Here is a 70,797-nt window from a genome sequence, read left to right as displayed (position 1 = left end):
TGATGGAAATCCTAAGGAGGATGACAAGTAAACCCGGCAAGAGACAGAGGACTGCAAAGTCTTTTGGTGATGATTTCCTTGTATACCTTGTGGATGATACTCCCACTTCTATTTCAGAAGCTTATGCGTCTCCGGATGCTGACTACTAGAAAGAAGCGGTCCATAGCGAGATGGACTCCATCATGGCTAACAGGACATGGGAAATCACTGAACGCCCCTATGGCTGTAAACCATTGGGTTGTAAATGGGTGTTCAAAAAGAAGCTTAAGCCCGATGGTACGATTGAAAAGTACAAGGCTAGGCTTGTGGCCAAGGGCTATGACCAGAAAGAAGAGGAAGATTTCTTTGATACTTATTCACCTGTGGCCAGACTGACCACCATTCGAGTATTACTCTCGTTGGCGGCCTCCCATGGTCTTCTCGTCCACTAGATGGATGTTAAGACGGCTTTCCTGAATGGAGAGCTAAACGAGGAAATCTACATGCAATAGCCAGATGGCTTTGTGATAGATGGTCAGGAAGGAAAAGTGTGTAGGTTGCTGAAATCTTTGTATGGCCTGAAACAAGCACCTAAGAAATGGCATGATAAGTTTAATACAACTCTGACATCTGTTGGTTTCGTTGTTAATGAAGCTGACAAATGTGTATACTATCGCCATGGTGGGGGCGAAGGAGTTATACTGTGCTTGTATGTTGATGACATACTGATATTCGAAACCAACCTCAAAGTCATTGAGGAGGTCAAGTCGTTTCTATCTCAGAACTTTGAGATGAAAGACCTTGGTGTGGTTGATGTTATCTTGAACATCAAGCTACTGAGAGATAATGAGGGTGGGATTGCACTTCTGCAATCCCATTATGTTGAGAAGGTGTTGAGTCGTTTTGGATATGCGGACTACACGCCATCTCAAACACCATATGATCATAGTGTGTTGATTCGAAAGACCAAAGGCACGGCTATAGATCAATTATGATACTCTCAAATCATTGGTTCACTTATGTACCTAGCGAGTGCTACGAGGCCTGGCATCGCTTTTCCTGTGAGCAAACTAAGTTGGTTTGTTTCAAAACCGGGTGATGTACATTGGCGTGCTATTGAAAGAGTTATGCGCTATCCAAAGGGTACTATGAACTATGGACTTCACTATACCGGATACCCGTCGGTACTTGAAGGGTGTAGTGACGCGAATTGGATCTCTGATGCTGATGAGATGAAGGCCACAACTGGGTATATGTTTACTCTTGGAGGTGGCGATGTTTCCTGGAAGTCTTGCCAGCAAACGATCTTAACGAGATCGACAATGGAAGCAGAATTAACAGCATTAGACACATCTGATGTCGAAGCAGGATGGCTTCGAGATCTTTTGATGGACTTGCCAGTGGTTGATAAACCGGTTCCGGCTATCCATATGAACTGTGACAATCAGACTGTCATCACTAAGGTGAAGAGTTCAAAGGACAACATGAAGTCCAACAAACACATAAGAATGAGACTAAAAGCTATCAGAAAACTAAGAAACTCCGGAGTGATAGCGTTGGAATATGTCCAAACGGCTAAGAATCTGGCAGATCCCTTTACAAAGGGCTATCGCATGTTGTGATAGATAATGCATCGAGGGAGATGGGTATGAGACCCACATGAGTTGCCATGGTAGTAACCCAACCTATGTGATCGGAGATCCCGTGAAGTAGGACATGGGAAAACAAGCTAGTGGTTAACTGAGGAGAGTATTTTAACTAACCCACTCCGTTGGAGATGCACAACTCTCGGTAACTGTATGGCAGGTTGAATTTTGTCTTATTGTGTTCCAAGGCTTGTAAAAGTAAGATGCTATCCTACAGAGCGATCTTTGGAGGAACACACCTATATGAGCCTGACTACTGGTCATAGTCTATGAGATTAGGGTAATCTCTAGTAAGTTCATGAACAGGCCAGGAGTGACCAATATGCTCCACCCGAGGGGTCAGCCTTCGGCAGCCTTGTACTGGTAAGACACTTGGTGAAACTCCTTCACGCCAAATTGACAATTCAAGGCCTAGTCCATTGTTCACTTGTGGAGGAGTGTAGCTATTTGTTCTAGGTGGATGTTCAACCTTAACGGGTCTCCACTGAAAATACCGGTATATTAAAACAGAGTTTGCAACATAGGACAACACCATGGGCCTTCGGGATCTGGTGGGGGATTGCTGAATATTAGTTGGGCTATAGGCCCATTTAACAATTTCAGAAAATCCCTAAGGACCCAGCTGTCAAGGGAGTGGTGGGAAGTTTAGTCCCACATGGCTAGTTGAGAGAGATTACACCAACTTATAAGGTGAGCTCTTCTCCCACTAGTATGAGTTGGTGTGAAGGAAGGAGAGGTGTTCCACACGCGCGCTCCTCCTCCTCCACCGCCCGCCTCGTCACGACGCGCGCGCGCCGCGGGTTGCGGGAATGAGCCGAGCCGATGCAATGTTTTGCCGGTCAAAATTGGAGAGTCCATTACGTTTTATTATGAAGATGGAAACGTCTGTAATTAAACGTGTTTTTATGGAGATGAAACGTCTGTAATTAAACGGTTTTATTGCTGGACCGTTCTCCTACCCGACTGGTTATATATATATGAGGCATCGCAGCTCAACCAAAGATACAACACTTCACACCTCCACTGCTCCCTGGTCGTTTCTTTCACTGCTGCTGCCTTCGGTGATCCCATGCCGTCTACCGCGTACACGACTGACAGGAGAGAAGGCCTCCAAAACCCCGCTTCTCCAGATCCTGTACGGGAGAGAGGCAATTAGGTTTTTGGGGAGCCTCTCCTACGCGACTGCCGATCACGCGGCTGCCGAGAAGGCCGCTGCTGACAAGAGGATCACCGATGAGGCCAACGCCTCCGCTGCTGCTACGGCCGACTGGCCTACTGGAGGGTATAATACATTTATCCCGCTCCTGTTTTATTTTCATGTGTGCAGTACTAGTGGTTTGCATAGATGTTTCTACTATCTGCCTAGTACGTGCGTACACGGTACATCATCAAAATTCAGTATGTCATTAGCACTGCCTATGTCATGTTAATAATTTATTATTGAATTAAATTAATCGAACAATTACTTAATTTCTCAACAGTATCATGGACCATGAAATGGCGAACATGAGACGGACGTTCATTTAATCACCCAACCAGATAAAAGACAACACATTTCACGTTCGTTTGGGTCGGTCAGTTGGAGATGATCTACTGGATTCGGTATGGGGATGGATGCTATTTCTGATTGCTCGTACTTATTGCAAAGCTTTTTCAAGTGTCTCACCGGCCATGTCCCCTCTCCTCGAAGTCTCCATCGCTTACATGGCGCGACGACAGAAGGCCCAGTTGACAACAGCGGGTGTATAGGATCCCACATAAATGCACAGTGTGTGCTCCCCTGATGGATGTTGACCAGTTCAACCTTGCGGGCTCGTGGATCCAACGGCCCAGATGAAAGCGAACGACGTGCCCGTGCGGCTTTGACGCCAACGCCACCAGGGGGGCCACTACGACTTTCTACGAGCGAGCGTCGTCCTCGTCCCATCCCTTCCTCTTGTCGTCGCCGCGCGCCGCAGCCGCAGCCGCAGCCGCATCTGCATCTGCATCTCGTCCTCCTTCCCGGAACCTTCCCCGACCTTCCGCCGCGCGCCGGAGCTCTCCTCATCCTCGCCGTGCTTGATTTGCTTGGACGCCAAGCTCAAACCACTCCCCCATCTCATTATTATAGCCCAGCTCATCTCCCATCCAGTCCCCCTCCACAGAACATCACTAGTACTGTTGCTATTGCTGGCTAACCGTCATCGCGCCTCCGTCCATATACGCCAGACACCTGGGCCTGGGCCATGGCCGCCACGCCGGACGAGTTCCTGCGGGCGGGGGACGCGGAGCCCTTCTCCCCGTCGCTCTTCCTCGACCTGCCGCCAACGCCGTCGCCCCCGCGCGCCCCCGCCTCAGACGACCTCGACTTCATCTCGCGCATGCTCATGGAAGAGGACATCGACGACAAGTTCTTCTACCAATACCCCGACCACCCCGCCATCCTCTCCGCGCAGCACCACTTCGCCCAGATAATCTCCGACTCCAACACCGACGACTCCGCCAACACCGCCGTCGCCAGCTCCACCTTCTCCTCCGACTCTGCCACCGCCAGATCGGCCTCCTCCTGCTCCGACTCTGCCACAAACACCGGCAAATCGACCTCCTCCTCCCACTCCGCCACCAACACCGCCCACTCCACCTCCTGTTCCTCCTCACCCGGCGCCTTGGGCCCCGCCAATCCCACCTGGCCTTACGAGCGAATCGATCTCTCCCAGCCCCTCCACTCCCCCCCATACATCGGCCTGGGCTTCCCCGTCGACGGTGCCAACAACCTCCTCTTTTCCGGCGTCGGCACGCCCACCTCGGGATATTTCGGGCACACTCCGGCGCTCTCCAGGGGCAACAACGACCATTTCGTCGCCCCCGCTGGCCAGAACGGCCGCAGCACGGGCATTCAGAGCTTTGCGACCTTCGCGAATAGTAGCGCCGCCAAGGACGCCAAGACCTTGTCGAACAATGGCACGGAGAAGGCGGCCAAGCCGGCTACTCAGCCGGCTTGCCGAGGTGGCCCAGGCACCCCGGCTTCGGCCTTCTTCAATGGCCAGACTGACGGTGACGTGGACATGCTCAACATGGCGTTTCGCAAGGGCATGGAGGAGGCCAACAAGTTCTTGCCCACCAACAACACCCTCGACGCCATTTCCAACAGGCCGGTACCGCGCGACTTCACCGGTGACCAATTGAAGAAGGAGGAGGTGGATAGACTCAGAATGTTGATGTTCAGTAATGGCCGGGGGCGCAAGAACAGGCATGGCGTGGAAGACTTGGAGGCGGAGGCTGGCAGGAGATGCAAGCTGATGATGCCGGAACAGGAGGAAACTGGGGTAGGCGAGATGGTCGAGGAAATAATGCTTCACGGCCACGACATCATCATGAAGGGGATAGAGGATCTGCACATAGCAATGGGCACCGAGGCCGAGAAGAACCACAGGAAGGGCACCGGCAAGGCAGCGCGGGGGAGGCGGGGTGCAAGCGAGGTCGACCTCCGCACCATGCTCATCCACTGTGCGCAGGCGGTGGCCACGGGCGATCACCGGGGATCGAACGAGCTACTCAGGCAGATTAAGCAACACTCATCGCCTAAGGGGGATGCCACACAGAGGCTGGCGTATTGTTTCGCCGAGGGACTGGAAGCGCGCCTTGCAGGCACGGGCAGCCATGTGTATCGGTCGCTTGTGGCGAAGAGCACCTCGGTCGGAGAGTTCCTCAGGGCCTACAAGCTCTACATGGCAGCCAGCAGTTTCAAGAAGGTGAATTTTATTTTTGTTGGCAAGATCATCATGGATGCCATGGTCGGGAAGAGCCGCTTGCACATCGTGGATTACAATGTGGAATATGGATTCCAGTGGCCAGGTTTGCTACAGATGCTAGCGGAAAGGGAAGGCGGGCCACCGGAGGTGAGGATCACTGGCATTGACGTCCCTCAGCCTGGGTTCCGCCCAGCCTTCCAGATTGAGGAGACAGGCCGTCGGCTCAGCAAATGTGCCCAAGAGTTTGGCGTGCCATTCAAGTACCATGGTATACCCGCAAAGTTGGAGACAGTCCATGCGGAGGACCTAAAAATCGACCCATATGAGGTGCTCATCGTCACCAGCCAGTATGGTTTCAGCAACTTGATGGATGAAAGTGTTATCATGGACAGGCAGGACATCCCGAGCCCTAGAGACATGGTCCTTACCAACATTCGCAAGATGCGGCCTGATGTGTTCATTGACTGCGTTGTGAATGGAACCTATAGCGCGCCTTTCTTCGTGACACGATTCCGGGAGGCGCTCTTCACCTATTCGGCGCAATTCGACATGCTGGATGCGACCATCCCCCGTGACAATGATGACCGGCTGCTCATCGAGCGGGATATCTTCGGCCCGTGTGCCCTGAATGTCATTGCCTGCGAGGGTGCAGATCGGGTGGATCGGCCCGAGACTTATAAGCAATGGCAGGTGCGGGGCCACCGGGCTGGGCTGAGGCAGGTGCCATTGAGTCCGGCTGTTGTTAAGCTTGTGAAGGATAAGGTTAAGAGCCTCTACCACAAGGACTTTCTCATCGACGTGGATAACCGTTGGTTGCTGCAGGGGTGGAAAGGGCGGGTACTCTATGCCATGTCGACATGGGTAGCTGGTGACCATGATAACTCCAAATTTTAGCTGCTTTTCTTCACTTCATTTCAGAGTGCAGATAAAGAAGGTAATGGTGTTTAACACATGCCCATGCTATTATGAAACCAACAGAAATCTTGCCCCGGCAGTTTTGTTTCATTACAGGATGGCTTGGACAGGGGGCGAAACTTTTATGGTAGAAATAAGTAGGGACGCAGAGTAGTGTCTTGTAATGTTTAGATGCTTAGAGATGCACAGGATTTTGGTGTAGTTGCAGACATGCTGCGTAGCTGCGATAATGCACAACGAAATGAGAACCCTGATCTTCCTTTCCTAGTGTATGGATGTATGCTCTTTCTCTTGTAGGTGACTAGCAATTTAACAGATCACAGCAGTTTGATTTTATGCTTTGTGTCTTATGAACTTCAGTTTCTGTTGTATCATCAAATTTCTTTGTGGAAGGTAAAACAGATGCTTGATTTAGCAACAAAGTTGCATTGGTTGCTCACATTGTTTGACCCGTGCATCTTTTCCGTATGTGATTTGTGTGTATGCATGATTGAAGATGTTCCCCACAGGTTTCTGTTTGTGGTAGATAATTTTCTTCAGCGTCACCATTTGTATGTTTAAAGCTAAAATGTGTTAAAGAAGACGGGAGGCAGCAGTGGAGAACCCTGGTTGCCCAAATTTTTGATTTGTTAAAGATGTGTGCCTTATGTCTTCACTTACACTATCATCAAATTGTTGGAGAAGCTTTCCTTGTGCCTGGGAAGAGTAAACATATGCTGGTTGAGCAATAAAGTTGCACTGGTTACTCAGTGTTGTGTGTGTGTGTGTCTGATTTGTGTGCATGCATGATTAAAGATGTTCCTCTCAGGTTTCAGTTTTTTAAGGAAGACAGCAGGTTTTCCTATCGCATATTTTTATTAATTTTATTTAATAAAAAGAGTGAGCTGTACATTGAGGAAGCAGAAGAAAGCTTAGTTTTCCTCTTAGCTCTGTGATGAATAAGCAAGGCACTCCATTTCCAGTTTGAATGTCCTTGTACAAGGGTAGGGATTTGGTTGGAGGCCTTCGAAGATGAAGTTATTCTTCCTTGTGTTCCAAACAGCCCATGTAGCTAGAATTAGTATGATTTCCATGAAGAAGGGCCACTTCAGCTTCTACTTTAAAACTGACAGCAGGTTCCTCTCACGTTTCACTTTTTCTCTAGCTAGAATTACGGTTTTCAACCATTTATGTATGTTTTTCTATTACAGTTAAAAGGGATCAGAAGATGCTCCTACTAATACGTCATATGAAGTTGACACCGATGATGTCTTGTGAAGAAATCCGTGATCATACAACTTCATCCAAGTTGGCAATGATAGACAAATACAGTTATCGACGATGACAGCTGACAAGAAGTCCATGGGTTAAACGAAAAGCTAAGAAGAAGTCCATGGGTTAAAATCCGTTAACTATATTGTTAGTTAATCGTTGGTCAATTTCTAGTTCCGAAAGCAAGCTCTCAGTCTGCGGGGTAATTAGACTTTAACTTATGATGATATGGTCAGAGGTTAGATAGATGCTCGTTGCTTTGTGTGGGTTATCTATGTGCTTTGCAGGTTTGAGTTGCCACTTATTTTACCCCGCAAAAAAAAAAAGAAAAAGAGTTGCCACTTATTTTAAGTCGATGCGCGTAGCGGTGGAAACACACCGGACTAAGCATGGATAGCTTTGTTACGAGGCTAACCTACGATGGTTGGAGTAGGTAGAGCAGTTTGGTCCATCTCTTGCCATGACTTTTGAAGCATCATCACGTTAACATGTACTCCTTCTGTAAAGAAATATGAAATATTGTGAATTTCCTTACAGAGGGAGTACTCCGCAGAGTTCCCTCATTCAGAATCAGAGCTATGCAACCAAGTCAAAATCGTAGTAGTACGAAGAGACCAGGGTTCGGTTATGTGTTTCAGATAAGAATATAAGATAAACTAGGAGTTTCCCTCGAAAAGGAAAAGGAAAAAAGAGTTACTCAGTGTTTGACGTGTGCATTTTTTTGCCTCTGATTTGTGTGCATGCATGATTTAGGGCGTTGCTCTCAGGTTTCTGTTTTTATTGTCTTTTTGAAGAAGACAGTAGGTTTGTCTATTGCATATTTTGATTAGTTGTAATAAAAAGAAAGTTGTATTTACCCGTAAAAAAAAGTTGTATTTACAGAGAGAGAGAAAGCAGAAGAAAGCTAATACTGCATGGCTGCCAGCCTCCTAGGCTGGTTTGCAGTACAAGAGATCAAATGAATGGCTCCACTTATCTCTGTGAATAAGCAAACCACTCCATTTCCACTTTGAATCTCCTTGTACATGGGTAGAGATTTGGTTGGAGAAGATGAAGTCATTCGTTGTGTTCCAAATGGACATGTAGCTAGAATTATGATTTTTTTCCCTCAAAAAAGCTAAAATTATGATTCCCATGGCTTCTGCTTTAAAATTGACAGCAGGCTCCTCTCATGTTTCAGTTTCTGTGAAATAACTTTCTTCTAGCTATAGGTTAGTTTACAGCTAGAATTGTGATTTCAACCATTTGTTATATATTTACAGCGAAAAGAGGTGAGAGGATGCTCCTACATCATATGAAGCTGACACAGATGATGTCTCGTGAAGAAATCCGTGATCATATAATCTTTTATCCAAGTTCGCAGTGATAAGCAAACAGTTGCTGACGATGCCAGCTGAGAAGAAGTGGACGTGTTAAAAAAGAAACTGAGAAGAGATCCAAAGATTAGAATCTGGTATATGTTAGTTATTCGTTGGTCAATTTGTGAACGCATCAGAGGTTAGATAGCAGTGTAGGGAGTAATTAAACTTGTGGTCAGAGGTTAGATATATGTTCATTGCTCGTGTTGGTCAATTTGTGCTTTGCAGGCTTGAGTTGCCACTTATTTTAAGTCCATGCGCGTAGAGGGGGGAACACGCCGCACTAAGCATCGGTAACTAACTTTGTTACAAAGCTAACTATCCGATGTTGTCTACTCCGATGTTATCTGAGTAGGTAGAGCAGTTTAGTCCATCTCCATCTCTGGCTATGACTTTTGAAGCCATCATGTTTACATGTACAGCAGCCGGCCCACCCCAAGTCATCATGTTGGAAGCATATCCAACCGAGTCAAAATTGTAGTGCTACCTCCCAACAGAATTGTGTTTCTTCAGAGTATGCATTCGAGCCTGGATGCAAAGGTAGACAGATATGAATATGATCCCGGGGAAGGCGGGGACGCTCAATGCCCATCAGAGCAATAACGGGCCGATTCAAACGGACGGTGATTTCATCCGCTTTTTGTCCGTTTGGGTCGGCCGCCCGCACGCCCGCCCGGCGGCCGCCCAATTTTACATTGCATTCAACATATTGTGAAATGAAAATTAACAAACAAAATAGTCCGCTCAAATAAATAGTATAGTTTACAGGCCAAATAAAAATAAAAAATTTCACATAGTTTTGCAAACGAATAAAAGAAGATACATCTATTGGTTGCCAACATGAGTCCACATATGCTCAACCAAATCATTTTACAGTTACACGTGAGTTTCCCAATCACGCATGTCTTCATGAAACTGAGTGAACTGCTCAAATGTTGCCGCTACTCCATGCTCAGGCACAACATTCTCATCCTGAAACTGAAAGCCTTGATCGTATAGACGTTCCGGGCGCTCGTCTTGTACGATCATGTTGTGCATGATCACACAAGCAGTCATCACCTCCCATAGTTTCCGCGTGCTCCAAGTATTAGCAGGATACCGAACGATGCCCCATCGAGATTGCAAAACACCAAAGGCACGCCCGACATCCTTTCTAGCACTCTCTTGCTTTTGGGCAAATCTTTTCCTTTTCTCTCCAACAGGGTTGGGTATTGTCTTTACAATAGTGGTCCACTGAGGATAGATACCGTCATCCAAATAGTACCCTTTGTCGTAGGTGTGGCCGTTGACAGTAAAGTTCACCAGTGGGCTGTTGCCTTCGGCAAGCCTAGCAAACACCGACGAGCGCTGAAGCACGTTGATATCATTGTGTGATCCAGCCATGCCAAAGAAAGAGTGCCAGATCCAGAGATCTTGAGACGCCACGGCCTCTAGTATGCCAGTGCAAGCCCTGACATGTCTCTTATACTGCCCTTGCCAAGCAGAAGGGCAGTTCTTCCACTCCCAGTGCATGCAGTCTATGCTGCCAAGCATCCCCGGAAAGCCCCTGCTAGCATTTATCGCCAACAAATTGTTGGGGAACATAGTAATTTCAAAAAAATTCCTACGCACACGCAAGATCATGGTGATGCATATCAACGAGAGGGGAGAGTGTTGTCTACGTACCCTCGTAGACCGAAAGCGGAAGCGTTAACACAACGCGGTTGATGTAGTCGTACGTCTTCACGATCCGACCGATCAAGTACCGAACGCACGGCACCTCCGAGTTCAGCACACGTTCAGCTCGATGACGTCCCTCGAACTCCGATCCAGCCGAGTGTTGGGGGAGAGTTTCGTCAGCACGACGGTGTGGTGACGATGATGATGTTCTACCGACGCAGGGCTTCGCCTAAGCACCGCCACGATATTATCGAGGTGTAATATGGTGGAGGGGGGCACCGCACACGGCTAAGAGATCAATAGATCAATTGTTGTGTCCATGGGGTGCCCCCCTGCCCCCGTATATAAAGGAGCAAGGGGAAGGCCGCCGGCCAAGGAGGAGGGCGCGCCAAGGGGGAAGTCCTACTCCCACCGGGAGTAGGACTCCTCCTTTCCTTGTTGGAAAGGAGAAGGGAAGGGAGAAGGAGAAAGAAGGAAGGGGGCGCCCCCCCTCCTAGTCCAATTCGGACTAGCCCATGGGGAGGGGTGCGGCCACCCTTTGGGGCCTTTCTCTCCTTTCCCGTATGGCCCATTAAGGCCCAATACGAATTCCCGTAACTCTCCGGTACTCCGAAAAATACCCGAATCACTCGGAACCTTTCCGAAGTCCGAATATAGTCGTCCAATATATCGATCTTTACGTCTCGGCCATTTCGAGACTCCTCGTCATGTCCCCGATCTCATCCGGGACTCCGAACTCCTTTGGTACATCAAAACACATAAACTCATAATATAACCGTCATCGTAACGTTAAGCGTGCGGACCCTACGGGTTCGAGAACTATGTAGACATGACCGAGACACCTCTCCGGTCAATAACCAATAGCGGAACCTGGATGCTCATATTGGCTCCCACATATTCTACGAAGATCTTTATCGGTCAGACCGCATAACAACATACGTTGTTCCCTTTGTCATCGGTATGTTACTTGCCCGAGATTCGATCGTCGGTATCTCGATACCTAGTTCAATCTCGTTACCGCAAGTCTTTTTACTCGTTCCGTAATACATCATCCCGCAACTAACTCATTAGTCACAATGCTTGCAAGGCTTATAGTGATGTGTATTACTGAGTGGGCCCAGAGATACCTCTCCGATAATCGGAGTGACAAATCCTAATCTCGAAATATGCCAACCCAACAAGTACCTTTGGAGACACCTGTAGAGCACCTTTATAATCACCCAGTTACGTTGGGACGTTTGGTAACACACAAAGTGTTCCTCTGGTAAACGGGAGTTGCATAATCTCATAGTCATAGGAACATGTATAAGTCATGAAGAAAGCAATAGCAACATACTAAACGATCGAGTGCTAAGCTAACGGAATGGGTCAAGTCAATCACATCATTCTCCTAATGATGTGATCTCGTTAATCAAATGACAACCCATGTCAATGGCTAGGAAACTTAACCATCTTTGATCAACGAGCTAGTCAAGTAGAGGCATACTAGTGACACTCTGTTTGTCTATGTATTCACACATGTATTATGTTTCCGGTTAATACAATTCTAGCATGAATAATAAACATTTATCATGATATAAGGAAATAAATAATAACTTTATTATTGCCTCTAGGGCATATTTCCTTCAGTCTCCCACTTGCACTAGAGTCAATAATCTAGTTCACATCGCCATGTGATTTAACATCAATAATTCACATCACCATGTGATTAACACCCATAGTTCACATTGTCATGTGACCAACACCCAAAGGGTTTACTAGAGTCAATAATCTAGTTCACATCGCTATGTGATTAACACCCAAAGAGTACTAAGGTGTGATCATGTTTTGATTGTGAGATAATTTTAGTCAACGGGTCTGTCACATTCAGATCCATAAGTTTTTTTGCAAATTTCTATGTCTACAATGCTCTGCACGGAGCTACTCTAGCTAATTGCTCCCACTTTCAATATGTATCTAGACTGAGACTTAGAGTCATCTAGATTAGTGTCAAAACTTGCATCGACGTAACCCTTTACGACGAACCTTTTGTCACTTCCATAATCGAGAAACATATCCTTATTCCACTAAGGATAATTTTGACTGCTGTCCAGTGATCTACTTCTAGATCACTATTGTACTCCCTTGCCAAAATCAGTGTAGGGTATACAATAGATCTGGTACACAGCATGGCATACTTTATAGAACCTATGGCCGAGGCATAGGGAATGACTTTCATTCTTTTTCTATCTTCTGTCGTGGTCGGGTTTTGAGTCTTACTCAATTTCACACCTTGTAACACAGGCAAGAAACTCTTTCTTTGACTGTTTCATTTTGAACTACTTCAAAATCTTGTTAAGGTATGTACTCATTGAAAAAACTTATCAAGCGTCTTGATCTATCTCTATAGATCTTGATGCTCAATATGTAAGCAGCTTCACCGAGGTCTTTCTTTGAAAAACTCCTTTCAAACACTCATTTATGCTTTGCAGAATAATTCTACATTATTTTCGATCAACAATATGTCATTCACATATACTTATCAGAAATGCTGTAGTGCTCCCACTCACTTTCTTGTAAATACAGGCTTCACCGCAAGTCTGTATAAAACTATATCCTTTGATCAACTTATCAAAGCGTATATTCCAACTCCGAGATGCTTGCACCAGTCCATAGATGGATCGCTGGAGCTTGCATATTTTGTTAGCACTTTTAGGATTGACAAAACCTCCTGGTTGCATCATATACAACTCTTCTTTAATAAATCCATTAAGGAATGCAGTTTTGTTTATCCATTTGCCATATTTCATAAAATGCGGCAACTGCTAACGTGATTCAGACAGACTTAAGCATAGATACGAGTGAGAAACTCTCATCGTAGTCAACACCTTGAACTTGTCGAAAACCTTTTTGCGACAATTCTAGCTTTGTAGACAGCAACACTACTATCACTGTCTGTCTTCCTCTTGAAGATCCATTTAATCTCAATGGCTCGCCGATCATTGGGCAAGTCAATCAAAGTCCATACTTTGTTCTCATATATGGATCTCATCTCAGATTTCATGGCCTCAAGCCATTTCACGGAATCTGGGCTCATCATCGCTTCCTCATAGTTTGTAGGTTTGTCATGGTCTAGTAACATAACCTCCAGAACAGGATTACCGTACCACTCTGGTGCGGATCTTACTCTGGTTGACCTACGAGGTTCAGTAACAACTTGATCTGAAGTTTCATGATCATCATCATTAACTTCCTCACTAATTGGTGTAGGTGTCACAGGAATCGGTTTCTGTGATGAACTACTTTCCAATAAGCGATGAGGTACAGTTACCTCATCAAGTTCTACTTTCCTCCCACTCACTTCTTTCGAGAGAAACTCCTTCTCCAGAAAGGATCCATTCTTAGCAACGAATGTCTTGCCTTCGGATCTGTGATAGAAGGTGTACCCAACTGTTTCCTTTGGGTATCCTATGAAGACACATTTCTCCGATTTGGGTTTGAGCTTATCAGGATGAAACCTTTTCACATAAGCATCGCAACCCCAAACTTTAAGAAACGACAACTTTGGTTTCTTGCCAAACCAAAGTTCATAAGATGTCGTCTCAACGGTTTTAGATGGTACCCTATTTAACGTGAATGCAGCTGTCTCTAATGCATAACACCAAAATGATAGTGGTAGATCGGTAGGAGACATCATATATCGCACCATATCTAATAAAGTACGGTTACGATGTTCGGACACACCATTACACTGTGGTGTTCCAGGTGGCGTGAGTAGTGAAACTATTTCACATTGTTTTAACTGAAGGCCAAACTCGTAACTCAAATACTCTTCTCCACGATCAGATCGTAGAAACTTTATTTTCTTGTTACGATGATTTTCCACTTCACTCTGAAATTATATGAACTTTTCAAATGTTTCAGACTTCTGTTTCATTAAGTAGATATACCCATATCTGCTCAAATCATCTGTGAAGGTCAGAAAATAACGATACCCGCCGCGAGCCTCATCACTCATCGGATCGCATACATCAGTATGTATTATTTCCAATAAGTCAGTTGCTCGCTCCGGTTGTTCCGGAGAACGGAGTCTTAGTCATCTTGCCCATGAGGCATGGTTCGCAAGCATCAAGTGATTCCAAAAGTCCATCAGTATGGAGTTTCTTCATGCGCTTTACACCAATATGACCTAAACGGCAGTGCCACAAATAAGTTGCACTATCATTATTAACTTTGCATCTTTTGGCTTCATTATTATGAATATGTGTATCACTACGATCGAGATCCAACAAACCATTTTATTGGGTGTATGACCATAGAAGGTTTTATTCATGTAAACAGAACAACAATTATTCCCTAATTTAAATGAATAACCGTATTGCAACAAATATGATCAAATCATATTCATGCTCAACGCAAACACCAAATAACACTTATTTAGTTTCAACACTAATCCCGAAAGTATAGGGAGTGTGCGATGATGATCATATCAATCTTGGAACTACTTCCAACACACATCGTCACCTCGCCTTTTACTAGTTTCTTGTTTATTCTGCAACTCCTGTTTCGAGTTACTACTCTTAGTAACTGAACCAGTATCAAATACCGAGGGGTTGCTATAAACACTAGTAAAGTACACATCAATAACATGTATATCCAATATACCTTTGTTCACTTTGCCATCCTTCTTATCCACCAAATAATTGGGGTAGTTCCGCTTCCAGTGACCAGTCCCTTTGCAGTAGAAGCACTTAGTCTCGGGCTTAGGACCAGACTTAGGCTTCTTCACTTGAGCAGCAACTTGCTTGTCGTTCTTCTTGAAGTTCCAATTCTTCTTTTTGCCCTTTTCTTGAAACTAGTGGTCTCGTCAACCATCAACACTTGATGTTTTTCTTGATTTCTACCTTCGTCGATTTTAGCATCACGAAGAGCTCGGGAATTACTTTCGTCATCCCTTGCATACTATAGTTCATCACGAAGTTCTACTAACTTGGTGATGGTGACTAGAGAATTCTGTCAATCACTATTTTATCTGGAAGATTAACTCCCACTTGATTCAAGCGATTGTAGTACCCAGACAATCTGAGCACATGCTCACTGCTTGAGCTATTCTCCTCCATCTTTTAGCTATAGAACTTGTTGGAGACTTCATATCTGTCAACTCGGGTATTTTCTTGAAATATTAACTTCAACTCCTGGAACATCTCATATGGTCCATGACGTTCAAAATGTCTTTGAAGTCCCGATTCTAAGTCGTTAAGCATGGTGCACTAAACTATCAAGTAGTCATCATATTGAGCCAGCCAAACGTTCATAACGTCTGCATCTGCTCCTGCAATAGGTCTGTCACCTAGCGGTGCATCAAGGACATAATTTTTCTGTGCAGCAATGAGGATAATCCTCAGATCATGGATCCAATCCGCATCTTTGCTACTAACATCTTTCAACATAATTTTTCTCTAGGAACATATAAAAATAAACACAGGGAAGCAACAACGCGAGCTATAGATCTACAACATAATTTGCAAAAATACTATCAGGACTAAGTTCATGATAAATTTAAGTTCAATTAATCATATTACTTAAGAACTCCCACTTAGATAGACATCCCTCTAATCCTCTAAGTGATCACGTGATCCATATCAACTAAATCATGTCCGATCATCACGTGAGATTTAGTAGTTTCAATGGTGAACATCACTATGTTGATCATATCTACTATATGATTCACGCTCGACCTTTCGGTCTCCGTGTTCCGAGGCCATATCTGCATATGCTAGGCTCGTCAAGTTTAACCTGAGTATTCCGCGTGTGCAACTGTTTTGCACCCGTTGTATTTGAACATAGAGCCCATCACACCCGATCATCACGTGGTGTCTCAGCACGAAGAACTTTCGCAACGGTGCATACTCAGGGAGAACACTTTTATCTTGAAATTTTAGTGAGAGATCATCTTATAATGCTACCGTCAATCAAAGCAAGATAAGATGCATAAAAGATTAACATCACATGCAATCAATATAAGTGATATGATATGGCCATCATCATCTTGTGCTTGTGATCTCCATCTCCGAAGCACCGTCATGATCACCATCGTCACCGGCGCGACACCTTGATCTCCATCGTAGCATCGTTGTCGTCTCGCCAACTATTGCTTTTACGACTATCGCTACCGCTTAGTGATAAAGTAAAACAATTACATGGCGATTGCATTGCATACAATAAAGCGACAACCATATGGCTCCTGCTAGTTGCCGATAACTCGGTTACAAAACATGATCATCTCATACAATAAAATATAGCATCATGTCTTGACCATATCACATCACAACATGCCCTGCAAAAACAAGTTAGATGTCCTCTACTTTGTTGTTGCAAGTTTTACGTGGCTGCTACGGGCTTAGCAAGAACCGTTCTTACCTACGCATCAAAACCACAACAATAATTTGTCAAGTTGGTGCTGTTTTAACCTTCGCAAGGACCGGGCGTAGCCACACTCGGTTCAACTAACTTGAGAGAGACAGACACCCGCCAGTCACCTTTAAGCAACAAGTACTCGCAACGGTGAAACCAGTCTCGCGTAAGTGTACGCGTAATGTCGGTCCGGGCCGCTTCATCTCACAATACCGCTGAACCAAAATATGACATGCTGGTAAGCAGTATGACTTATATCGCCCACAACTCACTTGTGTTCTACTCGTGCATATAACATCAACGCATAAAACCTGGCTCGGATGCCACTGTTGGGGAACGTAGTAATTTCAAAAAAATTCCTACGCACACGCAAGATCATGGTGATGCATAGCAACAAGAGGTGAGAGTGTTGTCTACGTACCCTCGTAGACCGAAATCGGAAGCGTTAACACAACGCGGTTGATGTAGTCGTACGTCTTCACGATCCGACCGATCAAGTACCGAACGCACGGCACCTCCGAGTTCAGCACACGTTCAGCTCGATGACGTCCCTCGAACTCCGATCCAGCTGAGTGTTGAGGGAGAGTTTCGTCAGCACGACGGTGTGGTGACGATGATGATGTTCTACCGACGCAGGGCTTCGCCTAAGCACCGCCACGATATTATCGAGGTGTAATATGGTGGAGGGGGGCACCGCACACGGATAAGAGATCAATAGATCAATTGTTGTGTCCATGGGGTGCCCCCCTGCCCCCGTATATAAAGGAGCAAGGGGAAGGCCGCCGGCCAAGGAGGAGGGCGCGCCAAGGGGGAAGTCCTACTCCCACCGGGAGTAGGACTCCTCCTTTCCTTGTTGGAATAGGAGAAGGGAAGGGAGAAGGAGAAAGAAGGAAGGGGGCGCCCCCCCTCCTAGTCCAATTCGGACTAGCCCATGGGGAGGGGTGCGGCCACCCTTTGGGTCCTTTCTCTCCTTTCCCGTATGGCCCATTAAGGCCCAATACGAATTCCCGTAACTCTCCGGTACTCCGAAAAATACCCGAATCACTCGGAACCTTTCCGAAGTCCGAATATAGTCGTCCAATATATCGATCTTTACGTCTCGGCCATTTCGAGACTCCTCGTCATGTCCCCGATCTCATCCGGGACTCCGAACTCCTTGGTACATCAAAACACATAAACTCAGAATATAACCGTCATCGTAACGTTAAGCGTGCGGACCCTACGGGTTCGAGAACTATGTAGACATGACCGAGACACCTCTCCGATCAATAACCAATAGCGGAACCTGGATGCTCATATTGGCTCCCACATATTCTACGAAGATCTTTATCGGTCAGACCGCATAACAACATACGTTGTTCCCTTTGTCATCGGTATGTTACTTGCCCGAGATTCGATCGTCGGTATCTCGATACCTAGTTCAATCTCGTTACCGGCAAGTCTCTTTACTCGTTCCGTAATACATCATTCCGCAACTAACTCATTAGTCACAATGCTTGCAAGGCTTATAGTGATGTGTATTACTGGGTGGGCCCAGAGATACCTCTCCGACAATCGGAGTGACAAATCCTAATCTCGAAATATGCCAACCCAACAAGTACCTTTGGAGACACCTGTAGAGCACCTTTATAATCACCCAGTTACGTTGTGACGTTTGGTAGCACACAAAGTGTTCCTCCGGTAAACGGGAGTTGCATAATCTCATAGTCATAGGAACATGTATAAGTCATGAAGAAAGCAATAGCAACATACTAAACGATCGAGTGCTAAGCTAACGGAATGGGTCAAGTCAATCACATCATTCTCCTAATGATGTGATCTCGTTAATCAAATGACAACCCATGTCAATGGCTAGGAAACTTAACCATCTTTGATCAACGAGCTAGTCAAGTAGAGGCATACTAGTGACACTCTGTTTGTCTATGTATTCACACATGTATTATGTTTCCGGTTAATACAATTCTAGCATGAATAATAAACATTTATCATGATATAAGGAAATAAATAATAACTTTATTATTGCCTCTAGGGCATATTTTCTTCACAAACGGGTTGTATCTGCAGCTGTCGGCTCTCTCAAGTACTCAGGGCCAAACACAGCAATCATAGCCTTGCAGAAGTTATACAGGGACTCTAGGCATGTAGACTCGCTCATACGGACGTACTCGTCAATGAGATCACCGGGCACTCCGTATGCAAGCATTCGGATGGCGCGCAGTGCATTTCTGATAAGAGGAGAAACCAATCTTGCCGACGGCATCATCTTTGCACTCGAAGTAGTCATCATAGCCGACCACTCCCTCTCTAATACGGTTGAAAACATGCCTACTCATACGGAACCGGCGGCGGAATTTGTGATGTTTGAACAACGGGTTTGTTGTATCAAAGTAGTCCTTCCAGAGAAGGAAATGCCCACTCTCTCGGTTACGATTCAACGCCGGAAGGTGGCCCGGAATGGAGCCGCGGCACAACGGCCGCTGGTTGTTGATGTGGTGATGGACCAACACGGCAGCCAATATCTCCTCCTCGTCATCAGACGACGAATCGTCGGAGTCGCAAATGAAATTGTGAAAAAAGAACTCGTCGGCGGAGTCCATTTTCGTACCTTGGCAAACTGTCGAACAACTTGCGGGTGACGAAGAAGGAGACGGCCGGCGAGGGGAGACGCGGCGCGCACAGACCAGCTAGCTGCCCTGCCGGCGTCCGACGAGTGTGACGGCGTCCGACGAGCGTGCCGGTTGTATGTGGCGGGGGCGGCGAGGCGTCTTCTTGGTCGCGGGCGGCGGTGCGGAGGAAGCGGCGGCGGGAACCAGTTTGCTCCCCGGCGGCAAAACGGCGGCGGCGGGCGACCGGGGACAGAGGCAGCGTTGCTGGGCGGATGTGGAGGCGGCGGCAGCTGGAAGAGTCGCCGCAAAAATGGGCGGCGGCGTCGGCGACGGAGGAGGCGGGGGCGAGGGTTGCTCGTTGGCCTGAGGGAGGGAGGCCAATGTGCCACAGACCAGCGGGCCCGGGGACAGGAGTAGGCGACCGCGCGCGCGTCCGCGCCGACGCAAATCAGGTTTAAAAATGGGCCGGGAATGGGTCGCCCGCGGACGAAAAACGGACGCGCGTCCGTTTGGGTCGGCGCGTTGGGCCGCCTTTTCTGTCCGCGCCGACCCAAACAGACGGCCGCGGACGAAATGAGTCGCCCCATTAAAGCTGCTCTCACATACGTATTCTGCTTTGCTTGCTTGCTTGCTAGGGTTGGGTTGGTGTACCTGCACTGCATTGCACGGGCCAGCTTCATTCATTTTGTTCTCCTCCTCCATTTCTCATCTCACTGCACTGCAAGGCTCCTTCCTGGAACCTTCCCTCCTCCGTGCCCATGCTTCCATCCCATCCTATCCTTTTAAAGAAGAAGAAATGCAGCGGAGTAATGTCCAACGCAGCCTTGATAGCTACTCTACTCCAGTGGCAAGTACCAACCAGAAGCGCAATGGCCGCCACGCCGGAGGAGTTCCTGGGGCAGCAGGGTTTCCTTGCGCGCCTCGAGCCGCCCTCCCCGTCCCTCTTCCTCGACCTGCCGCCGACGCCCCGCGACGACGACGGCCACTCCTCCTTCGACGACATGGTGCTCCCCTACATCTCGCGCCTGCTCATGGAGGAGGGCACGGAAGACCACCTCTTCTACCTCTACCCCAACCACCCCGCCGTCCTTCGCGCGCAGCAGCCCTTCGCGCAGATCCTCGTCGACGTCGCCGACAGCGCCAGCGCCAGCGGCTCCACCTCCTCGCCCTCGCCCTCCTCCTCTTCCGACGCCACTGCCTCCACCACCCCCAGCACCGCAACTGCATCGGCATCGGCATCGCCCGACGACGCACCAGTCCAGATCTCACGGCCGCCCTACACCGACGTCAACGGCCATGCCTCCGCCTCCCCGGACAATCACAGCTCGGGGCTCCTCAACGGCGACGAGATGGCCAAAAGGCCGAGCTCTGACTTCTTCAGTCACTTGTTGCCCGGCGACCAGGACATGCTCAACCTGGCCTTCCGCAAAGGCATGGAGGAGGCTAGCAAGTTCTTGCCGCCCGACATCAGCCTGCCGCCAATCAACGAGGGGACAGTGGTGGGAGGCGGGAATGCTGTCAGCCTCAAGAAAAAGAGGGCCGCACTGCCACTGGAGCCGGATGTGGGCAGGCCCAGCAAATTGATGATGCCGGAGCAGGAGGAACGCAAGATGTTTGACGAAATGATGTTCCAGGAACACGAGATATGCATGAAGGGGACTCACAACCTGATCGCCGCAGCGGACGGCGAGCCCGGGAAGAACAGCCGGAAGAAGGACCGGTCGAGAAAGGCCGTCGATGATAGGGAGATGGTGGACCTGCACACGCTGCTGCTCAACTGCGCTCAGGCGCTGTCCACGGACAACCGCCAGAGCGCCATTGAGCTGCTGAAGCGAATCAGGCAGCATTCGTCCCCGAAGGGGGACGCAGGGCAAAGGCTGGCGCATTATTTCGCCAATGGGCTGGAGGCACGGCTGGCGGGTAGGGGGAGCGAGCTGTACCAGTCACTCCTCCTAAGTCGCATCTCGGTCGCCGACTTCCTCAAGGCCAACCAGCTTTACATGGCGGCTTGCTGCTGCAAGAAGGTGGCCTACATCTTCGCCGACAAGACCATCTGCAATGCTGTGGCCGGTAAGAGACGGTTGCACATTGTGGACTATGGTCTGAATCAAGGACTCCAGTGGCCGGGTTTGCTACGCATGCTCGCGGCTAGAGAAGGTGGGCCGCCGGAGGTGAGGATCACCGGCATTGACCTCCCTCAACCTGGGTTCCACGGAGCCTACCACATCGAGGAGACGGGGCGCAGACTCAGCAACTTCGCCCGCGTGTTCGGCGTGCCGTTTAAGTTCCGTGGTATCCCAGCAAAGCGGGAGACTGTCCGGCCGGAGGACCTGAACATCGACCGGGACGAGGTGCTTGTGGTGATCAGTCTTTGCCAATTCAGGCACCTGATGGACGAAAGCCTCGGCTTTGATGGTCCAAGCCCAAGGGATCAGGTCCTCAACAACATCAGGAAGATGCGTCCAGATGTGTTCATCCATGGCATTATGAATGGCTCATACGGCGCTACATCCTTCCTGACACGGTTCCGGGAGGCGCTGTTCCATTACTCGGCCCAGTTCGACCTGCTGGACACAACCGTCCCCCGGGACAACGAAGGGCGTCTGCTGCTCGAGCGCGACATCTTCGGGCGGTCTTGCCTGAATGTGCTCGCATGTGAAGGCGCCGACCGGGTGGAGCGCCCTGAGACGTACAAGCAGTGGCAGCTCCGGAACCACCGGGCTGGGCTGAGGCAGCTGCCGTTGAACCCAGAGGTTGTTAAGCTTGTGCTGGACAAGGTCAAGGACAACTACCACAGGAACTTTGTTGTTGATGCGGATCAGCGGTGGTTGCTACACAGGTGGAAGGGGCGTGTGCTCTACGCTTGGTCATCATGGATTGCAGCTGATGCCACATAGCTTGTTTTCTCAATCTAATGTTGATTATAGACATAGATAGATATATCTACGCTTATCTAGTAGTAGTAGCACTTATCTCTTGTACCTCACAAGCAATTCCACATATTACATGCGTTAAATTGTTTATTTGTTGAAGATGTGCGTGTCTTCTAAGCTTGAGTTGCTGCTGAACCATCAAATTGTTAGATAAGCTTTCCTTGTGCGTGGGAAGAGTAATATAGATGCTAGTTGAGCAATAAAGTTGCACTGGTGACTTGCATCATTTGATCCTGCATCTTTTGCTGTCTGTGATTTGTGTGTGTGTGTGTGTGTGGACTCTTCAAGATGTTTCCCACAAGTTTCAGTTTCTTGCTAGATATAATTTTCTTCAGTGTCAACATTTATATGTTTATAACTAGAAGAGGTCAGAAGATGCTACTACGTCATATGAAGCTGACACTGATGATGTCTATTGAAGAAATCCATGATCATATAATATCATGCAAGTTCAAACACATAAATAAATAAATAGTTACCGACAATAAGTGGAAAGAAGTCCATGAGTTCAAAAAAGAGAGGAAGTCCAAAAAATTCAGATCTGTTATATGTTAGTTAACTGTTAGTCAAGTGCTGAATGTATAGCATGAAGTTCAGTTTCGCAAGCCAGCGTTGTACAGAGAATTAAAGTTGTGGTCAGAGGTCAGATAGATGCTTATTGCCTTGCTGAGTTATTCATGTGCTTGCAAGTTTGATTCGCCACTTATTTAAGCCCATGTATTTTTATATTTCGAACAGGAAAAAGCGCCCCGAATGCATTGCTGAAAGAGGGCAAAGCCCAAGTGTACACAGAGGAGCGAGAGCGCGAGGTAGTGCCCATGTCAAAGCATTACTCATACGAGCTGAATTGACACATCCAAAGATATGAAATACTCCCTCCGGAAGCATATTGGAATAATAAATCTTATATTATGGGACTGAGGGAGTACTCGGGCACGTAGACCTTAAGAGGCTTGGATGCAATCAGCAAGAGGCCTCCTGACCTCCCGGCTAATCTTGTCCGAGGCTATGTTTTTTGAAAGAATTCCTTATTTAATACTGTATTAAATTTCGTTTCCCTATTTGACACCGACAAACATTTTCTTCCCTATATAACACTAAGTTTAAATTTTATGCCTTTTATAACACTTTCATCCATTTGTCCATCTAATGCTGTTAAATTGCATGTAAAAGGACACTTTTGCTCTTCATATAATATGAACCTGCCATCTGGCTCAAGTCGCCTTCTTCACCTGCACGTACCGCTATAGCCGGCCAGAAATCCATTAAGTTGCCTGTGTACTTTTTTTTACGAGAAAAATTCCGATCTATTCATCTTCAAACATGGCAGTACAACGAATACCAGAAATAATAGAAATTACAACCAGATCAGTAGACCACCTAGCGACGACTACAAGCACTGAAGCGAGCCGAAGACGCGCCGCCATCATCGCCCCTCCATTGCATGGCCGCATGCATCATTATGATGCAGAGGCCGGGGGTACGCCTTCATTTCCAAAAAAAATCGCCCCTCCATCGTCGGAGTCGGGCACAACTTGTTGTAGTAGGCAGTCGGAAAGTCGTCGTGCTAAGGCCTCGTAGGACCAGCGCACCAGAACAGCAACCGCCGCAGATGAAGAATGACGTAGAACGGAAGGATCCAATCCGAAGACACACGAACGAAAGAATGACGTAGAACGACGGGATCCGAGCAAATCCACCAAAGATAGATCCGCCGAAGACACACCTCCACACGTCCACCAACGGTGCTAGACGCACCGCCGGAACGGAGGCTAGGCGAAGAGATCATTATTCCATCTTCAGGGAGCCGCCGCCGTCTCATCAGTGGCGGAGCCAACATAGAGCTATTGGGTTCAAAGTGAACCCAATGGATTTTGTCTGGTACGTGCGTATGTGTACGTCTTTGAATGACTGTGAACCCAATAAAATATCTTGGCTGACCCCAACCAACAAATCACCTCACGTGGGACAAAGGGCCCAAAAACAACAACCCACTAATCCATTCACATGCCTAAACCGTGAGTCCGTAAATCACGCAAACATGCAGATTGTCTAAAAAAACGCAAATATGCATCCACACTCGGCACGCCTCATCTACCGTCTGCTTTTTTTTCATCGTTTCGTCTATTCGTTTCTCTGACTCCAATCTCGCATGTTCGTGTTGTTCGGCAACTCGGCCGCCGCCGTATGCCCGCAGCAATCCCAAAACTTAAGGTAATTAGATTACACTGCCCCATCTTGTCTCTCTCTTGTCTATGTTCTATCTAGACTAATAGCCCAGTACAATAGTTTGTTTTGCCCTACTCTTCTAAAAAAATGTACATGCACTTTTGATTGATCTAGTCTATGGAGCAGTATTTTTCAAAGGGAACTCGGTCACTAGATCGAGATATGATCCGGATGATCGGAAGAGAATTTCAGAGTACACAAAAACTCGAATGAAGCAAGGTGAGATAAGGCGCAAATATTTAACGAGGGGACCTTATAGGCCATCGTCTGATTTTGGTTACCCATATAGGGAGATTGGAGATACTCAATGGAGACTTGATCCAGATTGTTGATGAGTATGGTCCTTGGCTTGAGTATAATGATAAAGTGAATTATGCCTTCTTCTGCTACCTTTTCAAACATTACAACGAGGGACAAGCTTGCAATTAACAGCTGGAACGGTTGGAACAAGAAAAGCAAACTATATACTCATGAGGGTAGCTTTCATAATGTAATAGTAAAAAAGATGTGATGCTTTGATAAATCAAGTTTAGTCAATTCAGGTTGCTCTTGATAAGCAAAATGATCTTATAAAAAAGCAAAATCGAATCCGGCTTAATGCTTTGATTGATTCGATGAGATACTTGTTGCATCAAGGCTTAACTTTCTGAGGCCATGGCGAGTCAGATGAGTCAAAATATTCAAAAAAATAAGGAAATTCTTTGAGACTTGGTACATACTTTGGTAAACCAAAATAAAGCTATACGGAATGTAGTCCTCGAGTGAACCCAATGGCCAAATTTTCTGGCTCCGCCTTTTTCTGAGTAGGACACAAACCCTACCAAAACTGAAAGAAACGACTAAAAACAAAACTCTTCCGCCGGCCCTTGCCGAGATCCACCGCGCCCCCATGGCCCTAGGGCCACCGGAAAGGAGCTGCCTGTGTACTTGCTTGTATAGCTAGCTTTACACATTAAAAAAAACTAGCTTTATACACCTGTACATGTTGCTCTTTAAGGTTTGGAAGTAGTGTTTAAAAAGCCAACCGGCCCGGCCTCGCCCCGCTGTCGGTGGGTGCACATCGTGTGCCTTGACGCCCGCATACACGCCATGCTCGGCTCACCCCACTCGTCGTTGTATGTCCTCATAAGCCCAACGAGTCAAGGAATACAAATAGTGTGCGAGACTGAATTCGGCTGCTCAACTTGGTATCAGCAAACAAGGCGCATACAGCAAACCAAGCGGGCTGGACGTGTCTTTTTTTTATTATATAATCACATGAGGGGCAAAATGGTCTTGTGATGCCCGGATAATTATGCTACAGTAAACCTACGCTGATGATGCCACGTCACCTCTGTTAGTGTTGATAATCACGCGTTAGTTCAAAAACCAATTCAAATTCAAAATTTAATAAAAGGCAAACAACAAAAGTTTTCAAACTTTAAAACTAAAATGTTCGGGTTGTGCCAAATAATGCGTAGGTAATTATGGTGGAGAACCACACTTTTATAAAATATTCAAATATTCAAATGGTAATAAAACAGTAGCAAAACTATTATTTAAATACTTTAAATACTAAAAAACTTACAAGGTATTTTATTTTAGGTGCCAAGTTAATTGTGGCAGTGGACTAATTAGTAATACTAATTTAGGCGCTCATTTGGCATTTTATAAAACTAAAATAATAGGAGGAACAAAATATAACAGAAAAGAAATAAATAAAAAAAACAAAACAAAAACAAAAACAAAACAAAAATAGAAAGAACTCCCGCTCGGCCCAACTGGGCCATGGCCCAGCCAGGCCGACCCAACTCCCTCGGCCGGCCCAACCTAGGGCCTACCTAACCCCCCCCACTCCCACCGAACCCTAACCCGTAACCCCCACTCCCCCCCCCACGATTCCCCTTTCCCCCTCGTTCCCTCCCTGCGCCGTCACCCACGACACACAGAGGAGGGGCGCCCCCCTGTTCGATCCCCTCCACCCGGCACCCCCGTCCCCGAAGACTGCCATCGCTCCGCTGGGGCTGTAGCCAACCCGCGTCGAGCGCCGCCTCTCCCGACGCCCGTCCGCGCGCCGCCGTCGATCTGGAACTGGGACTCGGCCCCGAGGCCACCGCCGCGCGGAGCTCGCCGTCGTCCGCCCCGTCCTCTCCCTCGCCTGACCGCGTCGACGCCGCCTCTCCTTCGTCGGTCCTCCCCGCGCCTCGCCGCCCTCTTCTCTTCAATGGGGGTGAGCTCCCCATCGGGCCCCGTCCGTCTTCCCCCCTCCGTCCCAACGCCGTGGCCGCGCTCGGTCCTCGCAGACCCGCGCACCATCCCTGTGCGTGCTCACCGCCGCCGCTCCCGTCGGGCCCCCGCCTCCGCCCGTGCCGCCCGGCCGTGTTGCCTGCCGCTGGCCCCGCTCGCGACGGCTCCAGCCGCCGCTGCTCTCGTAGCTTCCCAGAGCCCCTCCGCCGTGGTTCACCGGAGCCGTTCCACCGTGGCCGTAGGCCACGTTCGCCAACCGCCGGCGCCCCGCCTCTGGGTGTGCTCGTGCGTGAGCAGCACGTGCCACCGACACGCGGGCCCCAGCAAATTAGGTTAGGAACTAATCTAATTAGCCAAACTAGCTAACCTCTAATAGACACTAACAGCAGGGCCCCACCTACTAATTAGGATAAATTAAAATAAAACAAGACCCTGTTAAAAGGTAGGAGCCAATGACAAACGAGGCCCACGCCCTTGAGAACGAAAAAAAATGATTTAAAAAAAATTAAAAATATAATATAATAATAATAAAAATAATAAATAAATTAATAAATATTAATAAATATATAAATAAAAAAATGATAAAAATAATTAATTAATTAATTAAGATAATTAATTAACTTAATTAATCATGTTAATATTAATTAATTAAAGTTAAATAATCCTAATAAATTAATCTAATTAACCTGTTAGTTTAATTAAACAGAGTTAGTTTAATTAAACCCTAATTAACCTAACGGAGAATGACAGGTGGGTCCCACTGGACCCACATGTCAGTTTGACTTAGTCAACCCCAGTTGACTGCTGATGTCAACATGACATCATGCTGATGTCATAAATCCTTTTTCGAATTAATTTAAATAATTAATTAAATTCCAGAAATTAATAAAATCTTTAGAAAATCATATCTTTTAATCCGTAACTCGGATTAAAATATTTTCAACATGAAAGTTGCTCAGAACGACGAGACAAATCCAGATACGTAGTCCGTTCGTCCACCACACGTCCCTAGCATAGTGAACCTGCAACATTTCACCTCCGGTTCATCTGTCCGAAAACGTGAAACACCGGGGATATTTTCCCGGATGTTTCCCCCCTTCACCGGTATCGCTTACTACCGCGTTAGGGCATACCTAGCACCGCGTTTTGCCTCCTTATGTTTTGTGATGCTTTGTTTGCTCCGTATTTACTGTTTCTTCCCCCTCTTCTCTCCGGTAGACTACGAGATCGACACTGGTGCTGCCCAGTTTGACTACGGAGTTGACGACCCCTCCTACTTGCCAGAGCAACCAGGCAAGCCCCCCCCTTGATCACCAGATATCGCCTATTCTTTCTCTATACTGCTTGCATTAGAGTAGTGTAGCATGTTACTGCTTTCCGTTAATCCCATCCTGATGCATAGCCTGTCATTGTTGCTACAGTTGTTACCCTTACCTGCTATCCTACTGCTTAGTATAGGATGCTAGTGTTCCATCAGTGGCCCTACACTCTTGTCCGTCTGCCATGCTATACTACCGGGCCGTGATCACTTCGGGAGGTGATCACGGGTATATATTATATACTATATACATGACACATGTGGTGACTAAAGTCGGGTCGGCTCGTTGAGTACCCGCAAGTGATTCTGAAGAGGGGGCTGAAAGGATAGGTGGCTCCATCCCGGTAGAGGTGGGCCTGGGTTCCTGACGGCCCCCGACTGTTACTTTATGGCGGAGCGACAGGGCAGGTTGAGACCACCCGGGAGAGAGGTGGCCCTGGCCCTGGTCGGCGTTCGCGGATAGATAACACGCTTAACGAGTTCTGGGTATTTGATCTGAGTCTGGCCATTTGGTCTATACGCACTAACCATCTACGCGGGAGTAGTTATGGGTATCCCGACGTCGTGGTATCAGCCGAAGCCTTCGTGACGTCAGCGACTGAGTGGCGCGCGCCGGATTGGACTGGAACGCCACTAGGCTAGGTCTGCTTCCGGCCGCGTACGCAACGTGCAGGTGTGCATAGGGCGATGGGCCCAGACCCCTGCGCGCATAGGGTTAGACCGGCGTGTTGACCTCTCTGTTGTGCTTAGGTGGGGCTGCGACGTGTTGATCTTACAAGGCCGGGCATGACCCAGAAAAGTGTGTCCGGCCAAATGGGATCGAGCGTGTTGGGTTATGTGGTGCACCCCTGCAGGGAAGTTTATCTATTCGAATAGCCGTGTCCCTCGGTAAAAGGACGACCCGGAGTTGTACCTTGACCTTATGACAACTAGAACTGGATACTGAATAAAATACACCCTTCCAAGTGCCAGATACAACCCGGTGATCGCTCTCTAACAGGGCGACGAGGAGGGGATCGCCGGGTAGGATTATGCTATGCGATGCTACTTGGAGGACTTCAATCTTCTCTTCTACATGTTGCAAGATGGAGGCTGCCAGAAGCGTAGTCTTCGACAGGATTAGCTATCCCCCTCTTATTCTGGCTTTCTGCAGTTCAGTCCACTGATATGGCCCTTTACACATATACACATGCATATGTAGTGTAGCTCCTTGCTTGCGAGTACTTTGGATGAGTACTCACGGTTGCTTTTCTCCCTCTTTTCCCCTTTCTATACCTGATTGTCGCAACCAGATGCTGGAGTCCAGGAGCTAGAGATCCCGAGGATGATTCTACATGGAGTTCGGCTTCGAGGAGTAGTTAGGAAGTCCCAGGCAGGAGGCCTTGCCTTTTCGATCGTTGCTACTTTGTGCTAGCCTTCTTAAGGCAAACTTGTTTAACTTATGTCTGTACTTAGATATTGTTGCTTCCGCTGACTCGTCTGTGATCGAGCACTTGTATTCGAGCCCTCGAGGCCCCTGGCTTGTATTATAATGCTTGTATGACTTATTTTTGTTTTAGAGTTGTGTTGTGATATCTTCCCGTGAGTCCCTGATCTTGATCGTACACATTTGCGTGCATGATTAGTGTACGGTCAAATCGGGGGCGTCACAGGTCTTTTCAAATGTCATTTAACACCGTTAAGTCCCAAAATGGACGGAAGTGTCATATATGACATAAATTTTAGACTCGGTGTTATATAAGGAAGAAAAGATTTTTCAGTGTTAAATAGAGAAAGAAATTTTAAGACGATGTTAAATAAGGAATTCTCTCATGTTTCTTTGCGCTGCTGCTTTAATCAAAGTCAAGTTGTCTGAGGAATGTGACCTGCTGGATATTGAGCCGTTGGGCAAGATTTGCAGCCAGCAGAAGCGCTGTTGCTTCTGCTTGCAAGGGTTCTATGGCTGCAACCTTCGTCAGGGAACTACAGAAATACACGAAACCCTGTATCAGTTCCCCATACTGCTGCGGTCACTCAGCCCGCGGTCGTCGCTCCCGGGGTGACCGCGCTCCGGCCCTGCCGCTCGACGCGCGTCAATCACGGGCACGGGGCCGGATCGCTCTGAACCGGTGAATGATGGTTCTCTATGTACGGGCTTCACCTTCACTGCCTCCTCTTGAGCTGCCATCGCCGACCTTGTCGCCCTTACTCTTAACTCCGGCGATGTGGATGAACACGAGAGGGAGATAGAGATTTTGCGCAGCGTAAATGTGTTAGCTACTTTTCTGTTTCTTCCTCTATTTATTCTAAAGGAAACGCGCCGTGATGCTTGCTCCATCTACTGGATCGTGCCATCCCACGACAGAGAGCACGCTGCACGGCGAGCCTACAATTGCGCCATGGATCGAACGGACCGCGTCCTATGCCGAGCTCCAATAAGAAAACTAAAGAAAAACTCTAATAGGTAGACATGGCATCGAATTTGGGCGTAAAACTGCTGCCATGGCATGGAAACGGGAACTGCGCCTAATGTGCTTTTTAACTGCTTGTCACGGCTAGATTATTCCAACAAACTCACCCTAAGCTTCTTGTGACCATTCATTTGACTTCAGCCATACCGATGCGTGATGCCCTTGCGGCTTTCGGTGCGAAGGTGGTCGTCGAACCCCAAGCCGTATGGCCGGGGGAGTTCTTACCTTCGTTCGAGACTTGGTTGCCTGCGATCTTGTTTAACGCGTGAGTTAAATGAAAAGTATGTTCCGTATAAAAAACCATAGAACCTTGTGCAACCTTGGGATTTGATGATGATGTTTGTGATCGCCGATGTAGATGTAGCCGACGTTGATCTTCCCACCTTTGATGCATTTTTGAATGAAGTGGAACCACACCTTAATGTGATTGCTCGGATCATGAACCATCGGATTTTTTTTGCACAATTGAATGGTGGATTTGTTGTTGATGAGGATGGTGGTGGCGTTGGTGTCCTCCTCGAGCATTTTGCTGAGAAGTCTGCTCAGCCACAACGCTGTCACGCTGCTATGGTCACGACGACGTACTCGGCTTCGCAGGAGGACAAAGCCACAATATTCTGCTTCTGGGATTGCAACCAGGATGCCACCGAGGACAAACAGACTATCGGACATGCTCTTCCGGTCCTCCACATCTCAAACCATGTTCGAGTCACTGTACCAAACAAAATGTCGTTGATATAAAATCCTAGTCTGATTTACGGGATGATCCATTGACCACTCTGTCCACCCTGCAGCTACGCCGCTGCAGTGAACGTAAGATGATGATCCTCTGCTTTGTGAGCTTAAAATCTGACATCTTTCATTTTAACATGCCTTTGGATCTGGATGCAAATATGTGACCAGGGACAATCAATGGCCATCAGTCAAGTACTCCTTTTTTCACTTTGCATATCAAATTTGTTTGAAGTCAAGTTATGCAAAGTTCGACCAAATTTTATTGAAAATATCAAGATCTACAATCTAAAGTCATACAGTATGAAAATTAATTTCATGGCATCTAATGATATTGATATTATATTATAAAGTTGATATGTTTCTTTATAAAGTTGATCAAATTTACAAAGTTTGACTTCAGATAAATTTTATACAGGGTCTAAAAGGAAACAGAGTGACTGCCTAGCTTGCTTAGGGTTGGTATACCTGCTCAGCTCAGCTCATTTTGTTCTTGTCCGCCCTGTTCAATTAATTAATAAGTACAGTGCTCCACAACAGAAATCTTCTGAATTGATATATACTGCTCCGTACTATTGTTCGCTTAGCCATGTTAACGTTAGACCAAAGCCTCACCATCACCCTCCTTTTTTCTTTCATATCTTTCCGCTCCACCCTGGGGATGGGACCGGCGGCGAGCCGGAGTTGCAGTTGAGTATTTGACTGTCGCCCTTCGGTCTCTTCCTCCGTTCCCGTCATCATCATCACGCCCCTTCCCGGAATCTTCCATGGTTTCATCCTTTAAAGGAAGCACCATCTGCAGAGCTTCACAGTGGAGTAAATTTCACTTCTTTAGTCATATACTACTAGTACAAGTGTACAGCTGCACAACACAGCCTAGCAGAGCAGAGAGCAATGGCCGCCACGCCGGAGGAGTTCCTGGGGCAGCAGGGTTTCCTTGCGCGGCTGGAGCCGCCCTCGCCGTCCCTGTTCCTCGGCCTGCCGCCGACGCCCCGCGGCGAGGAGGACGGGGACTCCTCGTTTGACGACATGGCACTGCCCTACATCTCGCGCCTGCTGGAGGAGGACATGGAGGACCACTTCTTCTACCTGTACCCCAACCACCCCGCGCTCCTCCGGGCGCAGCTGCCCTTTGCGCAGATCCTCGTCGACGTCGCCGACAGCGCCAGCGGCTCCACCTCCGCGCTCTCGCCGTCCTCCTCCACCTCCACCTTCGACGCCACTGCCTCCACAACCCCCAGCGCTACATCGCCCTACGACGCAGCGATCCAGATCTCACGCCCGCCCTACGCCCAAGTACTGGGCCTTGCCTCAGGTTCACCGGACACCCAGAGCTCGGCGCTCCTCAGCTGCGACGAGGAAGCCCAAAACCCTAGCTCTGACTTCGTCATTGGGAATTATTTGTTGCCCGGCGACCAGGACATGCTCAACTTGGCCTTCCTCAAAGGCATGGAGGAGGCGAGCAAGTTCTTGCCGCCCAACAGCAGCCTCCCGGCCATGAAGGTGGATCAAGTGGTGGGCGGAGCGCTCGCTGGAGCCGGCCTCAAGAAAAAGAGGGACACTCTAGATCCAGACATGGGCAGGGCCAGCAAATTGATGATGCCGGAGCAGGAAGAGGATGGCGCACGAGAGCTGTTCGACGAAATGATGTTCCAGGAACACGAGATATGCATGAAGGGGGTTCAGCAGCTTCGCATCCCCGTGGACAGCGAACCCGGGAAGAACAGACGGAAGAAGGGACGGCCAAGACGGGACTCGAGTGACAGTGAGATGGTGGACCTGCACACGCTGCTGCTGAACTGCGCCCAGGCGCTGTCCACAGATAACCGCCGGACCGCAAGTGAGCTGCTGAAAAGAATCAGGCAGCATTCGACCCCAAAGGGTGATGCGGCGCAAAGACTGGCGCATTATTTTGCCGAGGCGCTGGATGCACGGCTGGCGGGTAGGGGGAGCGAGCTGTACCAGTCGCTCATGGCAAGGCGTACCTCGGTTGCAGACTTTCTCAAGGCCAACCAGCTTTACATGGCAGCTTGCTGCTGCAAAAAGGTGGCGTTCATCTTTGCCAACAAGACCATCTGCAATGCTGTGGTAGGGAAGAGCCGATTGCACATTGTGGACTATGGTCTGAGTCAAGGACTGCAGTGGCCGGGCCTGTTACGTATGCTTGCAGCTAGAGAAGGTGGACCACCAGAGGTGAAGATCACCGGCATTGACCTCCCTCAACCTGGGTTCCATGGAGCCTACCATATTGAGGAGACAGGGCGCAGGCTCAGCAACTTCGCCCGCGTGTTCGGTGTGCCGTTTAAGTTCCATGGTATTGCAGCAAAGCGGGAGACAGTCCAGCCAGAGGACCTGAACATCGACCGTGATGAGGTGCTTGTGGTGATTAGTCTTTGCCATTTCAGGCTTTTGATGGACGAAAACCTCGGCTTTGATACTCCGAGCCCCAGGGATCAGGTCCTCAACAACATCAGGAAGATGCGCCCAGACGTGTTCATCCATGGCATTATGAATGGCTCGTATGGTGCTACATACTTCCTGACACGGTTCAGGGAGGCACTGTTCAATTACTCGGCCCAATTTGACCTGCTGGATGCGACAGTCCCCCGGGATAATGAAGGGCGTCTGCTGCTTGAGCGCGACATCTTCGGGCGGTCTGCCCTGAATGTCATTGCATGTGAGGGCGCAGACCGGGTGGAGCGCCCTGAGACATACAAGCAGTGGCAGCTCCGGAACCACCGGGCAGGGCTGAGGCAGCTGCCATTGAATCCAGATGTTGTTAGGCTTGTGCTGGACAAGGTTAAGGACAACTACCACAAGGACTTCGTCGTTGATGAGGATCAGCGGTGGTTGCTGCACAGGTGGAAGGGGCGTGTGCTCTATGCCCTGTCAACATGGGTTGCCGACAATGCAACCTAGCTTCTTTTCTCAATCATACTTAGATTATTGACATCAATAAATATATCAATGTTTGTAAGTTAGCACTTATCTCACCATTTGTGATCTTATAATTCCATGGTGCCATGAGGTAGCCAATTACTTCTACTATGCCAAGTAGTCATTTGATTATGCTCATCATGGATCATGAAGCTTAGATCTGAAACTTAGAAATCTGCAGAGATGCAGTAATGTCTTGGCATATACTCCCTCCATTCCAAAATAGATGACTCAACTTTGTACTAACTTTAGTACAAAGTTAGTATAAAGTTGGGTCATCTATTTTGGAACGGAGGGAGTATATCTATAAATTGGATGCTTCGGCCATTGTGTTGCTGCAGATTTTGTAACAGCACACCACAAAATCTTTAGGGTTTTATGAATATGTCAGTCAAATTGTTTGGCACTTGCTTTTGAGCCTGTGGAAGAGTAACCAGATATGTGTTGAAGCCTCAAAGCTGCACTGATTAGTCAGAGTTGATATGCACATATATCTTTACTTGTATGAACAATTAAAGTTGTAATCGGCTTGACCACACATAACATGAAGTTTGCACCGACGATAATTTCTGAGAAAGATGGGCACCTTATACCCTTAATTTTTCTATTATCCTAGAAAATCTATGATCTTATAACTGTTTTTGCTGGATTTTTTTAATATTATAACTTCGGGCAAGCCGATCTTATAGGTTTCAGCTCTAGCCTACCCCAACTTGTTTGGGACTAAAGGCTTTGTTGTTGTTGTTGTTTGTATAACTTTGGGCAAGCTCGGTGATATATTGTTAAATGATGGTATGTGAGAAAGGTGCAAACTTGCACAGATGCAGATTATATGTTACTCCAGTTGTGTTACATTTCTAGGCTCATCTTCATACTGCTCTGCCAATTTTTGGTTTCAGATATTGGTCCCATGGTTTGCATTCTATTATGTACTTTACATGGCCAGAGAAAACCCGAGTAGCAAGGAATACTGAGTGAGCCTACATCCATATTGCTTGATTTTATTGCTAATAATCTCTATGGTTTCTCCTTAAAAAGTTCATAGCATCATGTGCTGTGTTTGTTCGTTCGCTTGCAGGCCTGAAAGAGGTTACTGATTTGGTCAAGTATGCAGATCGTGGCAGGGATATAGGACTACAGATTAAGCATGAGTAAGTCTATTACAAACTATAGCATTTTCAAGATTTTAACTAGGTATATTTTGGCCTCTCCCAGTATATTATTTACTCTTTTGACATATCAGCATAATTCCTAAGCTCCCACTTAAATAATTATGTTCACGCACTACTTTTTTTCCTTTAAGATTCATGTGCAACAAAGTAGTAGATGTAACTATGTATTCGTGTAACCGAGATACAGTTTGAATTGTAGTTAAGGACTCGGGACTTGTGGGTTGTATGTGTCATGTATGCCGCGCTTTCATTTTGCCAAACATCAGAAGCAGAGTAAAACACGTCATGCTTAGTGCAATGTTTTGGCATCTGAGCTCACCTATACCCTCTAAAAAAGTCTGTTCGCAAACTTACAAAGTTTCTCAAAAATGGAACACAGGTACATATTTGAGTATTAAGTTCATTTTTAAAATTAATTCTGTGCAAAAAAGCTACTATGTTAGCCTTCATCGTTTTATTATTTTTGCACTGCACAAAGATTTGCAAATGCAAATAGTACTCGAACATGTACATGTGTGATTTTCTTCTTGTGTTTTTAAAATATCAATTTGTTTTCGACGTAATTCTCTTGTACAAGGAAATGGAACAAGGAGGTCACATCACACCTAGATGATTAGGAAAGCAACTGCTTTCTTGTTCTTTCTGGTTGGAGACAGTTCGGTGATTCCAAGGAGACAAGCTTAGCAGAGCAACATTACACCTACCATGATTCCCTTCCATTCATTCCAGGAAGAGCTTTGCCATTACCATTGTCATTGCCATCACCAAGGCTGCCACTCCCGTCTCCCGGTGTTCCCAGACCTTCCCTTGATGGCCGATGATGACAGCAACTGCTTTGCTGTGCAGGATCACCTGGCACTCCCCTATATCACACAAATCCTCATGGAGGAGGAGGATGACGTTGACGAAGACAACCCTGCACTCCTCAAAGCCCAGCGACCCTTTGCCCAAATCCTCTCTTCCAGCATGCATGCCTCCACCTTAATGGCAGACCAAGGCGGCGCCTTGGCCCTCGACGTGCACTCTCCCAGCTCGCCCATCTTCAAGTTCAAGGGTGTTGATGAGGTCCGCAGCTTGCTGTTGCTCCCCGATGGGGACTACAGCACTCACATGTTTAGCACTGCCTTCCTCAGGGGCATGGAAGAGGCCAACAAGTTCTTGCCCACAAACTGTGAGCTGACGACCACCGGTGGGCATGATCAACCCAAGGAGAAAAGTGGCAGGGGCCGCAAGGACAGGCATGGTGAGGTGGAGGCTGATGTCAGTAGGACTAGCAGATTGGTGGAAGCTGGTGCCGGCGAGGTGTTCGACCAAATGCTCACTGCCATGGGCAATGAGACTGGGAACAGCAACAAGAAGGGGAGAAAGAGCAAGGCGCGGGTGGTTGACCTGCACACACTGCTGATCCACTGCGCCAAGGCGGTGATGGATGACCGCCGTAGTGCAGGTGAGTTACTCAAGGAGATCAAGCAGCATGCATCACCAACTGGGGATGCCACACAGCGGCTTGCCTACTGGTTTGCTGAGGGGCTGGAAGCGCGGCTGACCGGCACAGGGAGCCAGGTGTACGGGTTGCTCACGGCGGAGTGCACCTCTACTGTGAGGCATATGCAGGCCTACCAGCTGTTCATGTCCACCTGCTGTTTCAGGAAGGTCGCCTTCTTGTTTGCCAACAAGGCCATTTTCAATGCAGCAGTTGGGAAAAGCAGGTTGCATATCGTGGATTATGGCCTCCATTCTGGGTTCCAGTGGCCTGAGCTGCTGCGCTGGTTGGCTTCAAGGGATGGTGGCCCACCGGAGGTCAGGATCACCCACGTTGAACTCCCACAGCCTGGGGTCTACCCGGAAAAACATATGGAGCAGATAGGTAATCGGCTGACTGACATTGCACAAGAGCTTGGTGTGCCGTTCAAGTACCGTGCTATCATGGCACAGTGGCAGACCATTTGCGTTGAGGACCTGGACATGGAACCTGACGAGGCGCTTGCTGTGAATGACCAGTTCAATTTCAGGACCTTAATGGATGAGAGTGTCGTCATAGCCAGCCCGAACCCCAGGGATGCCGTCCTCGGCAACATCAGCAAGATGAAGCCAGACGTGTTTGTCCAAAGCACCGTGAATGGCTCCTACGGCACCTTCTTCTTGTCACGGTTCAGAGAGGCCCTCTTCTATCACTCTGCGCTATTTGACATGCTTGATGCAACCATGCCACGGGAGAGCAAACTGCGGCTGGCGCTGGAGCGTGACGTCTTTGGGTGGATGGTCCTGAATGCCATCGCATATGAGGGAGAGGACCGAGTGGAGCGCGGTGAGACCTATAAGCATTGGCAGATCAGAAACCAACGAGCAGGCCTGAGGCAGCTGCCACTGAACAGAGAGACTGTTAAGATGGCTAGGGACATGGTCATGGGTGAGTACCACAAGGATTTTGACATAGACGAGGATCACCAGTGGCTGCTACAGGGATGGAAGGGTCGTATTCTCTACGCCCACTCAACATGGGTGGCAGAGGGAGCTAGCTCCCATTGTTAGCTATTTTTCTCCTTTCTGCACCGGAACAACAGCTGCTATGGGCAATTAATACTATACTGTTTGTGATGAGGTTTATATTCTAAACTTTGAAGATGCATTTTATTTTTTCTTGCTTTTATGGGATGGCAAAAGGCATTTGGGATGATGTGGCATTTTCTTTGCTCTTTTCTTGTACTCAACTGTATAAGAAGATAAATATATTTCTATGTTTTTTAAGATAAAAAATATATATATCTATGACTATGGCCGCGTGTTATCCGGAACGAACTGGTGGCATGCTTGTTTTAGTGGCTAATTTAGCTGGTGACTACAGTGACCCATTGTCCAGACTTTGATGTTGAGCCTTGGATATTCACGGAAACTGTCTGATCTCTTTGTCATAGTCTGGTGGATTCATGCAATACTGGCAAGGAAGATGAAATTCAAGATTGGAAGTAAAAAAGCTTGTAGGTAAGCACGATGTGATATCATCCTTCTGTGTTTGTAAATTGGATGTTTTGTTGACCATGTATTACAACTTCAGTTATAGATGATCAGGACCACCATGGTAACCAGTTTGTTGCTTCTGAAGCTACCATGCTCTTCTACAGTTGGCTGGTAAATAGTTTATCGAGATGGCATATTTATTTGTTATCAAAAGTCGACAAACTTGAGATGTTTTCAAGGGATATGTGAGCCAAGATCATTCAGTATATGGGCCACTGGTTGAAGGAATCAAGGGATGCCTCCAGGACTCTGAGGACCATGCGCTGCTGGCGGTCCGATGTACGGCTAATGAGGTAGCACATGCATTAGCAAAGGAGAGCTGCAATAATTACTTGGCTTCATGTTCCACTGGAGTGTATTATGAACTTGCTAGACAAGGAGTGTAATATTAGCAGCTAATTCTCAAACAAAAAAAGAAGTTAGAGACGTTTTCATAGTTCAAGTTGGCCACTGCTCTTCTTTGCTTGGGTAACCAGATGTTTTAAGTAGTCTATTTTCTATGCTTATCTTTTTTATATTGTAACTGTGCCTACCTTGCTGCAGGCCAATCACTAAACGAATCTGAGTAATTTATAACTAATATAAACATGTGCCCATTGGTGGGCTGAAGTTCTTATTACTTGCCTTCAATTGCTATTTGTTCCTCTATGCTTTAAAGTTTTAGATGACACGTTCATAGCATGGGTGTCATGTTTACTTGCAGGTTTAAAGTGCTAATGGTACTGAGGGTGTATGCAGTGCAGGCGATAGGCGGATCAGGTCTGGAGATACCAAATGACTACTACATTCAGGATTGGTTGGAGGGCTTAGCTGTCAAAGATAGAAGATCTGGGGTGGTTTGAGTTTAGATGCCGTCGTGCCTAGTGTAGATCAAGCATGGTGTACATGCTGCATATAACGGATAAAGGTAACAAATCCTCCATTTGTTAACCACTTTTAGGTTCAGTCCTCGTACTTCCCCAATTGAACACACGTCCATGTTTGAGTACTAAGTGCACTTTCAAAACAATTTTCATGCAAATAAAGCTGCTATTTTGGCCCTTCATCATTGTATCACTTCTGTACTACATAAAGGTTTTCAAGTGCCATAGTGTGCAAACATGTCCAGTTGTGATCTTTCCCAGAATTCTTTTAAATGCCATTTTTTTGGCATAATGTCCTTGTACTAGCAAATGGAACAAGAAGGTCACATCGTCCCTATATGATTAGAAAAACATCTACTTGTCCTTTTATTGTTGGAGACAATTCGGTGATACCAAGGAGAGAAGTTTAGCAGAGCAACATCATACCTACCATGATTCCATTCCATTCATTAGAGGAAGCGCATTCCCATTGTCCATTGTCATCACCATGGCTGTCCCTCATATCTTCCCCGACCTTCCCGACAGGAACCGCTCTGCCATGCAGGATCACCTGGCACTCCCCAATATCGCGCGTATCCTCATGGAGGAGGAGGATGACATTGACGAAGACAACCCTGCACTCCTCAAAGCCCAGCGACCCTTTGCCCAAATCCTCTCTTCCAGCATGCATGCCTCCACCTTAATGGCAGACCAAGGTGGCGCCTTGGCCAGCGACATGCACTCTCCCAGCTCGGGCATCTCGAAGTTCAAGGGTGTTGATGATGTCCGCAGCTTGCTGTTGCTCGCCAATGGAGAGTTCAGCACTGACATCTTTAGCACTGCTTTCCTCAAGGGCATGGAAGAGGCGAAGAAGTTCTTGCCCACAAACAGTGAGCTGACGGCCACCGGTGAGCAGGACCAACCGAAGGAGAAAAGCAGCAGGGGCCGCAAGGACTGGAGCGACGAGGTGGAGGCTGATTTCAGTAGGACGGACAGATTGGTCGAAGCTGGTGCCTGCGAGGTGTTCGACTTCAATCAAATGTGCAGTTCCATGGACAATGAGACTGGGAACAGTAACAAGAAGGGGAGAAAGAGCAAGGCACGGGTGATTGACCTGCACACGCTGCTGATCCACTGTGCCAAGGCGGTGATGGATGACCGCCGGAGGGCAGGTGAGTTGCTCAAGGAGATTCAGCAGCATGCCTCACCCACTGGTGACGCCACACAGCGGCTTGCCTACTGGTTCGCTGAGGGGCTGGAGGCACGGCTCACTGGCACAGGCAGCCAAGTGTATGGGACGCTTACGGCTAAGGGCACCTCTGCTGTGGCACACTCAGAGGCTTACCAAGAATTCATTTCAGCGTGCTGCTTCAGGAATGTATCCTTCTTGTTCGCCAACAGTGCCATCTTCAATGCGGCAGTGGGGAGGAGCAGGTTGCACATTGTTGATTATGGCTTTCGTTATGGATTCCAGTGGTCAGAACTGCTGCGCAGGCTGGCAGCAAGGGATGGTGGCCCGCCAGAGGTCAGGATCACGCACATTGACCTCCCACAGCCTGGATTCCACCCAGAAAAACATATGGAGGAGATCGGTTATCGGCTGACTGGCATTGCCCGGGAGCTTGGTGTGTCGTTCAAGTACCGTGCCATCTTGGCGCAGTGGCAGACCGTTTCCATCGAGGACCTGGACCTGGACCTGGAACCTGATGAGGTGCTTGCTGTGAATGACCTGTACAATTTCAGGACCTTAATGGATGAGAGTGTCGTCATAGGCAGCCCGAACCCCAGGGATACTGTCCTCGGCAACATCAGCAAGATGAAACCGGACGTGTTTGTCCAAAGCACCGTGAATGGTTCCTATGGCACCTTCTTCTTGTCACGGTTCCGCGAGGCCCTCTTCTTTTACTCTGCACTGTTTGACATGCTTGATGCAACCATGCCAAGGGAGAACAAACTGCGGCTGGCGCTGGAGCGCAACATCTTTGGGTGGGTTGTCCTGAATGCCATTGCATATGAGGGAACGGACCGGGTGGAGCGTTGTGAGACCTATAAGCATTGGCAAGTCAGAAACCAACGTGCAGGCCTGAGGCAGCTGCCACTGGACAGAGAAACTGTTAAGATGGCTAGGGACATGGTAAAGAACAAATACCACAAGGACTTTCTCATCGACGAGGACCACCACTGGCTGCTGCAAGGGTGGAAGGGCCGCATCCTCTTGGCTCACTCAACATGGGAGGCAGACGGTGCTAGCTCCCACTGTTAACTAATTTTCTCCTTCCTGCACTTGAACATAAGTAGATATGGTATTAATACTGTTTGTGGTGTGGTTTATGCTCTCAAGCTGAAAGATGCATTTTGACTCGTCATATCTATCGGACTGCTTGAAGTATTTCAGATAATGTCTGCATTTTTTCCCCTTTTCTTGTACCCAACTGTATAAGGTAAATATATATTTAGGGTTGTGCGTTGTCTACTAGCCTACTATACATGATCCAGTAAATTTGAACTAGTTGCATACTCGTTTTATTGTTTGATGCAGCTGGCCACTACAGTGGCTGTTCAGTCTCCAGAGTTTGGTGTTGAGCTTTGGCCGTTCACATGAACCATCTGATCTCTTTGTCATGGCCTGATGGATTTGTGTGACGATGGTAAGGAAGATGAAGGTCCGAGATTGGAAGTAAACCCTAGAAGACTAACGATGATATGATATCATCCTCATGTATGTGTAAATTGGATGTTTTAGTCGCAGTGTATTACAACTTTTGTCATGGATAATGAAGACCAGCATTTTATGGACCTTGATTCACAACAAGATAATATGGGCAGGGTAAAGGTCCATGGACCGGGGATGTCCCTCAACAGCCTCACTGCAGGGCTTGTCCCAGACGTGGAAGAGGGGCTTAAAGAATTTTTGATTATTTCATTGCTTATTTTTAGCAGAGTACATGATGTTCCTTTTATATGGAAGACTCGTCCCGACCACCAAAAATAGGATATCTTCTTTCCTAACAAACTCATCTCTAACTTTCTAAGTAAATGTATCTCTTCACTTGGCATCTTCTAATTCCTTTTGCTTCTGGCCGGGGTATGTCACATGCCAATTCAATTGCATTGCATGGGCCATATTTTTTACCGGTAGCAAATATGGTAACCAATTTCATTGCCTCTGAAACTCTTCTAACTAACACGAACCTGTGCCCATTGTGTGTTATATTCGTATTGCTTGCCTGGAATTGCTATTTCTCTCTATGCTTTAATGTTTCAGCCTTTCAGGTCACAAGTTCATTGATTGAGCGTTATGTTTACTAGCAGGTTTGTAGTGCTACTGGGCCTGTGTGCAGTGAATGGGATAAACGGCAGGTCTGAAGGTACCGAATGACTACTTCAATCTAATAGTGATTTAGTGATTACAGATTAAACAAAATACTGGCTCATGAAAGATGAAAGCATGCTAAAAAACTGCAATTATATGTTTTAATACTGAAAAAAATGCAAGTTCGCATGTAACAGTATACTTCTCCCTTGTGGTTTATCTCTACTCCTATAAAAATACGAGTTGGTGATGATGGTGTGCCTGCCTTGCTTCAATTTCAACCATCAGATCTACATCCAACGCATTGCAAGTAATCTGTGGTAAATTTTGCAAAAAAAAACGCCTGATGCATTACACATTTGTAGATAAGCCCTCTCAGCCTATCTCTCTTGTTCGACTCTCTGCCCCACCCCCACCGGGTCAAAAAAAAAAAGAAACTATCGACCTTATCCACCATCTCCTCTCCAGAACGGGAGGCGCCGTACGAACCGCCGCCGGCAGCGCTGGAATCGATCCGGCGATGTGGCAGTTGTCGACGCCGTTCAACCCCAGCCAACTCCCCGGCCTTATGCCTTCTACCAGTCCAACCTCTCACCGCCGCGGCGAACCATCCTCCTCGCCGTCTCCCCCGTGGCTCCGCCCCTTTCCCCGTCTCATCCGATGCCAACCTCGGCAAGCAGGCCGACGCCGCCGTCCGTCTAACGAGGCCTATACTGCCTCCTCCTCTGCTGCTGCAGGCTTAGCGTAGACCATCACTGCCACCTCTCCCCCCTTGCCGTCTCCTCCGCCTGCTCACCCGTCTCCTCCGCCGCTGGCCGCCGTAGGTCCGCCACCGACGCATCTTCTGCCTCTTCCTCTGCCGCAGTGTTCCCACCGACCTCCGCCCATCATCGCCACCACCTCCCCCTCCTCGATGTCTCATCCGCCCTCTCCACCCTCTCCTCCAACGCTGACTGCCCCAAGTACGCCGCCGGCTACGAGCTGCTCATTCACAGCGGCGGCGGCGCCGTCACATACTACTCCTTGCCCTTCCCCACCGGCGCGCTATTCTTGGCTACTGTCATCCTGTCCACCCATGCCGCCTCCCAAATTTAAATTTTCTGCCAAACCCGCGCGCCCAGGCGAAACTGTCTAGAAACCATCCTTGCAGGCCCATATATATCAAATTTTCTATCACTCTGGGTTCGAATCCGCATGCCAAGGTGGAGCTGTCTAGAAACTACTATTGAAGACCAATATAAAGCAAATGGGACTCTCGCTGCTGCACCCAAAGAAGCCAAACGCTGGTCACGCCAATCTTCAGATTGAATGGATTGTGAGGACTTCGTCTTCTGTTCTACTTCGTGAAGGACCAAGGTATGGGTGGATCTTATTACTTGTGCAATTGCAGATATGTGCAATGACAGAAATGACTGATCTGATTAGGAGATCAAGCACCAGTACCTTTTCCCAATAATACTAGAGGAATGGTTTACTATGCTTCGAGTGCTATGCTAGCCTACTTCTATTCTAATATGATTTTTACACAATAAATGCTAGCACTGATAATTAGTGAATATTATAGCAGTTTGATTTTTTATTCATCTATTGGCATAGATTGCTGGACCACAGATAGCCACATTCTTGTCACTTGATCTTATACTTTTGTAGTACCACATTATACTTGTATTGCGATATTGATTACAATTGAAATCTTGAAGTATAGTTGCTTAAGTTAACCAAATAGTAAATATGCATTGGTACTAAATATGCACATAAATACTCAGTGGCAGCTTCAACTACAGTTGGAATTTTTTTCTCACCAAATCACTGATTTTTAAAATGACGATCCACATGGCAGGTCCAAAAGATACTCATCAAGCTCAGAAATTAGAAGTCTCCAGGAGAAACCCTTGGATTTAGGTGTGAAACTGAGTAATCACAAGGTCAGGAAATACTGGTTGAGTTAGGTTGAATATTCAGTATGTGCACTCATTTAGAGATTGGTGATTGTGCTAGAGATTTATAAGGAGTGCATCATGCTACATACTGACCTGTTTTGTGCATATTGCTGTGAACGTATTTTCTTTTCCCACTATTGACTGGAAGTTGTGAAGCCATGCTGTGAAAATTATTGTGTTAGGTTCTATGGAAATGCTGTGAAAATTTCATACTTGATCACTTCTGTATACTACTATGTTCTGATTTGTAGTTTTTGGCTACCATACATGTGCATATCATTTGTTTTATTCATATTGTTACTTGATGATGATCAAATTTATCATATGTGCAATTTCAGATCTAAATATAAATTGTTCTAAATTTATCATAGATGTTGTTGGGTTAAAACAAATTATCATGTTGTCTTTTGGCAAAGAATAGTATTCTTGTTAGATTACATATAACATTCCTATTGGCTTTTGTGTTTTGAGCTTTTAATTCATTTGGCTAACCTCATACTCTTCTGTTTTGGGGAGAAATAATCAGGTCTTGCGCCCAAATGTTACAATCCTCGTGCCAACAAAGCGATAAAGGAAAACAAAAAGGTTGCTATCTTGTCCCTTATCGCTTGGTGGAACAATCTGTTTGCATATATTTGTATTATCTGACTATTGGTCCAACTTTAAATAACACAGTGGTCGATGACAATAATAAGTCCCACAGTGGTCTACAGTTTCCTTTTTTTTTTTCCTTTGTGTAAGTATACTGCAGGTGCTTGTCTGATGTCCTTTTAGGTGAGAAGATAGAAGTGAGAGCCCAAGTATTAAGTCAAAACACTTCTAATTCATTCTTGTTTCTTTCTTCTGGACCATTTAGGTGAATCTTATATGTGGGCTATAATTTTGTGCTAAAGAAGGTCTTTAGGACCCCAAAATTTAGTAAAGATTGTAATGCTTCATCATCTACTACTATTAGACGATGATGCCACTTTTATTGGCATAGTTGACATCAAAACTGGAAGCTACAGGTCATTGTATGGCTCGATATCTCGACTCTAAAGCAACATTTGGTCTGTTTATTGTCTGAGTTCTATTCTTAAGCAACATTTGGTCTGATAAATTACTTTGGGTCTTCGGTCATTTGAATACCTGATGATATATGTGGTGAATAATTAGTTTGCTCCTCCTTAGGTTGTGTAACCTGTGGGCTTCCATCTGCTGGCGTACCACATGATATGATATATGTGCTGAATAATTACGTTCGCTAATTATTTGGTGCCATCTCGGTAAGAGGAGGATTTACTTGGGTTATTTGTTAGGTATCATGTCATTCAAAAATCAACTTCCTTTTCACTGAAGGAATAAATCCTGCTTTCATGTGTTCGTCCTAACATCTTGAGCAGCCTTGCACAAAGGAGCTCTTTGAGGACTGTTGTGACATAGACCCAGTAAGCTGGCGATGGTGGCGCAGGAAGTGTGGGCGTCGACATGGCTGGAACCCCATGGTCATGAGACTAGCAATGTAGTCGTCGTCGTCCTTTTTGGGCTCTGCTGTGTTTGGTCTATTTGGGATTCTGTGTACAACTTTTTTCTCCGTATGAGAGTTAACTGTAGTTTGTCAGGTTACTGGTTGACGATGCTCTTGTTCATGTTACCAAGGATGATGGAGGGAGTAGTTGTTTATGCTTTCATGTTGGGTTTGGGTGGCTACTGCCCAGCCCGTATGGTGTGTATATGTGCGTGTGTGTATTGGGTTTGGGTGGCTAATGCCCAGCCCGTATGGTGTGTGTATGTGCGTGTATGTAAATACCGGAATGATTTCAGCAACCGAATTTGGAGTCTGTAAGCTCCTTTTCTCGGAAAAAGTAGTGCAACTATAGAGCAAACATGACAGAGGTGAAGCTTTTACTGAAGGGAAAAGTCTTGTGAAATCTTGTTTTTTTTGGAAAGTCTTGTTTTCTTAGAGATGGAGTACGACACAGATAGGGAGTAGCAATAGTGTCCTGCCTATAGGATTATAAATTCTAGGTTCTCCCAATTTTTCATTGGCGCTTGCTGAAATAGAAAGAGACATGAACTTGGCTCCTGAGCTCAAATAATGGCAGTAATATAATATTCAAAACAATCTTACTGTTTTGGGCAGCAAACATGTTGGACTGTTCTAGGTGCGCGCACCATTTTTGTGAAAAACAACGTTCATGTTGGTCTGGAAAAATATTCTAAACCAATACCCAAAAAACTATCTTTAAAGCTTTTTGAGTTCTTTTTTTTGCAAAATACCATGAATGTTAGTTCTTTGAGAAATTTTGCGTGCAAGTAGAATACTCGATCGACATGTTTGCAAAAAAGAAAAAAAAATCTATTTTGTTTGCATTTACTATTCATTTGGATGCATGTAAGCTCGGGAACATAATTGAATATTTGGAAAAGCATAGTGATATTTATTACACAGATGGGATGACCCGACACACGTCAATCTGAACACATGCATAGTTATTCCGTGCAACGCACGGGCATCTTACTAGTAGTATTACAATGCTAAACTTTGTTTAGTCGTTCAGTAAGGACTGTTGTTTTTCCTTTATTTTTGTAAATATTTGTAAATTTTGGTTGTTCCTGCTATCTTGGTGCTTTCATAATGAAAAGGACACGCTGCCAGGTGTGTTCGAGAAAAATAATCAACCTAGGACAGTCATACTATTGTGTGATGGGGACAAACAGGAGGATCAGCCATGTCCTGATATATACTATAGGACAATTCTTTTTTTAAGAACCATCAGCCATGTCCATTTGGAGGATGATCGTTGATTCCAAGTCTCCAAGCATGGGAAGAACCGACGCCTTTCTCTGTACAAGAGCAACCAGCCATATCCTTGTGGAGCGCAGCACCATCACTAGTTCAGTTCACCACCATGCCCATCGCCCGCGAGGAGTTGCTGGGACTGAAGGAACACATGGAGCCCCCGCCGCCATCTCCATCCGTCTACCTTGACATTCCTCCGTCGCCCTGTGGCGGCAGTGTCGGGGACCTGGTGCTTCCATACATCACTCGCATTCTGATGGAGGAGGACATCGACGACAGGTTCTTCTACCAGTACCCAGACCATCTTGCCTTCCTCCAGGCGCAGCAGCAATTTACCCAAATTCTTGATGATGCCAAGAACTTACCGTCCTGCGAAGGTGGCGACATGGAGAAGATGCATTCCGATGCGTCTTTGCAGGGTATTCGTGGAGGCAGCATGTGCTTGGCTGACAAGGACGTCCCGAGTTGGACGTTCTCGGATGGTGCTGAGGTGGACAATAATGGTGATCAGAGCAAACTCAACCGCTCCAATGAAGCCATGCTTAACTTTGCATTCTTGAAAGGCATGGAGGAGGCCAACAAGTTCTTGCCTAGAGACAACCAACCGCAGGCTGATGTCTTCAGCGTCGACCAAGCGAAAGAGATTTTTGGGCGAAGCATTAGTGGTGGGGCACGGAAGGGTCAGCGTGATGTGGACAAGCTGGAGGAAGTGGTGGGCAGGTCCAGCAAACTGCTGATGCCGGAGCTGGAAGAGGATGGCGCCCGCGAGATGATCAACAAAATAATGCTGAATAGTTACGAACTATGTGGGGAGACCATGGAGAAGCTGCAAATCACCATGGAGAACATCAGAGCTGATAGAAAAAATAAGAAGGCGGTGCGGGGAAAGCAGGGAAAGAAAGAGGCGGTGGACCTGCGCGGGCTGTTGCTATGCTGCGCACAGGAGGTGGCCACCGGCAACCGTCATGGCGCGGGCAATCTGCTGAAACAGATCAGGCAACATGCTTCCGCAACAGGAGATGCCGCTCAGCGGCTGGCGTATTGTTTCGCCAAGGGGCTTGAGGCCCGGCTGGCGGGCACTGGGAGCCAGGTGTACAGGTCACTCATGGCGAAGCACACCTCGACCATGGAGTTCCTCAAAGGTTACGAGCTGTTCATGGCAGCCTGCTCCTTCAAAAGGGTGGCGTTCACATTCTCCAGCATGACCATCTTCGATGCCGTGGAAGGGAAGAGCAAGTTGCACATTGTGGATTATGGCTTGCATTATGGGTGCCAGTGGCCGGGCCTGCTGGCTTGGCTGGCGACTAGGGACGGCGGGCCACCGGAGGTGAGGATCACCGGGATTGACCTCCCGCAGCCCGGGTTCCGCCCGGCTAAGAGGCTTGAGGAGACAGGGCGGGCACTCAGCAACTGTGCCCGTCAGTTTGGCTTGCCGTTCAAGTTCCATGCCATCGCGGCCAAGTGGGAGACTATCCGTGCCGAGGACCTCAACATCGACCCTGACGAGGTGCTTGTGGTGAATGACCTGTTCAATTTCAACACCTTGATGGACGAGAGCCTTGTTATCGACAGACCCAGCCCCAGGGATGTGGTCCTCAGCAACATCCGGGAGATGCAGCCAGATGTGTTCATCCAAGGTGTTGTGAACGGTTCGAGCGGCCCATTTTTCTTGGCGCGGTTTCGGGAGGCGCTCTTCTTTTACTCATCGGTGTTCGACATGCTTGACGCCACCACACCACCAGATAGCTACCAGCGCTTCGTTCTCGAGCGGGACATGTTCGGGCAGTGTGCTCTGAATACTATCGCCTGCGAGAGTGCAGACCGGGTAGAGCGTCCTGAGACATACAAACAGTGGCAGCTGAGAAACCAACGTGCAGGCCTCAGACAGCTGCCACTGAAGCCGATTATCACTAAGGTGGCATCAGGCAAGGTCAAGAGCCTGTACCACAAGGAGTTTGTTGTGGATGTGGATCAGGGGTGGTTGCTGCAGGGGTGGAAGGGGCGCATCCTATATGCTCACTCGGCGTGGGTGGCAGACGACACTAGCTCGGAGTATTAGCTGCCTTTTTCTGCATAGGAAAGGTTAATGTTATGGACATTAGTATAAGATACAGCTGAGGCATCCCCTCCCGTTTCCTTCAAACATCTTAAATTTCGCTCTTAGACACGAATATGAATAACACCAGGGTGCCACTGCCGCATGCTAAATGTCTCCTGTAAGCTGCCTTAAAGTTACATTTTTTTTAGACATTAAGTTTCAATTTTGATGAGTAAAGACTTAATGTAAAGGTCAATTGCTGTTGCAGCAGCAGATGTTTATGTGCTTCCAGTCATTCTTCTTCTTCAGTTATCTCATTAAGACATGATACCCGAAGAAGAAGATATATAATCTGTAGTCTCGTATAAGAGGACCAATAAATTCAGTGTCATGTGTAAAAGGATTACTGGAAATTGTTCAAAGAAAAAGGATAACTCAAATGTCTTGAATTTGTAATTTCTTTCTCTGCGTTTTCATCTTACAAATCCGTTTGCCTACTTGCAGGTGTCCAAGTGTGGAGCAGGAAAGAAACATAACTGAACATGGTTAAAGGTTACATGCATCTGGAAACTGGCTACTACTCCCTCCGTTTCTAAATATAGGTCTTTCTAGTGATTTCAACAAGTGACTACATACGGAGCAAAATGAATGAATCTACACTCTAAAGTATGTCTATATACATCCGTATGTGATAGTCCATTTGAAATCTCTAAAAAGACTTATATTTAGGAACGGAGGGAGTACATGTGAGCTAATCAATTTTCAGGATAATACTAGAGAATTTTCAATGATTTTACCTGCTAGTGCTACTACATGTCGAACTCACAACAGCCTGACATTTTAAAACATAAATTGATGTCTACAAGAAAGTTGACTGCTTCTGAAGTTGTGATCAGACAAGGACAGAATGCTGGCTGCGACAACAAGATGGATATAATCTTTCTCAAGAGCCTCTCTTTGTCCATGTGTGCAGGCGCAGGCCGGCCGGCGGACAGTTAAACTAACCTTGTGAGATGTGAAGCTACGATGGTTCCAATAGACAGCAACGTACTGTACGATGTCCGAGGTACTTGTTGGCTTCACATGAAATGGATGGATGACAGTGATACATCCACTCCACATCCAATATAGTTTCACTGCACCATCAGAGATCAGCATGCACTCCACTATGGCTGCCACACCGGAGGAGTTGTTGGGCCTCACTGAGCCTGCACCACTGTCCCCATCCATCTTCCTCGACCTTCCTCCGCCCCCGACGACCCATGGTGACTCACAGCAGCCGCAGAACGACCTGGCCCTGGAGTACATTTCGCGCATGCTCACGGAAGAGGACATCGTCGACAAGTTCTTCTACCAGTACCCTGACCACCCAGAGCTCCTGCAGGCCGAGCAGCCCTTTGCCGAGATCCTTGCCGACACCTCATCCGACGCCCACGAGTCCTTTGCCGCCTCCACCTCCATCTTGATGCCGAGCCAAGGTAACGGCATGGACTTAATGGTTTCCGGGTGCCAGGTGCAGTATCCAGCCTTCTTCTTGAACGGCACAGGCACAGGCACAGGCATTATGGAGCCCAGTGGTTTGGTGTTTCCCATTCCCAGCGAGAGCAGCACCAGAACGGACATGCTGTCGAGCATGGCTTTCTTCAAAGGCATGGAGGAAGCCAACAGGTTCTTGCCCGCAGACAATGTGATGGTGGCTGGCAGGGGGCGTAAGAAGAGGCCTGGCATGGATGGTGAGGCGGAGGCGGGCTTGGGCAGGAGCAGCAAGCAAATAACGGCGCTGCCGCGTTGTGTCCAGGAGGAGGAGGAGGAGGAGGAGGAGGAAGCCACCGCGCTGGAGATGCTGGACCGGCTCGTCCTCAACGGCTACGACGCGCACCCGGGCGAGATGCAGGAGGTGGTACGCGTCACCTTGGAGGACAAGGAGAACAAGGCAGCAATTGGCAGGCGCGGGAGGCGCGGGGCGAGGCACACGGTGGTGACTGACCTAGAGACCCTGCTGATCCGCTGCGCCGAAGCAGTGTCCAGCAACGACGTGCATGGCGCGAGCAAGCTGCTGGAGCGGATCAAGTGGCACTCCTCGCCGACGGGGGACGCCAAGCAGCGGCTGGCGCACTACTTCGCCCAGGGGCTGGAGGCACGGCTGGCTGGCACTGGGAGCCGGCTGTACCGAGCGCTCATGGGGAAGCACACCTTAACCATTGAGCTCATCAAAGCCTTCCATCTGCACATGGCTGCGTGCTGCTCGATGAAGGTTGGTTTGCTCTTTGCCATCAACACCATCTGCAAGGCCGTTGCAGGGAGGAGGAAACTGCACATTGTGCACTACGGCATCACCACCGGATTCCAGTGGCCGGACTTGCTCCGGTTGCTGGCCAACAGGGAGGGTGGGCCACCGCAAGTGAGGATCACCGGCATTAACACCCCTCGCCCTGGGCTCCGTCCGGCTCAAATAATGGAGGAGGCGGGGGACCGGCTCAACAACTGTGCTAGGCAGTTCGGCGTGCCATTCGAGTTCCGCGCCATCGCATCCAAGCTGGAGGATGTCCGGGCTGAGGACCTGCACATCGACCCAGACGAGGTCCTGGTCGTGAACAGCCTGTACGAGTTCAGGACCTTGATGGACGAGAGCCTGACCTTTGACATGGTGAGCCCGAGGGACATGGTGCTCAACAATGTCAGCAAGATGAGGCCAGCTGTGTTCGTTCAGTCCCTCGTCAATGGACCATACAGCGCGGCTTTCTTCATGACGCGGTTCCGCCATGCCTTGTACTACTTCACGGCCTTGTTCGATGTGATGGAGAACACCGTTCCACGGGACAACGACCAGAGACTTCTGGTGGAGCGGGACATCTTTGCACGCTCCGCCATTAACATGATCGCCTGTGAAGGCACAGACCGGGTGGAGCGCCCTCAGAACTACAAGGAGTGGCAGGCGCGGAACGAGCGAGCGGGGCTAAGGCAGCTGCCATTGGACCCTGATGTTGTTCTGATGCTCAAGGACCAAGTGAAGAGTCGGTACCACAAGCATTTCATGATCAGCGAGGATCACTGCTGGCTTCTGCAAGGATGGAAAGGCCGGGTGCTCTATGCACACTCCACATGGGCTTCTCAAGTGATAGATTGAAGTGCCAATACATGCAACTTTCATCAGTGTTTGGTGGTCTGTTGCAGTACCAGATGCGTGTTTGCTCCTCTTTTGTACTAGATGACTCGTTGCGCCAATGGCGCAAAGGGCGAGAGGGAGCCAAGTATTGTGAGAATATTTAGACACCCAAGTCGAAAACCAAATGTGGCCAACACTCTCGCATCCTCTGCTTGGAAGCCGCCTTTTCTCACCGGATCTAACATAGATACATGATTCTTCAAGAGCAAATTTCAGAGAAAATATAAAGCATGGAAGGCTTTAAGTTGTACTATTGAGACCATACCACCATATCTTTATTTAGTTTCTTTAGAAATCTAAAGGTCTAAGAGGATGGTACATGTGAGAAGCTGTGAATCCACAACAAATTACTAAACTAACTTTCAAACAAACATTTCAAGTTTGGAAGCCACAAAGAAGCAGCCCAGATCTCTCGTTGTAGTAGGCTTACTTGCACATTAGGAATGCTAGTAGCTTATTCTTTATGTATTCTGGAAGAAAACAAAAAATCAGACATTAGAAACGTCCAAGTAGCACCAAAAGAATAAAACAGGGGAGGTTAGAAAATACTCAAGCATCAGGATGGATGAGTAATTATCAAACAGAGACAAAAGGGAAAAAGAAAAGCAAGAAGCTCCTTCTCCCATTCTTTTTTGTTCCCTTTCACTTATATACATCACAGCAACACACATGCACTTTAACTATAGAAAACATAATTCACCATTGAGGAACAAAGTTACATTAGAACACCACATTTTATAAGGACCTGTTCTAATAACAATGTGCCACATCTGAGATAGAACATGAAAATGCAAATGAATAAATTCTCCATTTTTTTTGGTGAATTATGTTTTCTAATAACAATGTGCCACATCTAATAACTTTGTTCCCTACTTAGGTCATACCCAAGCCTACTTAGGTCATACCCAAAGTTACATTAGAGCACCACATTTTATAAGGACCATTAAGAAATAGTGACTTAATTAGTCTTTAACTAATATTTACAGAGGGAGTAGTATGGAAGGAGATTAGATGGCATATTTATCAATTCTAATAACATTATAGTTCAGGCATACCATGCAAGGAGATATTTAGACTGCATCTTCATATAATATAGTATGTCGAAGGCAACAGGAAAAAAGAAAGTATTTATTCATTGACCTTATGAAAGGTTGTGCATAGTGGCTCACAACGTGCCTTCTTTGCCTTCAAAAACAAAGACACACATGTCACCTTTTTAATCCTTGCTGCCTGGACAAACTTTGTCCAATTAGCCGAACTTGCATCTGAACACATCTACATGTGGTTTCAAGCTTCATGTGGTCCACGGTTTTTAAACTCTTCGAGATTATTAAGTGTGTATGGGGATAGTAAAGAATGAACCTGTTCGAGAAGATATAAACCAAGGAACAGATTAATATTATCAACGTAAGAAATAAGTATTTTAAAAGTGAACAGATAAAAAAATAGACAACAATATTATGCTTCAGAAGTAATTGAGGCTATGATTTTTAATTCCGACAATCTATATATCTTGTATACAGGGCACTATGTCAGTTCAGAACTGCAATTTAGTTTAATATCAAAGCAGACTTGAAGAGCCCCGCGGATGTTGATATTAGTTCATAATACTCATGTATCAACCGTACTAAAGTGTTATTTTGACCATCTGCAGCATATATGGAGAAAAGAAAAGATAAGCTAAATCCTTAGCATTACAATACCCCCAGGTCTGTATACTGTTAAAACAGGGGCTGCCTTAGCAAGTAGGATACAAACTAAACATTGATAATGAAGGCTTGATTTTGAAAAATACTGTTAGAATTCATATGCATGATCCAGAAAAGTACAGTGTAGGATGACATATATTTTGCATCAACCAATAGTAATAGAAAGAAAATTATATATTTATATTACAATCTTGCTATCTCAACAAATCAAGAAATAAATACATTGTTAAAGTGCCATAATTACCACACGCTTATGCAAGATCATCATGAAAGGGGAATGCTATCTTTAACACTCCCAGTAAAGACATTTAACTTTTATTACATGAAATGGAACAAATGTTACAGATAACCTAAGCATGATTGCAAGGATAGAACACGACCACTCTAGTAAACAGGAATAGAAGGAGATGATGCCTACTTTCACATGCTTGTCTATGTGTCTTACATGAATATTGTACAGGCCGAGGCCAGTATGTGCCATTCCATGCATATGTAGATGATTTACCTGCATAAAGTAAGAGATATCTTCAATCAAGTTCAATAGAAGAATAAATACACTAAAAATCTTTAACTTCTGAAGCTTAGACCATTCAGGAGGCCTCATCACTATCCCGACTCAAGCGTGTAAGGAAGATGAAGGCGGATATTGGATCTTGGTTTCCAAATTTGTGGAGGCAACCCTATTGCATCATATTTTCTCTTCAGCTAAAGCTCGGTAAAAGCATCCATGCCCTCATTTGATACAATAACCTAGTATTTTTACCTCTCTGTTCTCTCAAGAATATTTCTCTCAACAAAATACATGAAAAAAATGCATATGAGAAACAACATGTACCTGTAGAATCGGTTAGATAAGAATGGCTTGATAAGAATGCACTGCAGCAAACATGAACGCCAACTCCAATAAGCGAAAACTGAACTTGCGACTCTTTGTTATTTGTTTTCAGTTAACTATAAACTCTGTACCTAGCAGCGAAGAGCTTACAGGCTGAAAGAATTAAGCCTACTGGCCATAAAGGTACAGGCAAAGAGTGGGAAAACTAATTGGAACTCTTTCCTGCAGGCATAGCACAACACACATTTGTTCATTACTTCATAACTGAAACTGAAGAAGAAAATAAGTTGGCATTTTTCACTTACGACACTCCCTCTCAGCGAATCCCCTGGTTTAGAGGTTGTTTTTCTTTTTTCAGAATTTGATAGCAAACTTGAACTGTACCAAGAAAGGATTAGCATTGCAATGAAACAAAGGAAAAGATCCAATTAGTAGAAAACCTATAACAGAAGCTTCAATGAGCCTTTGTATAAACAAAATGGTTTAATTTGGCATCCCCTAAATTGTTGGAGTACTAAACAATACAAAGTAGGACAATGAGAATTGCATAGAGTTGAAAACTGAAACTCATGAAGTCAATAGTAAGATGTCAATCCTATTAAACCGTCAGGAATTTAGCTTGAGCATGAAGTCACACATTTCACTGTTTAAGTTTGAAACTATTGTTCTAAAAAACAATAATTATTTAGTAACACTAATATTTCTTGAATAAGTAGTTTGACCATAGTTTGACCACAGTTTGACCAGATTTGACCAAAATTCAAAAAAAACTGAAATAATTATTTAGTAACACTAATATTTCTTGAATAATTAGTTTGACCATTGTGTGACCACAGTTTGACCAGATTTGACCAAAATTCAAAAAAACTGAAATAATTATTTAGTAACACTAATATTCTTGAATAATTATTTAGTAACACTAATACTTCTTGAATAAGTAGTTTGACCATAGTTTGACCAGATTTAACAAAAATTCAAAAAAAACAGAAATTTGAGCATAACTTTTTTCCTTTTAGAATTTGAGGATTCTAAAAATTTGCAAACAGGCCGTAGGCTGTCAAAATCGGATGCGGATTTTCGTGCTGAACATTTTGATATATTATACTTTTTTCTCACATCGTATGCAAAAGTTATAGCCGTTTTACATTTTCCCTACACTTTTTGCAAAACATGTCCAAATTTAAGTTTTTAAATTTTCCTAACTAGTACATGTACTAACGTAACTACATCTGGAAGGATTTTCATTTTTGAAGTTTTTATCATTTTCTTTTGCTTTTTACAAAACTGAAAAGGCGATCCAAGGGGGGGGGGGGTAGAGTTTGAAAATGGGACCTTTAGTACCGGTTCGTGCCATGAACCGGTACTAATGCCTCAAACCCCATTAGTACCGGTTGGTGCCACGAACCGGTACTAATGGGCATCGCACCCTTTAGTCCCGGTTCGTGGCACCAACCGGGACTAATGCCTATACGGTGCCCTAGCCGCTCGAACCTGGACTAATGCTCACATTAATCCCGGTTCGTAATGCAACCAGGATTAATGCTCTTTTCTGGCCAAACCAAAGCCCTGTTTTCTACTAGTGGTTCCACAAGTTTCTTTCTTTCCTTTTTCTATTTTTATTTCATTCTTTCTTTCTTTTCCTTCTTTTAGTTTTTACTTTTTTTAAATATTTGACCATCTTTTCAAATTCATGAATACATTTTGAATCATAAACAACTTTAAAATCTGCAAACATTTGTTTTCAAATTTGTGTTTGTAATTTTTTTCAAACTCGTGAATGTTTTAAGCTTCATGAACAATTTTCAAATTCATAAGCATTTTCATACTCGCAAACATTTTTCAGATTTTTGAACATTTTTTAATTTGTAACCATTTATTCAAATTTTTGAATATTTTTAAAATTGCAAAATATTTTTAAAATTCATGAACATTTTTTAAGAGTCAATTACACCATAGTGCTAGAACTTGGCACAAAAGTTCGCTTTAGTGCCAGAACTTGTGGTGTATATATAAGTGGTTCAAGAACTTGGCTTGATGGTGCAAATACGGTGTTGTACATGCTTGCGGCGCGCCAACTTGGCGTAGGGCCTGCTGTCAGTGACAGGAAGGGGAGGGCAGGGCGTGTGGCTTGTCTTTTGCAAAAAGCCTCTCGATATTTTTTCTCACGAAAAAGTCCCTCGACAGAAACTGTACATAAAAAAGAAAAAAGAGAGTCGTTCGAACTCACGACCTACATGTCACCTGCGCCGGTGGCTTGCCAGCACACCAATTTGGAATCGATGTCAAGTATAGATACATAGGTTTTATATACTTTAGGCTTAACCATATAATTTAAGAATTTTAGTCCCAAAAACAAAATACAGCAAGTTACATAGCCAGGCATGCCACCCCAACACAAGAAGTCCAAAGTATAATTACACTTCGCATAACTTAAAAAAATCATGTGTTACCTACAATTTTCTTAAACCATGATGAATTTTATATACCACATGAATATGATATTAAAAATCAGGATTTTTTTCAACATATATAAGAATTTATTTAATATATAAAAATTCTAAAACTAATTAAAATATTTTATTAATATGTAAAATCATAGTTTTTAAAAAAATCATAAGTTAATTATATGGTTTTCTGTTAAATTAATACGTGGGTATGTTTTGATGTTATATGAATATGTTTAATGTAATTTATTTTATTTGTAATGCATCATTATAATTTAGAAGAGTTTTAAAATCCCCAAAACTAAATGTTGAAATTGTCCATGCTGACTGTAATTCAGTTCAACCACACGAACGTTTTCTGTTATGGTCATAAAGTGTAATTATACTGCAGAAATATGTTATCTCTTCGGTTGAAGTTGTATCCCTAGGCACTAATTTAATTATATGGATTTTTGTTAAATTAGTAGGTGGATTTGTTTTGATGTTATTTAACATTTTTAATGTATTTATATTATTTATATGTATATTATTGATAGCACATAATTATTACATTTTTTACCAAATTTAAAGATGCAAAAAACTAAAATATTGAAAATGGTATTATTGACTGCAATTCAGTTTACTCACACGATCGCGTAATTAGACATCACAAATAAGTGACCTTGTCTGTTGTGGTGGTATGCCCAGGCACGTATTTACCCTAAGGTTCCTGGTTTGAATTACCAAGCATGCACTATTTTTGAGATTAAAATTGTTCAGTTGAAATATATAAAAGATGTGTATCCTCACGTGACAACAAGGCCGTCTAGGTGGGCTGGCAACCGCAGGTCGTTGGTTTGAACCTCCGGCGAACCAATTTATTTTCTGTATTTTTTGTAAGAGAAAAAATTATTGAGGGGCTTTTAGCAAAATAAAAATAGGCCTTGCCTTCCCTTTCTGTCATTGACAGTGGGTCCCGCCATGCTGGCACGCCTAGTCCGCGACACAGGCATATGCAACACCGTATTTGCACCATCAAGCCAAGTTTTTGAACCACTTATATGTACACCACAAGTTCTAGCACTAAAGTGATCATTTGTGCCAAGTTCTAGCACCAATGGTGTAATTGGCTCATTTTTTAAATTTGTGAACATCTTTAATCTTGTACATCAAATCATGAACACATTTTAAATTCATGGATTGTTTTTGTAATTATGAAAGTTTTTAAAAATTTATGTACATTTTCCAACTTGTGAAAAAAAATTCAAATTCATGACATTTTTCCAAATCTGCAGAAAATAAATAAAAACTGACATGTTTCAAGCGATCCGCTTGCTATGTTTTTTAGTACAGCCCCGTATTTTTTTTTCTGAAGAAGATACAATCTGCTACTATTTTTTGGAATGTAAAACGTACAACCGGCCGTAAAAACTGGTAGTGCAGGTGCTACACGGGAACAACTAATCCCTTGAAGCACTCCCGCAGAGGTCATTTTATTGAGCCTCGGAGCGTGCCAAGTGATGCTTCAAGTCGTCGCTATGTATCACGCGTTGGGCACATATTCGGAACAGCAGTGCTATACACACGATAGAATGCACACGATTCATAGACGATACTTAAATCCAGCCAGACATGCACATGATCGACAAGGGCACCAGCCGGTCTTAATTTCGTTTATTTTCTCCACTTGTTTTCAGGTTTAGGGACATTCTCTCCCACCTTTGATCAAATGGAATTAAGACCGGAAGAGGTAAGACAAAGCGTAGCTCTCACTTCCTGGTGGCGGAAATTTTAGAGGAAAATGTAAAGAAACTAACACCAACTGAAGCGGAAATTTCTCGATGGCTCTGGTGGTGTGCGAATTATTTCCAAAATAAAACAAGAGTTTGTCTAGGACACATCTAGATGTGACATAATTATGTCACATCTAACTTGACGTTCACTATGTTTATGGTCTGTTTTTTTTTGTCCCAACCTTTTTTTTTCCTTGGTGCTATGTTATTTGTGAAAGCTTAGATGTAAATTAGACAAACTGATAAAACAATATTGATTCATGACGTGCCTGCGACGGGGAAGCCGATTCCCCGGCGCGTGGACGGGAACATGGCGAACAAGAAGCTCCCCGCCGCTCCGGCAGACATGGGCACTGCGGCGAGCAGCTGCCTCGTCGTGGCGGACTCCACGGGGTAGAAGCACGCCACGACGTTGCTGTCCACCATGGCCACGGCCAGGAACACCACGAACGACAGCACCCCGTGCAGCACGTCCCTCGCGCGGAGCCGGTATCTCTCGTCCCGCGGCGGCATCTGCTGGGCGCCGTCGATGAGTCTCAGGCGACCGCTGGGCGTGACGAAGCCGTAGCGCACGGTGCCCGTCTCGTCGCGGTAGCTGTCGGTGAAGCAGAGGAGGAAGCACGAGAGGGCACAGGCGCCGATGAGGCAGCCGGTGAGCGCGCGGTTGGCGGCCGTGCAGCTGCCGTCGGCGGTGAAGGTCGGCGAGAGGAATTCGAAGGCCAGCACGGCTCCGGTGGGTAGGTGCTTCGCGAGGTCCGCGGTGCTGCTCAGGGCCTTGCCTACAACGGTTGTTGTTTGTGTCCGGCCGTCAGCGTTGCCGAGCAGTGGAGCCTGCTGCGCCGCCGGGGACGACTCGGGGTCGACGGCTGGCCGGGACGACATTGGATTAGGAGCAATGGGATTAATGGAGCTGTGCATTGCAGCCTTCGGATTTATCGCTCCAATTCGGTAGCACTTTACGTACCATGTGTGCAATGGAATATTTGTTCACGTGAACGTGATGAACAAGGCCTCGTTATGCTTGGACTGACCAAGCGAAGAACTTTTGTGACTTGCGATTTGAGACTACCTAAGAGCACCTTGGTGACTTGGGATTTGGGATTACCACATAGCATCTCTAGTCCTTCCTTGGAACTTAGGCCCCGTTTGGAACAAGGGAAAATCGCAGGAATTTTGGAGGATCGAATTCCTATTGAAGCTCCCGCGCCCCCGCGTCGTCTCCCTAGAGGCGGCTCGGGCGGGAACCCTAGCCGCCGCCGCTCGACCACCTTCCCTCGCCGCTGTCGGCAGACGTCGCCAGGCAAAGCCCGCCGGCGGCCGGCGGCGGGATTCATCCTCTCGCCCTGGGGTCTCTCCTGGCCTCGTCCTCCCCGTGCTGGATCTGGTGGAGGGCGTGCCTCTCGCCAGCTGCGCTGCGGTGCTGCTCCGCCGGCGATCCTCCTATCCCACGCCCCGGTGACGTCTCCGCTACTCTGCCGGCGGTCCTCCTTCCCCGCGCCCCAGTGACGTCTCCGATGCTCCTGCCCCACCCTCCCCCCCCCCCCCCCCCCCCCCCCCCGATCTTGCGGTGGCCATCGTGTCTCCCGCGAGCTGCGCTACAGGTGCTGCTCCCGCCGCTGGTCCACCTCTTCCCGGCGCCCTGGTGGTGGTGTCCCCCGGCCCCTTCCCCCAAAACCCAATCTCCGACTGCTTCTACTACTCGGTCGGCCCCTAACCTCCGCTCTTGCTGCAACCAGGCCCACCGGCGGCTGCCTCTCCCGGTGGCTTGGGCCAGCCACGCCTTGCTCTCTCTCGGGCTGGCTAGTGGCAGCGGATCTGGGCGGTTGGTGACGGCTCATATGTGAGCAGCGGGGTTGGGTTGGTGGTGTGACCGGGGGCGCCCGGTGTCTCCTTCGTCGACGACGGGCATATCTTGCCTCCCTACAGTACAACTCCAGACAGTGTTTTGATTTTCACATCTCCGAATCCTGATCCGGCGGCTTTGGGATTGTTCGGTCACAGGCCGAGGCGAAATCCCTGCACTCGTGCTGGCAACGGCGACACCTACCCTTCTTGAAGGCGCTGCCATGGCCTTCTCCGTGCCCATCTTCGAGCACGGGGGAAACCCTAGATCCGGCTTCGGGTCGGACAATGGCGGTGTCATGACGTCATCCCCTTCTTAAAGGCGTTGTCTTGGTTGCTCGCGGCGTCCCTGGTGTTGGATCTCGAGATGTTGGATGTCGTGCTTGGTGTGGGCTGCTTCTCCGGGCGTGTGAAGGAAATATGCCCTAGAGGCAATAATAAAGTTGTTATTTATATTTCCTTATATCATGATAAATGTTTATTATTCATGCTAGAATTGTATTAACCGGAAATTTAGTACATGTGTGAATACATAGACAAAGCAGAGTGTCCCTAGTATGCCTCTACTTGACTAGCTCGTTAATCAAAGATGGTTATGTTTCCTGACCATAGACATGTGTTGTCATTTGATGAATGGGATCACATCATTAGAGAATGATGTGATGGACAAGACCCATCCGTTAGCTTAGCATAATGATCGTTTAGTTCATTGCTATCGTTTTCATCATGACTTATACATGTTCCTCTGACTATGAGATTATGCAACTCCCGTTTGCTACTGGAATCAGCTAATTTGCCATCTGCCAGCTTTTTGCCGTCTGCTAGCTGACGACAAAGAAGCTCTTTGCCATCAGCTACCCAAAAGCAGACGGCAAAGAAAGGGCAGACGACAAAGAAGCTCTTTGCCATCTGCCAGCTCTTTGCCGTCCGCCAGCAGATCTTTGCCGTCCGCTGGCGGACGGCAAAGAGTGAAGTGGCCCCCACCCCCCGCCCGTTTGGGAAAAACTTAACGGGCCACCTCTGGGCCACCTCTTTGCCGTCCGCTAGCAGACGGCAAAGAGGCAAAAAAGCGGACGACAAAGAGGGGCGGACGGCAAAGAGCTCACTACCTAACGGCCCGTACCCCCCGCCCGTTACTCACTTCTTCTCTCCCTCGCCGTTTCTCTCCTCCCACCCCGCCGCCGCCGCCGCCGCCCGCCGCCGCCCCGTCGCCCCCGCCGCCCGCCGCGCGCCGCCGCCGCCCCGGGGCCCCCACCGCCCCGTCGCCCCCCCCCCCCCGTCCCGGCCCCCCACCGCCCGGGCCTGGCCCCCCGTCGCCCCGGCTCGCCGCCGCCCCGGGGCCCCGTCGCCCCCACCGCCCCGTCGCCCCCCCCCCCCCCCCGCCCCGGCCCCCCGCCGCCAGGGCCCGGCCCCCCGCCGCCCCAGGCCGCCTCCTCCACCGCCCCGCCCCCCTCCTTCACCGGCCTCCTCCACCCCCCCCCAGGTGAGCCCCCCTTTTTTCTGTTTTTTTTCTGTTTTTTCTGTTTTTTTTCTTTTTAGTTTTAGTTTTAGTTTAGATTTAGTTTTAGTTGTAGTTTTAGGTTTAGTTTTAGTTTTAGGTTTAGTTTTAGGTTTAGTTTAGTTTGAGGAAAGAAGAAGAAGAAGAAAAAAGAGGAGAGGAGGAGAAGAAGAAGAGGAAAAAGGAAAGGAAGAAGAAGAAGAGGAGGAGGAGAAGAAAAAAGAAGAAGAGGAAGAAGAAGAAGAAGAAAAAAGAGGAGAGGAGGAGGAGAAGAAGAAGAGGAAAAAGGAAAGGAAGAAGAAGAAGAGGAGGAGGAGAAGAAAAAAGAAGAAGAGGAAGAAGAAGAAGAAAAAAGAGGAGAGGAGGAGAAGAAGAAGAGGAAAAAGGAAAGGAAGAAGAAGAAGAAGAGGAGGAGAAAAAAAGAAGAAGAGGAAGAAAAGGAAGAATAGGAAGAAGAAGAAAAGGAAAAAAGAGGAAAAAACCCCGACCCGACACGGCACCCCGACCCCGACCCGGCACCCCGACACGACACCCCGACCCCTAGACCCCGACCCCAACCCCGACCCCGACCCGACACCCCGACCCCGAGACGGCACCCCGACCCGACACCCCGACCCGACACCCCGACCCGGCACCCCGACCCGACACCCCGACCCCGAAGATGTCAAAAAATCGACCTCGTTCTCCGAACACCGTTCGGGTAGGAGCAAAGGCCCCGTTCGAAAATGAGTTTATTTTCATTCTATCTATTTTCCTAATATTATTTAATATTTTAATGCTTCATTTTTATTTATTTTGTTTCATTTTTATAATTTTTTCAATTCAACATTACTTCTGTTTTAATTTTTTTAAGAGAACAATTTCATTGTTTTTGATACTATTATTTATTGTCCACCTTTGTTTCGTTTTTTATTTCCTTTCCTAATTTTTAGAATTTTTTTTGCAAACATAATAGTATTAATTCGAAAATTCAATTTGCAAACAATAATTTAAAACCACGCAAACACACTCGATATTTCATCATAGTTTTCATAAATATTTTACATAATACTAGAAATTAAACTTGACTAAACTAAACAACATTAGGAAAATAATTAAACATTACTAAACGTTATTTCGAAAATAACCTAAACTAAACTACTCGTCCTCGACGCCGCCAAAGTCCATCTCGTCGTAGAGCCTGTGGCTGTCGTCGCCGTTGTCGCTGCTGCTATCGTCCAGGTCCACCACCGGCGCAGCCATCGAGTCGGCCACAGCGGCGTGGTAGCCGGGGAAGTCCGGCGGGTCCTCTGGGTGGACGGCAACCGGGGCGAGCTGCATGTACTCCTGCACGAGGGGTGGCGGCATCGGCGCGTTCTACGACTCCCGGATCGCCGTCAGGTAGCCCGGCATGTCCTCCGGGTCGCCGGCCTCCGCCGCCAGCCGCCTGTACTCGGCCAGCAACGCCGGCTCAGGTTCCGGCGCCGGCTCTGGCGGAGGGGCGCAGCTGGACGACCCGGCGCCGTCCCGCGCGCGTGTGCGACGGTCGCCGCTGCCGAGGCGGTCAGCGCCGCGGTCACCGTCAAGGGGCCAGCGCGGTGCCGGCGGCCGCCTGCACGCGGTACGGCGCGACGCCGGCAGAGCGGGCACGGCGCCGGCGGCCGCCTGCACGCGGTACGGCGCGACGACCTCCTCGAAGGTGCGCCCGTCCCAGAGCTGATGCCGCCGCGCGCGGTTGTGTTTCGTCGGCGGGCGCGGGCCGGCGTACGCGTGGAGGCGGCGCAGGTGGCCGTCGGCGAGGCGGTCCGCCCAGCCGGGGTTGTTGGGGGCGTACTGGGGGTCGGCGAGTTCCTCCGGCGAGAGGCGCGCCCTGTACAGGCCGACGGCGCGGGCGAAGAGGTGGGTGCCGACCTCGGGCACCGGCGCCACCGGCACGCCGTCGACGCTCAGGCGCCACCTCGCCGGGAGGCGCACGTCGGGAGCGGCGGGGATGACGAAGTGGGCGAGCTCCTCCGCCTCCTCGAGGGTCAAGGTGGAGCGGGCCATCGCCGGCGAGAGGGAGAGGTAGGGCGCAAGAGGGGCGATGCTGGCGGCAGGGGGAGAAGGAGAGGGAAGGCGAGGGGCGGTGTGAGAGCCACGGCGGGGCGAGGCGCTTTTTATAGGCGTGGTGGGCGGGGTGGGTGCCGGTGATCAATGCCGGGCCAGCCGGCGCAGAAGGCCAGGCGGCGGCGTGCGAATCGGCGCCGGCGATTAATGCCGGGCCAGCCGAGCGGTCAAGGGCGCAGAAGGCCAGGCGGCGGCGTGCGAATCGGCGCCGGCGATTAATGCCGAGCTGTCAAGGGCGCAGGAGGCCAGGCGTCGGCGTGCGCGGGCGGTCAAGCGGTGGCGTGCGCAGGCGGGCGTCGGGAGGTGGCGTGTGAATCGGCGCCGCCCGCGGACCGCCGCCGCCGACGGGACGTCTCACTGCGCCGGCGCCGATGGCAAAAAGCCATCAGCGGCAGACGGCAAAGAACCTGCCATCTAGTGACGTGTAGATGACATCATACGGCGGACGGCAAAGACCATAGAAATTTTGCCGTCAGCGGCGGACGGCAAAGGCCTGCCGTTAGCCACTTAACGGACTGACAGCGCAATTATTGCCGTCCGCTCTCTTTGCCGTCCGCCGCAGACGGCAAAGAGCCTTTGCCGTCCGCCGCCAGGAAGCGGACGGCAAAGCAGCTGTTTACCGTAGCCTACTTTGCCGGAGCCTTTTGCCATCCGCGGCTGACGGCAAAGGCCTTTGCCGTCCGCCGTTCGAGCCTTTGCCGTCCACCATGGCAGACGGCAAAATAGCTGTTTCCTGTAGTGCTATCAAACGTCACAACGTAACTGGGTGATTATACAGATGCTCTACAGATGTCTCCGAAGGTGTTTATTGGGTTGGCATAGATCGAGATTAGGATTTGTCACTCCGTGTATCGGAGAGGTATCTCTGGGCCCTCTGGGTAATGCACATCACTATAAGCCTTGCAAGCAATGTGATTAATGAGTTAGTCACGGGATGATGCATTACGGAACGAGTAAAGAGACTTGCCGGTAACGAGATTGAACTAGGTATGATGATACCGACGATCAAATCTCGGGCAAGTAACATACCGATGACAAAGGGAACAACGTATGTTGTTATGCGGTTTGACCGGTAAAGATCTTCGTAGAATATGTAGGAGCCAATATGAGCATCCAGGTTCCGCTATTGGTTATTGAGCGGAGATGTGTCTTGGTCATGTCTACATAGTTCTCAAACCCGTAGGGTCTGCACGCTTAACGTTCGATGACGATTTGTATTATGAGTTATGTGATTTGATGTGCCGAAGGTTGTTCGGAGTCCTGGATGAGATCACGGACATGACGAGGAGTCTCGAAATGGTCGAGACATAAAGATTGATACATTGGACCATGTTATTCGGACACCGGAAGTGTTCCGGATGGTTTCGAATAAAACCGGAGTGCCGGAGGGGTTACCGGAACCCCCCGGGGAAGTAATGGGCCTTAGTGGGCCTTAGAGTAGAGAGAGGGCAGCAGCCTGGAGATGCCCCCCCCCAAGGGGAGTCCGAATAGGACTAGGGGAGGGGGGCGCGGCCCCTCTTTCCCTCTCCCTCTCCCTCTGCTTCCTTCTTCTCCTACTTGGACTAGGAAAGGGGGAGCCGATTCCTACTTGGAGTAGGACTCTCCCCCTTGGGCGCGCCTCTAGGGGCCGTCCGGCCTCCTCCCTCCCTCCTTTATATACGGGGGAAGGGGCACCCCATAGACACAAGTTGATCTTTAGCCCTAGAGGCAATAATAAATGGTTATTATTATATTTCTTTGTTCATGATAATTGTCTATTGTTCATGCTATAATTGTATTGTCCGGAAATCATAATACATGTGTGAATACATAGACCACAACGTGTCCCTAGTAAGCCTCTAGTTGACTAGCTCGTTGATCAATAGATAGTCATGGTTTCCTGACTATGGACATTGGATGTCATTGATAACGGGATCACATCATTAGGAGAATGATGTGATGGACAAGACCCAATCCTAAGCATAGCATAAAAGATCGTGTAGTTTCGTTTGCTAGAGCTTTTCCAATGTCAAGTATCTTTTCCTTAGACCATGAGATCGTGCAACTCCCGGACACCGTAAGAGTGCTTTGGGTGTGCCAAACGTCACAACGTAACTGGGTGACTATAAAGGTGCACTACGGGTATCTCCGAAAGTGTCTGTTGGGTTGGCACGGATCGAGACTGGGATTTGTCACTCCGTGTGACGGAGAGGTATCTCTGGGCCCACTCGGTAATGCATCATCATAATGAGCTCAATGTGACTAAGGCGTTAGTCACGGGATCATGCATTGCGGTACGAGTAAAGAGACTTGCCGGTAACGAGATTGAACAAGGTATTGGGATACCGACGATCGAATCTCGGGCAAGTAACATACCGATTGACAAAGGGAATTGCATACGGGATTGATTGAATCCTCGACACCGTGGTTCATCCGATGAGATCATCGTGGAACATGTGGGAGCCAACATGGGTATCCAGATCCCGCTGTTGGTTATTGACCGGAGAGGCGTCTCGGTCATGTCTGCATGTCTCCCGAACCCGTAGGGTCTACACACTTAAGGTTCGGTGACGCTAGGGTTGTAGAGATATATGTATGCGGAAACCCGAAAGTTGTTCGGAGTCCCGGATGAGATCCCGGACGTCACGAGAGGTTCCGGAATGGTCCGGAGGTGAAGAATTATATATAGGAAGTCAAGTTTCGGCCACCGGGAAAGTTTCGGGGGTTACCGGTATTGTACCGGGACCACCGGAAGGGTCCCGGGGGTCCACCGGGTGGGGCCACCTATCCCGGAGGGCCCCGTGGGCTGAAAGTGCAAGGGAACCAGCCCTTAGTGGGCTGGGGCGCCCCCCTTGGGCCTCCCCCCATGCGCCTAGGGTTGGGAACCCTAGGGTGGGGGGGTTCCCCCTTGCCTTGGGGGGCAAGGCAACCCCTTCCCCCCTTTGGCCGCCGCCCCCCCATGAGATCTCATCTCTAGGGCCGGCGCCCCCCCAGGGGGCCTATATAAAGGGGGGAGGGAGGGCAGCCACCTACAGCCTTGGGCGCCTCCCTCTCCCCCTGTTACACCTCTCCGTCTCGCAGAAGCTCGGCGAAGCCCTGCCGAGACCCGCTACATCCACCACCACGCCGTCGTGCTGCTGGATCTCCATCAACCTCTCCTTCCCCCTTGCTGGATCAAGAAGGAGGAGACGTCGCTGCACCGTACGTGTGTTGAACGCGGAGGTGCCGTCCGTTCGGCACTCGGTCATCGGTGATTTGGATCACGGCGAGTACGACTCCGTCATCCACGTTCATTGGAACGCTTCCGCTCGCGATCTACAAGGGTATGTAGATGCACTCCCTTCCCCTCGTTGCTAGTACACTCCATAGATGCATCTTGGTGAGCGTAGGAAAAATTTTACATTATGCTACGATTCCCAACAGTGGCATCATGAGCCAGGCCTATGCGTAGTTACTATGCACGAGTAGAACACAAAGCAGTTGTGGGCGTTGAGTTTGCCAATTCTTCTTGCCGCTACTAGTCGTTTCTTGTTCCGGCGGCATTGTAGGATGAAGCGGCCCGGACCGACTTTACACGTACGCTTACGTGAGACAGGTTCCACCGACTGACATGCACTAGTTGCATAAGGTGGCTAGCGGGTGTCTGTCTCTCCTACTTTAGTCGGAACGGATTCGATGAAAAGGTCCTTATGAAGGATAAATAGAAATTGGCAAATCACGTTGTGGTCTTACGTAGGTAAGAAAACGTTCTTGCTAGAAACCTACAAACCACGTAAAAACTTGCAACAACAATTAGAGGACGTCTAACTTGTTTTTGCAGCAAGTGCTATGTGATGTGATATGGCCAGAAGATGTGATGAATGATATATGTGATGTATGAGATTGATCATATTCTTGTAATAGGAATCACGACTTGCATGTCGATGAGTATGACAACCGGCAGGAGCCATAGGAGTTGTCTTTATTATTTTATATGACCTGCGTGTCATTGAATAACGCCATGTAAATTACTTTACTTTGTTGCTAAACGTGTTAGCCATAGAAGTAGAAGTAATCGTTGGCGTGACGACTTCATGAAGACACAATGATGGAGATCATGATGATGGAGATCATGGTGTCATGCCGGTGACGAAGATGATCATGGTGCCCCGAAGATGGAGATCAAAGGAGCGTGATGATATTGGCCATATCATGTCACTATTTGATTGCATGTGATGTTTATCATGTTTTTGCATCTTATTTGCTTAGAACGACGGTAGTGAGTAAGATGATCCCTTATAATAATTTCAAGAAAGTGTTCACCCTAACTGTGCACCGTTGCGAAGGTTCGTTGTTTCGAAGCACCACGTGATGATCGGGTGTGATAGATTCTAACGTTCGAATACAACGGGTGTTGACGAGCCTAGCATGTACAGACATGGCCTCGGAACACACGCAATACACTTAGGTTGATTAGATGAACTTAATTATCATAAACTTAGTCTAAAATCTTTACACTATGTCTTGTAGATCAAATGGCCAACGTTGTCCTCAATTTCAACGCGTTCCTAGAGAAAACCAAGCTGAAAGATGATGGCAGCAACTATACGGACTGGGTTCGGAACCTGAGGATCATCCTCATAGTAGCCAAGAAAGATTATGTCTTAGAAGCACCGCTAGGTGATGCACCAATCCTAGAAAACCAAGACGTTATGAACGCTTGGCAGCAGCGTGCTGATGATTACTCCCTCGTTCAGTGCGGCATGCTTTACAGCCTAGAACCGGGTCTCCAAAAGCGTTTTGAGAAACATGGAGCATATGAGATGTTCGAGGAGCTGAAACTGGTTTTTCAAGCTCATGCCCGGGTCGAGAGATATGATGTCTCCGACAAGTTCTTCAGCTGTAAGATGGAGGAGAATAGTTTTGTTAGTGAGCACATACTCAGAATGTCTGGGTTGCACAACCGCTTGACTCAGCTGGGAGTTAATCTCCCGGATGACGCGGTCATTGACAGAATCCTCCAGTCGCTTCCACCAAGCTACAAGAGCTTTGTGATGAACTACAATATGCAGGGGATGGAAAAGACCATTCCTGAGGTATATTCAATGCTGAAATCAGCGGGAGGGGAGATCAGAAAAGAACATCAAGTGTTGATGGTGAATAAAACCACTAAGTTCAAGAAGGGCAAGGGTAAGAAGAACTTCAAGAAGGACGGCAAGGGAGTTGCCGCGCCCGGTAAGCCAGTTACTGGGAAGAAGTCGAAGAATGGACCCAAGCCTGAAACTGAGTGCTTTTATTGCAAGGGAAGTGGTCACTGGAAGCGGAACTGCCCCAAATACTTAGCGGACAAGAAGGCCGGCAACACCAAAGGTATATGTGATATACATGTAATTGATGTGTACCTTACCAGTACTCGTAGTAGCTCCTGGGTATTTGATACCGGTGCGGTTGCTCATATTTGTAACTCAAAACAGGAACTACGGAATAAACGGAGACTGGCAAAGGACGAGGTGACGATGCGCGTCGGGAATGGTTCCAAGGTCGATGTGATCGCCGTCGGCACGCTACCTCTGCATCTACCCACGGGATTAGTTTTAAACCTCAATAATTGTTATTTAGTGCCAGCTTTGAGCATGAACATTGTATCTGGATCTCGTTTAATTCGAGATGGCTACTCATTTAAATCCGAGAATAATGGTTGTTCTGTTTATTTGAGAGATATGTTTTATGGTCATGCCCCGCTGGTCAATGGTTTATTTTTGATGAATCTCGAACGTGATGTTACACATATTCATAGTGTGAATACCAAAAGATGTAAAGTTGATAACGATAGTCCCACATACTTGTGGCACTGCCGCCTTGGTCACATTGGTGTCAAGCGCTTGCAGATGGACTTTTGGAGTCTCTTGATTACGAATCATTTGACACGTGCGAACCATGCCTCATGGGTAAGATGACCAAGACTCCGTTCTCCGGAACAATGGAGCGAGCAACCAACTTATTGGAAATCATACATACCG

The 70,797-nt window shown here is 47.5% G+C and overlaps 8 protein-coding genes and 1 long non-coding RNA gene across 11 annotated transcripts; 7 read left to right on the top strand and 2 right to left on the bottom strand.

The window, feature by feature from the left end:
* Positions 1–3,510: 3,510 nt before the first annotated feature.
* On the top strand, positions 3,511–6,710 carry LOC109757791 (scarecrow-like protein 34). The gene has a single exon (XM_020316624.4). It carries the CDS (start codon positions 3,851–3,853, stop codon positions 6,248–6,250), a length of 2,400 nt encoding a protein of 799 aa, XP_020172213.1. The 5' UTR covers positions 3,511–3,850; the 3' UTR covers positions 6,251–6,710.
* A 13,474-nt stretch (positions 6,711–20,184) lies between these two features.
* Positions 20,185–22,570, top strand: LOC109757754 (scarecrow-like protein 34). Its single transcript, XM_020316579.4, has one exon. It carries the CDS (start codon positions 20,297–20,299, stop codon positions 22,433–22,435), a length of 2,139 nt encoding a protein of 712 aa, XP_020172168.1. The 5' UTR covers positions 20,185–20,296; the 3' UTR covers positions 22,436–22,570.
* A 9,188-nt stretch (positions 22,571–31,758) lies between these two features.
* On the bottom strand, positions 31,759–40,784 carry LOC141021227 (uncharacterized). Of its 3 annotated transcripts, none has more exons than XR_012181537.1 (3): positions 40,510–40,784; positions 39,847–40,409; positions 31,759–32,230 (listed from the first exon to the last, which is right to left on the bottom strand). It is a non-coding gene; the product is annotated as an uncharacterized lncRNA (long non-coding RNA). The 3 variants fall into 3 exon arrangements; XR_012181538.1 differs by having other exon boundaries at positions 31,760–32,222; XR_012181536.1 differs by lacking the exon at positions 31,759–32,230 and having other exon boundaries at positions 39,680–40,409.
* LOC120961793 (scarecrow-like protein 14) lies at positions 32,226–34,471 on the top strand. Its single transcript, XM_040386832.3, has one exon. It carries the CDS (start codon positions 32,321–32,323, stop codon positions 34,343–34,345), a length of 2,025 nt encoding a protein of 674 aa, XP_040242766.1. The 5' UTR covers positions 32,226–32,320; the 3' UTR covers positions 34,346–34,471.
* LOC123493641 (scarecrow-like protein 33) lies at positions 36,241–38,067 on the top strand. The gene has a single exon (XM_045227595.2). It carries the CDS (start codon positions 36,241–36,243, stop codon positions 38,065–38,067), a length of 1,827 nt encoding a protein of 608 aa, XP_045083530.2.
* On the top strand, positions 40,546–46,492 carry LOC109757755 (scarecrow-like protein 9). The gene is made up of 4 exons (XM_073496403.1): positions 40,546–41,836; positions 41,935–44,064; positions 44,549–44,633; positions 45,175–46,492. Exon 1 carries the CDS (start codon positions 40,546–40,548, stop codon positions 41,656–41,658), a length of 1,113 nt encoding a protein of 370 aa, XP_073352504.1. The 3' UTR covers positions 41,659–41,836; positions 41,935–44,064; positions 44,549–44,633; positions 45,175–46,492.
* Positions 46,493–46,757: 265 nt separating this feature from the next.
* LOC141020533 (scarecrow-like protein 9) lies at positions 46,758–49,984 on the top strand. Its single transcript, XM_073496402.1, has one exon. The coding sequence runs from the start codon at positions 47,540–47,542 to the stop codon at positions 49,487–49,489; it is 1,950 nt and encodes a 649-aa protein (XP_073352503.1). The 5' UTR covers positions 46,758–47,539; the 3' UTR covers positions 49,490–49,984.
* Positions 49,985–50,170: 186 nt separating this feature from the next.
* LOC109757761 (scarecrow-like protein 9) lies at positions 50,171–53,223 on the top strand. The gene has a single exon (XM_020316587.4). The coding sequence runs from the start codon at positions 50,565–50,567 to the stop codon at positions 52,593–52,595; it is 2,031 nt and encodes a 676-aa protein (XP_020172176.2). The 5' UTR covers positions 50,171–50,564; the 3' UTR covers positions 52,596–53,223.
* A 5,346-nt stretch (positions 53,224–58,569) lies between these two features.
* On the bottom strand, positions 58,570–60,917 carry LOC109757762 (protein DMP6-like). The gene has a single exon (XM_020316588.3). It carries the CDS (start codon positions 60,310–60,312, stop codon positions 59,653–59,655), a length of 660 nt encoding a protein of 219 aa, XP_020172177.1. The 5' UTR covers positions 60,313–60,917; the 3' UTR covers positions 58,570–59,652.
* Positions 60,918–70,797: the final 9,880 nt, after the last annotated feature.

The sequence above is a fragment of the Aegilops tauschii genome, chromosome 4 (assembly GCF_002575655.3).
Source record: "Aegilops tauschii subsp. strangulata cultivar AL8/78 chromosome 4, Aet v6.0, whole genome shotgun sequence".
Classification (NCBI taxonomy): Eukaryota; Viridiplantae; Streptophyta; class Magnoliopsida; order Poales; family Poaceae; genus Aegilops; species Aegilops tauschii.
The sequence above is the reverse complement of the archived record's forward strand: the minus strand, read 5'-3'. Positions and strand labels throughout refer to the sequence as shown.

Coding starts and splice junctions, on each gene's coding strand:
- LOC109757791 (XM_020316624.4), top strand. CDS start 3,851: ATGGCCGCCACGCCGGACGAGTTCCTGCGGGCGGGGGACGCGGAGCCC.
- LOC109757754 (XM_020316579.4), top strand. CDS start 20,297: ATGCTTCCATCCCATCCTATCCTTTTAAAGAAGAAGAAATGCAGCGGA.
- LOC120961793 (XM_040386832.3), top strand. CDS start 32,321: ATGGCCGCCACGCCGGAGGAGTTCCTGGGGCAGCAGGGTTTCCTTGCG.
- LOC123493641 (XM_045227595.2), top strand. CDS start 36,241: ATGATTCCCTTCCATTCATTCCAGGAAGAGCTTTGCCATTACCATTGT.
- LOC109757755 (XM_073496403.1), top strand. CDS start 40,546: ATGGATGACCGCCGGAGGGCAGGTGAGTTGCTCAAGGAGATTCAGCAG.
- LOC141020533 (XM_073496402.1), top strand. CDS start 47,540: ATGCCCATCGCCCGCGAGGAGTTGCTGGGACTGAAGGAACACATGGAG.
- LOC109757761 (XM_020316587.4), top strand. CDS start 50,565: ATGACAGTGATACATCCACTCCACATCCAATATAGTTTCACTGCACCA.
- LOC109757762 (XM_020316588.3), bottom strand. CDS start 60,312: ATGCACAGCTCCATTAATCCCATTGCTCCTAATCCAATGTCGTCCCGG.